Here is a 72,089-nt window from a genome sequence, read left to right on the forward strand (position 1 = left end):
TCTTTCCTGGAGGACTTGACTGTAGCCCACACATTCAGCTCTTTTCCAGTAGTTTTGTAAGTATCTAATTTCCTGTGTTAAATCCCCTCTTGCATAAAACACCTACAGTGGTTTCTGTTTCCCACACTGAAACTTGAGTGATTTAAATAATTGTAATGGTGGGCTTTCCTGGTGGCTCAAATGGTAAAGCATTTGCCTGCAATGCGGGAGAACCGGGTTTAATCCCTGGGTTGGGAAGATCCCCTGGAGAAGGAAATGGCAACCCACTCCAGTACTCTTGCCTGGAAAATTCCATGGATTGAGGAGCCTGGTAGGCTACAGTCCATGGGGTCACAAAAAGCTGGACATGACTGAGTGATTTCACTTTCACAATGGTGGCACTAGTGATAAAGAACCCACCTGCCACTGCAGGAGACATAAAAGAGGCAAGTTTAATCCCTGGATCAAGAAGATCCCCTGGAGGAGAGCATGGCAACCCACTCCAGTATTCTTGCCTGGAGAATTCCTAGGAGAGAGGAACCAGGTAGGCTACAGTCCATGGGGTTGCAAAGAGACAGACATGACTGAAGTGACTTAGCACACACACAAAGAAATAATTGTATTTAAATAATACCAACATCATTTATAATCATAATATGAATGATAAAATCAATAATGATCACTAATATTTATGGAGCTCCTGCCTCATCCTAGGAATTGTTCTAAGTGTTTTGCATGTATTAATTCATTTCTTCCTTGCAACAACCATATGAGGCAGGCAGTATGGGTGACTGGGATGCAGAATAATTGCCCAAGGTCACACACATAGTGAGTGAGGGCATGGATTTAAACATGTGCACTGCTGCAAAAATGACAAAAGCCAGGAAGATGTCTTTCTTAGATATCTTGTCTGTTTCTTCCACTTGATCCCAGGACTCCCTGACCCCTCACTGGCTTTAACCATTTAAAAAGCACTCATTGTAATTACTAGTGGAGAACCAGTAAGATCCAATTATAATAGAAAATGCAGTCTTCCTGTGTAGTCTTTCCTCTGAATTTACATTGCAAAACTGGCTGAGCAGGCTCTAGACGGGACCTTCCCACGTCAAAACTGGGCAACAGGAAAATGTATCTATTGTCATTGGGAAGAAATTGTGAAGCTTTTTTTCTTTTTCTTTTTTTAAATCTATTGAATCTGTTTTTTTTTTTTTTTATTGGAATAGAATTGCTTTACTATGTTGTGTCAGTTGCTGCTGTACTGCATCACGAATCAGCGGTATGTACCCAAGTCCCTCCCTCTTGAGCCTCCCTCAGGCACCCCCACCCCGCCCCTCTAGGTCATCACAGAGCACTAAGCTGAGCTTCCTGTGCTATACAGCAGCTTCCCAATGGCCGTCTACTTACACGCGGTATTGTATATAAGTCAATGCTACTCTCTCGATCCGTCCCGCCCTCTCACTCCCCCTCTGTGTAGTCCAGTCTGTTCTCTATCTGCACCTTGCTTCCTGCCCTGCAAATAGGTTCATCAGGACCAGTTTTCTAGATCCCATATATATGCATTAATATATGATATTTGTTTTTCTCTTTCTGACTTACTTCACTCTGTATACCAGGCTCTAGGTTCATCTACCTCACTAGAACTGACTCAAATTCATTCTTTCTTACAGTGGAGTAATATTCCATTCTATATATGTATCACAACTTCTTCATCCGTCAGTGGACATCTACGTTGCTTCTATGTCCTGGCTATTATAAATAGTGCTGCAATGAACATTGGGGATACATGTGTCTTTTTGAAGGTTTTCTCAGGGTATGTGACCAGCAGTGGGATTGGTGTGTCTTATGGTAGTTTTATTTTTAGTTTTTAGGGAACCTCCACACTGTTCTCCAGAAGTGTATCAATTTGCATTTCCACCAACAGTGTAGGAGGGTTCCCTTTTCTCCACACCCTCTCTAGCACTTATTGTTTGTAGATTTTTTGCTGATGACCATTCTAACCAATGTGAGGTGATACTTCATTGTTGTTTTGATTTGCATTTCTCTAATAATGAGTTTCTTTTCATCATGAAGCTTTTAAGTGCTCCAGAAAGCTCTGGAAAGACAGGCCAGGTTTGGACTTAGCCCAGGGGTTGAGATCCACTTGAGGGTAAGCCTGGAGCAGCTGACTGAGATGAGACTTGCTTCTTTCTCTTATTCCTGAGTCTGGACCTCAAGGCTCCAGGGGTGAAGATGATGTTGGCTACTTTAACTGCCTTACGGATCATGAACGTGCCTGGGTGAAGCAGCATTTGGTTCTGGATGGGAGCTGGGTAGGAGGTCTTGAGAATCATCAAAGGGCATGTCAAAGACTATTGACCGCAGGTTAACCAGGATCTAGCTACAGGGTGTGTGTTCTGGCTTTGATTTTAGGCCTTGGTAGCAGGCCCAGATCATATGGATTTAGAAATATGTTTGGGTAGGCTGGTGCTAGAACTGGGCTGTAAGCTGGGGTCTTTCCCACTGGATGGTTATTAGAGTTGAGGTATCAGTTGGAGGGGAATTTGTGGTTGGGCTTCCCAGATGCTAAACGCTCCAGAGCCCAGGATGGCCTGTATCTCACCCACCCCGACTAGAGTTAGAACTAGTTCCAGAATATAGGGAGGGGACGAGCCTGGGTTCAGGGTTATAGGGTGTCACATGGCTCCCACTCCCAAGGTCAGGGGCAGCTGGGGCATGGGGTCAGACCCTGGTGACAATGCACACCCAAGTGCTCATTCTGGAAAGCTGGTCTTTCCCCACGTGTCCTGTGGTCATAGCTCAAAAATGGATCCCTCCCTTAAGAACAAAGAAACATAACTCTGACTCACCGCATCAAACCTGCTTCTGGAATCTGACTCCACATCTCTGCCAATGGCACCCCTGCCCTCCTGTCTCTCTGGACTCCTGTCTCACTCTCAAATCTGTTTGCAGTTTCCAAGTGCTTTCAAATTGACCTCCAAAATGTTCACCTTTCTCCTTCTCTCTTTTTTCAACTATAAATTGTGTGCTAATTGAAGGGAATTTAAGATATGTGGGAAGCCATGGCTTTAACTCTGGGTTAAAGATGAAAGACTGACTATGCACAGTTAACCTCTGATTTCTCCTGGAACATCAGAAAAACACAGCAAAGAGGTGGTGGTTGGTCTGTACTGACAGGTGTGATGTAGAAGATGAACAGGAGAGGCCTGACTTAGCAGACCAGGGAAAGTCAGAGAAAGGCAAGAAGTAACCCATTTACCTGTAGAACTTCTCTAACCCCTCAAGGGTCAGGAATCTACAGCACTCAGCGCAGCTGGAATTGGGGATGGAGATGGGGCTAAAAGGGTGAGGACTGGTAAGAAGAGAAGGGAGGAAGTACCAGAGAAGTTCAAGAAGCAGTTTAAAGGGGCTTCCCAGGTGGCTCAGTGGTAAAGAATCTGCCTGCCGATGCAGGAGATGCCGGAGAAGGAGATTCATTCCCTGGGTCAGGGAGATCCCCTAAAGGAGGAAATGGCAATCCACTCGAGCTTTAAAAAAAAAAAACAAAAAACAAGCAATTTAAGAAGAGTTACCCCTTGGTGCTTTCCTGCTCCCTCTGCAGTGGGCAACTGACCCTCCCCAACCCTACTAGGTCACTGCCTGTTTGGCATCTGGTGAAAGCAGACTAGGAAAGCAGAACTTTTTAGGATTGGGGGAAAAAAGGAAAATTAAGTGAAAGTTTACTTTCTCAGTTTTACAAATCCCACTTTTCCCCCTACTTCACTCCCCAGGGCGCTGAAAGCCAGGCTAGAAAGCTCTAGATGGAAGATGGGCAGAGACACAAAATGGTCAAAGCAGCTGTGAAGGCTACAGGCTGTCCTTCTCTCACATCAGTCCTGTTTTATCTGTTGTTTTGTTTTGGTTTGGAGACAAAAATTCACATACCATACAATTCACCATTTTAAAGTAATGGTTTTAATACATTCAGTGGTTCTTAGTAAATTTACAAGGTTTTTCAACCATCATCATCAGTTCAGTTCAGTTCAGTCGCTCAGTCATGTCAGACTATCATCACCATCTAATTCCAGAACATTTTCATTACTCCAGAAAGAAACTGTATCCTTCCTTCCTCCCTGGAGCCCCTAGCAACCATCGGTCTACTTTCTCTCTCTGTTATTGACCTTTTCTGGACATTTCATATGCATGAATGTGATGGGCTTCTTTCACTGAACACTGTTCTCAAGTCTTATCTCTGTTGTACTGTCTATTGGTATCTTGTTCCTTTTTATGGCTGAATATAATTTCATTGTATGGATTGACCACATTTTGTTTATCCATTTTCCAGTTGATGGTCAATTGATTATTTCTACTTTTGAGCTATTATCTGTTTTACATATAATACTTGTTTTATCACCTGTCACAAGAGCTTGGTTTTTATGAAAGCTTTCAAATGTGTGTGTGCTTACTGCCTTAGTTGTGTCCAACTTTGTGACCCCATGGACTGTAGCCCAGCCAGGCTCCTCTGTCCATGGAATTCTCTAGGCAAGAATACTGGAGTGGGTTGCTGTTTCATTCTCCAGAGGATCTTCCTGACCTGGGGATCGAACCTGCATCTCCTGCATTGGCAGGTGGATTCTTTTCCACTGAGTCACCTGGAAAGCCTTAAAATATTAAGATCTACACCTAAAAAACTTAGCCTGAACACTACTGACTTAGTGGAAACTTTTCATTTTGGGATTTGAAGATGGTGACTGTTGACGGCCTAAATCTTTTCTCACAAGGATCACAGATACACCTCTCTCTAGGCTGGCACCTGACAACCTCAAGGCATGACCCCATTTCCACATCTTGGGTCATGGCCCTACACACTGTGTGTACCAACTGCGTGGAACCATCACATCACCCCACATGGCACTGTCTTCTCTTATCACCATCTCACTGCTGCCCCAGTACCTTCTGCCCAGAATGGCTTTCTCTGACCGTGCTCCATTTTACAGAGAAATCTCATTGGAATTCCAGGGCTCCCTCCACGTGGCCCTGCCTCTCTGCAAAACCAAAAAAATGCCTGCTATGTGGAGTCTTGCCAGACTCACAGCTGGGTCCTGTGTCTGAGGGCCAGGAAGTGCTGCTGCATACCTAAACCTTGGGGAGAGGAGTTGGGCTTGGCAGGATCCTTTTCTTCTTCTTTTTTAAAAATCTTTTGGCCACACCACACAGCATATGGACTCTTAGCTGCCTGACCAGGGATCGAACTGATGCCCCCTGCAGTGGCAGCATGGCGTCTTAACCACTGGATCACCAGCAAAGTTCAGCAGGATACTTTTCTTTTCCTTCTACAGCCATAAAAAGAGCCCTCCAGTTCCACAAAGGCCCGTTTTGTGTTTTTGTTTTTCTGGTTTTTGTTGTCACTCTTCTCTCTCCAGCAGAGGAGAGATCAGTCCATTCTGAGTCTGCCCAGAGCATACTCCACCCTCCATTTGTTGCCAGGGCTGTGCTGAGTCCCTGGATGAGAAGATAGTGCAGTTAAAGGGCTTCCATCAAGGTTGAGAAAGGGCTTGGATGTTAGCTGGCGCTGCCTCTCCTGCTCCACTCATACGGTCTGAGATGATGCCTTTATGGTCCCCATTTGCCCAAGAGAGAAGCACCAGTTGCCCCCAGAACATGGAGCCCACTTCACTGCCTGGCCTCAAGTTACCCAGGCACTTTTGTCATCTTGAAATGGTTGCTACCTCATTGCTTGCTCTTCCACTGCGAGTTGTTTCCTCCATGGAGATGCCCCAGAAAAGAACACAAAGCAATGGATCGAAATGCTTGAGCACCATCCCCCCACCCTACCCCACTCCAGCAGCTTTCAGTGATGAAAAGACCCAGAATGTAAAATGGTTAAGTTACTGAAGGCTCATAATTACCCAAGTTCTGTTGCACTTTTGATGAGAAAATGCAATTATGTTTATAGCGTTATAATCTCACCTGTCTTTGTGTTTCTGAGGAAATTACAGGAGGATACATCTTCTGGAGCAAGCGGCCCTTGCTAATCAGTTGATTCTTGTCTCCAGAAGCTCTCAACGCCACTTAGGCTAATGAAGACCTGCTGCTTCTCCCAGGCTCTCAGCTCCTCCCCCCACCCCCAACTCCGTTCTGGGGCTCATTTTTCAGAACAAACAGTCCTGCCTGTTCTTTTCCCCTCCTGATAGTAGGAAACAAAAACACCTGGTATCTGAGTGTAAAAGAACTGATTCCCCCTCCACCCCCGATCAAGAGCTCTGCCTTCTTTTTTTGCTTTTTGTTTTCTTTCATTCATTCATCCATCAGACTGCCACTCAGTGCCTTGTTAATCCATGTTAGGTATCATAATAGGTACTGGGGATAAAATGCTTTAAAAGTTAAGGTCCGTGCTATTCAGAAGCTCACAGGCCAGCGAAGGTGACAGAAAAGTACAGAGACAAGAGAGATCCAGCCTGCCTGGGTAAGAACAGGATGTCAGAGGGGCTCAGGGGACAGGATCCGCCCGGTCTGGAGGGAAGAGTAGAAGAGTGAAGAACAGGCGTCTAGGCAGGAGTGGTGTCTGAGTTTGAAGTTTTCACATTAGTAAAACAACAGTGGGACCAGGGGCAGGTTTCCCACTCAGGGGGAACGCATGGACAGGCTGCAGAGGAGCTGGCGCGTGTATAGATTTATTCAGTAGTTCAGTATGACTAGAGCAAAGAGTGCAAGTGTGTGTGTGTGTGTCTCTGTGTCTGTGTGTTGGACTGGAAGGGCAGGAGGATTGGTAAGAGGTGAGATGGATAAGGGTCTTCTGAGCTGGACTTGGTGCAGAAAGCTTGGTAAGCCATTGGGGAATTTACAGCAGAAAAAGGACATGCTTCAGATTCGTGCTTCATAAAAAAGGAAATCCTTCGGGAGTGCGGAGGAGGTAGGGGGACCTATTGGAGGCAGAGAGATTAATTACTTTTGAAAATGCAAGGTGTTTTTATGAATTTGCTTCTTCCAAACTTGGCTGTAATAGGAAAGACAGGGAACCACGCTAGAGCAAATTTCTATCCATGAGGTCCATTTCTTTTGTCTAGGTTGTTGTTTAGTTACCAAGTCATGTCTTTTGCAACCCCATGGACTATAGCCTGCCAGGCTCCTCTGTCCATAGGATTCTCTAGGCAAGAATACTGAAAGGGGTTGCTTTTTCCTTCTCCAGGGGAACTTCTCAACCCAGGGATCAAACCCGAGTCTCCTGCATTGCAGGAGGATTCTTTAGCCACCTGGGAAGCCCTATTTGTCTAGGCAACAGACAATTGTATGTATAATGCAATGACTTCATTTGCCATGTTAGGGTGCAACATGGTGCAGCATCTGTGAGCACAGGATTTCTTTGACTGCCCTAGGAACCCTGACAATGGGAAGACCTTGATTTCTCAATCTGGCCTTGACTTAATCTGTGACTTGAACAAGTCACTCCTCATCTTCGGGTATTATTTCTCTCATCTAAAACTAAAGAACTAAATTTAGTTCTTCATTTGTTTCTTAGGTTTCTTGCAGCTCTGGAACCAGTAACGTGATAGTTTGGTGAGCTGATTTTGAACAGTTTGAATTGTTTTTGCTACTTCTTACTGCAAGACCTTGTGTAAGTTACTTAAACATTCTAAAGCTAAGTTTATTATTTATTTATTTTTGGCTGTGCTATGCAGCTTGTTGGAGAAGGCAATGGCAAGCCACTCCAGTACTCTTGCCTAGAAAATCCCACGGATGGAGGAGCCTGGTAGGCTGCAGTCTGTTGGGTCGCTAAGGGTCGGATACGACTGAGCGACTTCACCTTCACTTTTCACTTTCACACACTGGAGAATGAAATGGCAACCCACTCCAGTGTTCTTGCCTGGAGAATCCCAGGGACAGGGGAGCCTGGGGGGCTTCCGTCTATGGGGTCACACAGAGTCAGACACGACTGAAGTGACTTAGCAGCAGCAGCATGCAGCTTGTGGGATTTTAGTTCCCTGCCCAGGGATTGAGCCCAGGGATTGAACCCAGGCCTTTCACCGTGAAAGTGCCAAGTCGTAACCACTGGCATGCATGTATGCTCAGTCATGTCTGACTCTTTGTGACCCGATAGACTGTAGCCTGCCAGGCTCCTCTGTCCATGGGATTTTTCAGGCAAGAATACTGGAGTGGGTCGCCATTTCCTTCTCCATCTAACCACTGGACTGCCAGAGAATTCCCTAAAGTTAAGTTTAAAATGGGAATAATAAAACTTATTGCAGGGATGTTGTTGGGAATAAATGCGATTTTATATGTACAGCATTTAGAAGGATGCATGCTATTACTGTAATACCTTCAAAATGAAAACTTCAAAAATGCAAATGGCTACTTGGAGATACCATGAAACAAGGACACTCACCCCAAGATCACACAGGATCAAGGTACTAGACAAGTGAATGTTTTACAGTGTTTGTAAGTTTAGCCAGATGTGCAACTTTCCCTGACTTTGCAAAGCCAATCAACACTACAGGACCGAGATCGTCGAGTTCATAGACTGTTATGGAGCGCCCTCTAGTGGCTTCAGATATTAACATTTTCATTAAAATGATGGCACAAATGTAGCTTTGTGGATTATAAGCAAACAGCAAAGATTTGGTGTTCTTTAATTTTAGATAAAGTTAATAAAGCTAATCTTACATAAATTCAATAAAGTGTCATTAATTATATCACTTCTAATAGTAATTCTTTAGTCAACTTTTCCATAAAATTCACGTTCTGGGCATTTATTAGACCTTGCAGTTCTAAAAGACAAAATTATATTTTAAATTAAAACATAAATTATATTGAACATTTAAATTGCACGTAAAATCTTCAGAGTAATACTTTATGCTGTGAAATTAAAAATAATTTGGAATCACTCAAAAGGATGGTGCAATAGCAGAACTGGAGTTTTTCTAGAAATAACCTTGCTACAAACTTGACCTATGTGACTGGACAGGTTGCTTCATTTCTGTGAATTTTGGTTTATTCATATTAGAAGATGGGAATCTGAGCCCAAACATTTCCAAGGTTCTTTCTAACTTTTAAGACTCTTTGATTTGAGGGGGATAAGTCATCCATTTCTTTTCTTCCTTCCTCCCTCCCTGTCGATTTTTTGGCCATGTCACACAGCTTGTGGGATCATAGTTGCCTGACTGGGGATCAAACCCGTGGTCCCTGCAGTGGAAGCCCAGAACCCTAACCATTGGACAACCAGGAAATGCCCTCTACTTTAATATTTAGGGCTTTGGCACGGTAGTTTAGAGCCCATTTGAAGATGGATTCATAATGTTTTAAAAAACCAACCCTAGCCAATGTGTAACAGAAATGGCTAGTCACTAACAAAGTTTTGTGTTCTCCTTCCAGTGTAGAATTTTGTGAAGCAGCTGCACAGTCAGGACTCTACTGAGCAGCCCCTCTTGGTATCAGGGTGGGACCATATGACTAGTTCTTATCAAAAAACTAAAAAGCAAAAATGATGTCGCTACTCCAAGCCAAGGTAAATTATCGTGAGTGATTCTCTTTCTTATCCACTTGTTCCCAAATGGAAGACACCTGGGCGGGCTACTTACAGTCACAGGACAGAGCCACATGTGAAAGAATCTGGGTACCTGAATTATCCACGGGAGGGGAGCTGCCCAGGGGAGCCAGGCAGAGAACCTGCAGTGTGAGAAATAAACCCACTGTGTTAAGACATTGAAAATTAGGGGGGTGTTACAACAGCTAGTTTTAATTTTCCTAACATACCCTCCAACTCTATGGTGTTACAATCTAATTAGGTTTTACATAAAAGGAAACTCTCTCTAGGGGAGGGTGTGTGTTTGAGAGACAGGGAAGATTAGTCCACTCATTTTTTGTGATCAGGAAGATAATTCTGTTCTGAAAACCATCTTATCAAGATTTCCTTTAAACTATTTTGTTACACAAAGGGAGCCCGATGTGGACAATCTCCTAGTTACTGATGGTTCCAAGCAGTCTTTGTGACCCCATGGACTGCAGCCTCTGTCCATAGAATTCTCCAGGCAAGAGGACTAGAGTGGGTTGCCATTTCCTTCTTCAGGGGATCTTCTCAACCCAGGGATCGAACCCCAGTCAGTCTCCCACACTGCAGGCAGATTCTTTACCATCTGAGCCACCAGGGAAGCCTATTGATGGTTAAAGATACCATAATTACTGTTAAGTTCTATCTAACAGATGTTTTGGAACACAAGAAAGTTCAGTAATCACTAATCTGGGTAAAATAATCTAAGCAGTTAACTTGCTTTCAGAACTATCCAATTCTACATTTTGAGGTTAACTTGTTAATGGAGGAAGGTGGGCAAGGAATCCTTGATTATACCTGGTAACAGGTATCAGAGTTATTAACAGATAAAGCTTGTTTTTGATAGCAGAAAAAATATAGAAGACAAAAGCCAGGTTTTTAAATTTAGCTATAACTCTGCAAATACTAGGAGAAGCCAATGGCAACCCACTCCAGTGTTCTTGTCTGGAGAATCCCGGGGACAGGGGAGCATGGTGGGCTGCTGTCTATGGGGTCACACAGAGTCGGACACGACTGAAGTGACTTAGCAGCAGCAGCTGCTGCAAATACTATTTTCTTTTAAGCTAGCATTCTATGGGAAGATAATTGGGAATCAGTGATGTAGAAACACATCAGCAACAGTGAGAAAAACCATTAGTGCAGTACAAATAGGCCTGTGGACAATTCTGGTCTGGAGCCATACACAGACTGAGTATGATGCTGGCCAATCAAAATTATAGCAAATGCTTGATTAGCAGGAATTCGTAACAGCTGTACACAGGAATGAAAGTCCGATGAAATGAATGCCTCATGGAATTAGAACTCCTAAGATTATACTTTGCCACCTAAATTATTTTCATTTAGGAGCCTGAATTCAAATTGGTTCTGTAAACAAGATAATGAACTGTACTACTATGAGAAAATTTCACTTGTAGAAATTGAAAATTTTCTATTACTAACAAAATATAAAGGGTACACAGATCTTCATCTAGCAGTGAAGTATCTAGGAATCTATTCAGAGAAGTTTTAGAAGTGTGCAAACAAAAATAACTTTTCATAGAAAAATGGGAACATCTGAAGTTCATCAGTTCAAATCTGATAATGGCACTTGTACGACAGAGTGCTATGCACTGCTTGCAAAGAATGAGATGTTTATGTGCTGAGATGGAAAGAAGTCCTCAATAAAAGGACAGACATTGAAGATGTGTATGTACTGAATATACACAAGTCTGACCCTGTTCAGTTTTTCAAATTGATAGGTTTTGCAGAAAGTAAGAACTGGGAAGTTAAGGACTAGTTAATGAGTTAATGCGGCAGTGAGACTTTTCTCTTAAACCCAAGACTCATCATTCTCTAACTCTCTTGTTCTTTACCTCCATGTCTATGCTCCAAGGTCACTTATCTCTGAAACATCTTCTACCTGGGACATCTTCCCCAAATATCATTAAGGTTTAAAGGTGATCTCTTCCAGGCAACCAATCTCATTGCTTACATTCTAAAGAATTCTCATTTATCTACACACCTCTTACCCTTGAAGTCTTACAGGCATTTATAATCAGTTCCAATTTTCATCTTAGTGTCTTACCTACCTATGTCAGGTTCTATATGTTTCTCATTTATCAGGTGGTAGGATTAGGCAGTAGGATTCTTGTGGAAAGGAACCAAGACCTTATTCACCTTTGTGTCCCTAAAATGCTCAACAAATATTTGCTGAATTAATGGGGGCATTGTTTGTAATCAGTGTGTATGCTGCTAATAATTTAGACAGAGACGAAATGATTCACCACTTTATTCTCAAAATTTTATTTATATAGAATCTTTAGAATGTTTCCCTTAAATTTTTATAAGATAAAACCCCAAAGTTTAAAACCAGTTATTTTATGTCACAATTTAAGTACAAGGAGAAGAATTCACTTATTTTGAGGAAAAGCTTTCATAATTGTACAAACATTAATATTTACAATATACTTTAATACAGATATACACAGCATGGCATCATATTTAAATGTACAAAATGGTTTAAATTATATTTTAGTACAGAACATTCCAAGATTCAAACTAATAAAAGAAATTCCATAAACACTGATATTAGTAACATTTGGAAAAAACAACAGCAACAGGCTTATCACTAATCATGGTAAACTTGTACATAATACACAATTTATACATCTGATCCATAAATTTAAAGATATATATGACCCATCTATTTAAATCATGCTATAATCTAAATATTACTTTATAATTCACATGAAACAAATGTTCTGTAGTAACCTATAAAACAGGAATACAAACTATAAGATCATACTTAACATACTTCTTAATTCCTAAGACAGTACTCCAGGAAACCTCAAAGATGGCAGATCAGGCTTTTTTTTTTGGCAGAAATTAAGAGTTCTTATGAATATATTCATAAATATAGTCAAAGGAATAAAACAACCCACATATCATGAATTAATTTTACCTTCTTAAATTTAGTTTGGTATAGAGCCCCTGGCATAATCACAACTTCTCTGGGATATCTGACTTTCTCCTGACTTAGCTGGGATAACATACTCTTTGCCTTGCTCTAGAAAGGATTTAAGGAAGCTTAAAAGAAAAGATTTAGAAAATACCAGAAAGCCCAAATTATAGGTTAAATGAAAAAACAGAGTTTGGGGGAACAGCATGCTTAAAACCACTTAAGAAAAGGTAAGGAATTACGCTAAAGCATATTACATTATTCTCCACAGTGGTTTTCTGGAAATATTGCAAAAGATGATATTAACTTGTAAGAAAGCTATTAAACTACTGTAAACTGGAAATGATCACATTTCTTTGTTAAATGAACAGATGATGACACAAATGTATGTCTTTTTATCTTTGTGCTTGTGTGAAGTAAGTTTTCCTAAATGTCATAATGTGTGACTCTAGATTTAGCCTCTAGCTCTGGGTAGAGAAGAGTATAGGTAACACCAACTGGGTGTGTCCTGAGATGGTAGTTACCTTCCAGGTGGTGGAGGGATAGAACAGAGCATCAGTCCTAGGGCCTTCTGCCTGCATCAGTTTCTCCAGGTCCTCCAGCTCAGTTTACAAGGACCCAGCAAGAGAAACAGGCAGAAGGCACACTGAAGGGCAGGAAGCCCACTCAGGGCGGCATGCCGGGGCCACAGTCTCCTCGCTGCCCAAACAATCTGCACATCACAGCCCTTGCCCCACTCCTGTGGGGGGAGGAAAGTTACGGAGAGAAGGCTGGGGCAGCATTAGTCAGCTTCTGGGAAACAAGAATGCTTCTGTTCAACTCTATTCTTCAGGCCTTGCTCTCAACACATGACAATGAAGGATCTCCTACCTACACACCAACAGGTGACAAGTGAGGGAGTGGTGATGAAAAAAGAGAGCTTGAGGGAAACACAGGAAGAAAAGGTGGCAGGAGCCGTGGCTCGTATTAAGAATCAGAACAAAATATCCACCTGAAAACTAAAATTAGCCACTGCAGCCCCTCTTTCTTTGGGGGATGAATGGTTCCAACTAAGTCCTGAATGTTGGTGGAGTCAGTAAAGACCAAAGTTCACGTCTATGGATCTAAAGCCACAGGAACTGCAGTGTTTTTGGCTGTGTGGCAAAGCTCTGCTAGGGTTTGTGAGGTCAGTTTATAGGGGAGGGGTAACTTTATAGGCAGGGCCAACTGAGCTATTAGGCACCAGGTCTCATGTTTATAATACATTCACTTTCACACATTGGAGAAGGAAATGGCAGCCCACTCCGGTGTTCCTGCCTGGAGAATCCCAGGGACAGGGGAGCCTGGTGGGCTTCCGTCTATGGGGTCACACAGAGTCGGACACGACTGAAGTGACTTAGCAGCAGCAGCAGAGGCCCTCCCAAATGTTTTCTTTTAAATTTATAACACAAAAAACACTTTCAGATGGAAGGATGTATACATATACAATATTAAATTCATTTTATTCAAATGAAGTTGTAACATTAATTTTTAGTAGTTTTTTTTGTGGAAGAAGAGGGTCAACAAGGCAAAAGTGTCTAAGGCCCATGAAAGTTATAATGCAGCACTGAGGGCCAATGGCCCAAGGTTGAAATTACACAGGGGACAGCCTCTGATCTTGTGGATCTTATTCCACTGATTTTTCTTTTTTTGAATATTACTTTGGGATGAGACTGTAAAACAGAGCTAATACTAGTGAAGTAATTGTAATGTCAACTTACAATAGGCAAGCTGGAAAAAGAAAAAAAATAAACCAAAACAAAACTAAGCTCATTATTTTATTGTCATTGCACAAAAGGACGGACCAAATCAGGATGAAGAGATTCTGATGTTTTCAAGTCCTAACTCCACTCTGTAAACATTGCAAGAGGTAGGTTTCCCTCTGAGACCCTGCCTCTTAAACTTCCACACTGCCACTCAGTCCGAGACTTCCTGTGCTTCTCAAGGCTTGACTCCTACTGCCCTCAGCAGGCCAAAGTTGGCAGTGATAGGAATGTGGGCACCGAGGGCTGCAAAAATGTTTTAAGACTATCATAAGAAAAATATAAAGGAATGAATGAGGGAGGCGGGAAGGAAAATATCACAGACTGTAATCAAAATTACATGATGTTAAAAAAAAAAATGAAAGGTTTATACTACAATGTTAACTATGGTTTCTGTTTTTTTAAAATTATCTTCTAAAAAGATAAATGTACTCTATCATCAGAAAAAAAGTCAGTTTAAGTATTACTTATAAAAACTGTGCTTTCAAAGCATGAAACTCTGAACAGTACCATGTTTGAGTTCCTAATAGTAAGGCTTAGGTTACTAAATGTAGTAACCCACAAGCATGCAGAGGACCCAGACTGAGAACAGAATTCTTAATTTTCACTATTTTCCAACCCCCATTCATCAATATAACAGGGAAATGTCAATTAAGAAAGCTAATTAATGCCACTTTCTAGGATCTGTTCCTGCGGTATAACGAAGAAAACATATCAGAAGGAAGAGTACAAAGGAATGAACCACTACCTTTTACAGAAGCACACTTTCTGCCCTTGAATTACAGGTGGGAGCCTGAGGTCCAGAAGGTTATGTGATTGTCACACAACAAAGTTGGTAAGAGAATTAGGGTAAGAACTCAGGTTTTCTATTTTTGGCCTACAGTTCTAATATCCCTGGTCCCCAAAGTAACTGCTTTGTATGTTATGTTTCAGTTTATCCTAAATGTATAGAGAAAAATGGAAAATACTACCACTTACCTTAAAAAACATTTAAAATTAATTTTGGAACTGTACCATCTCAAAATATAAGCTCCAGATGAATAAGTCCAATGATTAGAATGAATCACACAATTTTAGACCTTGTAGGATGCAGGGAAGATAATTTAGACCTCAGTTACACATGAATTTTGGCCCAGAGAAGGTAGACTATATTCCCCCAATTCACAAGACTGAGTCAAGACCCAGATCATCTAAAACTGGCTCACTGCTCCTTCCAACACTGACTTATTTTCCTTGGATATTCATTAAACCAAAAAAAGGTAAAATTACAGACTCACACCCAGATTAGATGCAATAACACTGATGAAGATGATTCAAGACCTTTCAGTGGCTCAGGCTCATGCACTTGAAAATAAATTCTAAATATTTGTAATCCTCTGGAGCAAGGTTTGGAAGACAACAGCTAGCAACCTATCTTTTGTGAAGCTCATGAATTAAAAATGGTTTTACATTTTGAAAGAGTTGTTAAAAAAATATAAAGAAGAATGATTAACAGAGATGGTATATAGTCTGCCAAGTCTAAGTTATTAACTGCCCCTTTACATAAAAGGCCCACTGACCCCTGTTCTGGATTCAGCAAGTATACAAAACTGGGCTGAATACATAATATGTCCTGGAAGGATTTTTTATTTTTAAAATCAAATCTGATTTATTTAAGCTTTATTGTAATTTGCCTCTTTCTCCTCATAGCAGGTAGTAGGAGGAAAAATGAAAAATCTAGTTTAAGGGTTACGATTACCTGTGTTCTAGTTAACTGAGTTTTATCACAAACACTAGTGTAAGTGGCACCTATAGTTGAAGCTACTTATATTATGTATCTGAAAACCTGACAAAATGTTACAGCTGATAAAATGGCATATCCTATAGCAGTACAGTTATAAAGTAAAATGGAAGCAAATATCTGTAATTAAAAAGCTGGTAATTTGATTCTCTCCTTTAGGTCTCTTCCCCAGGCCTCCCCTGGCCTTGTAGAGCATGTTGTTAGATTCATTAAACCAGCAGTTCTCAATCATGTTCATTACTTCAGTGACCACCCACCCGTATCTCATCTGCAACCATAAACAAGCCTCACAAAACACATGAAGAGAATGGAGCTGCTCCCAATGAGACATGAGACAGCAAAACTGGAACGACTAGCTCAGGGGAAGCAAAAATTCAAGACACAATCCATTTATAAACCTGAAGACAGCAGGGAGGCTGCCCTCCAGTTCACGCCCTGACTGGCCGTGGAGGACTGAGCATGCAGGCCGACCCCACTTCACACAACACTCTGAGTACCACATATGAAAACAAGTCCAGCTCTCTTTCTTGCCACATGGTATACATGGAGAAGTTTGGATTTCATGAACTAGCAAAAAAAAAAAAAATCAAAGCTGTACCACGGTTAAACAATAATTTCAAGGTTATAACTCTGAAAGTAGGATCTACTGTGTCAAGATTAAAATATCTTACTTTAAGATAATTACATTAACAATTCCTTTTGCCCCACAGTACAGTTCTCTTCAGCCACTCCATTCTCTGGCTTGCTTTGGTAACTGGAAAGGAATAAATTTTCTATTTGAGTCAAGAATTCTTCAGCAATGAAGCAATTGGTCACTTTGCTCAGAGTTTTCCTCAGACACTCCAAAAGCTAGTTGAAAGAAAAGTTTTATATTTAAACACATAAAAGTATAAGAAGAGGGTTTGCATTACTATCATTTTATCCTTTTCCAAATCTATTTTATAGTGCTTAACTTAGAAAAATTCTAGTGCTTAAATTAGAAACACTCTCCTTAAAGGAGGTTGAGGATAAATTTGTGTTTAATAATCGTACAGCTGAAGTTTAGGAAACCATTGTTGAGGAATGTTTAGGTTAGTTCCTTCTGATTTTATATAAGGAGAGAAACTTGAGACTGTATGTATCATGCTTTCTACAAACTTTTGGATTTGCTTTAAGTAGTTTTATTTACAAAGCAAAGAATCCTATGGGATAAAAATCTATGTACATTAAAATACAAGATTCTACCATTTCAAATATAGGATGCTAGTTCCTGGGAAATGTGTATATTAATCTTCCAATGTAACAAAGAGAAAGTGACTATAATAGGAGGGGGTAAAAAATATTAAAGAAGAAACTTAATAAGTTAAAATTTTCTATTTCCAAACTGTTACCAAAAGAAAAGAAGAAAGACCAATCTTGCCAATCTCTCAATACACTCATAGAAACAAAACTAGAAGTGAAATAAAATAATTCAAGACTCTTATTTTCTACCAGAAGTTAAGTGAAATGACCATTTAAATTTGTTAGATTTATACTACCACTTTTAAAAATGATCAACTGTTAAAGCAAAATGGAAACATGGTGCTTTTGAATTTAATAAAATAAGAAAAATGTTCTCCATTGTGTACAATAATAATCAGACAACATTGACAAATTTTGTTCTAAAACAATATTATTTCTATATGCAAGCGTGGGCAACAAAACACATTACTAATTATCTCCTAGAAATTAATTTTAGAAAGGAAAAAGCAATAGAAGAAACACACAGAAAATGTATCCACAAAGCATCAGGCATCATGGGAAAACACATCAAGATGAATAGCTTTAGAATCTATGAACAATGAAACCAATTAAACTGAAGGAAGCTTACTTTCTGCAAACAAGTCAGGTCAGAATCTCGGCGAAAGATTTTATCCATAGGGACACTGCTGTTGGAAGAAATATGAAAACAAACCAATGAAACAAATACTATAAACACATTAGTTTTGTAATAAACTATCACTGATGCAATACATCACAATTTTATATTTAACTTGGGTTTTCCCTAAAACATAATTTAATGAGAACACTGCAGATGTGCAACCCTCTCAAACCATAGCACGTACCTCTGGGATAACCTGTATTTTTCTATTATCCATCTTGTCTTTTCAAACACTAACTCCCACCGAGGTTCTTCTAACATCTGTTGTACTTCAAATTTATAAGGTAAACCTAGAAAAGCATAAAGAAGTACATTTTTACCAACTATTTCTTGAATCTCGAATCTCCTTTTAATTTCTTACAATTCCCATCAGTGTTTTCACAACTGCAACTTGGCAGACCAGCTAAGCAGCACTTTAAACATAGGAGGCATTCATTAATTACGCATTGCCTGGATGAACTTGGTCCATCAAGCCTATTAATGCCAAGCAATTAATAAAGAAAAGTAACAGTGCCACTTGTATGACAATTCTATGCAAGGAACTGTGACAGGTAAGATGATCATATAAATCATCATCCAAACCAAGAGGCTTCTGGAGTGAAAGCGGGCACTTATATATACTTGCCAGAACAATAGGTTTAAACAGGGATTGACCTAGGCAAACCAAGCTATGTTCCATCCCAATGACTTTTTTTAAAACACAGGTTATCAACACAGTGCTATAAGATAGGTAGCATTATTCCTATTTAACACATAAAACTGAGGCTGAGACGGGTTGAAATAGCTGTTTCCGCTAGTAAAGCGAACAGCTTGGATTTCACACTCCAGCAGTCTTGCCTGACTTCTGAGCCTACATTCATTCCACCTCCCTCTGTGTGCTGACACCTAAGACTAGGCAGGGAGGGACTAGATTTAATTCTGCAGAGGCAGTAACTACACTTAAGTCACAATAAATTCTGGAGGAAACAAGTCCAAAGGGTAGATATCACTTACATAAGTTAGAAAGGCAAAAATACCAAAAGATGAGCCTACTTAGAAATTTCTCATATATCCTTCAAAATCCTCATATAGTTACATTTGTGGTATACTTAAAGCTCAGGTGATTCATTACCAAAGGGCAAAACAATAATAATAATAGTAACACTAGTATAATGCTTACTATGTGCCAGTCTTTATATAAAGGTATTTTTCTTTAATTAATTAATTTGGGTGTACTGGGTTTTAGCTATGGCATCCAGGATGCAGTTCCCTGACAAAGGATTGGAACTGAGCCCCCTGCATTGGGAGCATGGAGTCCCAGCCACTGGACCACCAGAAAAGTCCCTAGAGGGGACTTTTGTATGGATTTTGTATGGATGTAAGGCCACTTACACAGCAGTGGCTACAGGACTAGAAAAGGTCAGTTTTCATTCCAATCCCAAAGAAAGGCAATGTCAAAGAATGTTTAAACTACTGTACAATTGTGCCCATTTCACATGCTAGCAAGGTTATGCTCAAAATCCTTCAAGCTAGACTTTAGCAGTATGCAAACCAAGAACTTCCAGATATATAAACTGGGTTTCAAAGAGGCAGAGAACAAGAGATCAAATTGTCAACATGCACTGGATCATGGAGAAAGCAAGGGAGTTCCAGAAAAACATCTACTTCTGCTTCAATGACTACACTAAAGTCTTTGACTGTGTCGATCACAACAAATTGTGGAAAATTCTTAAAGAAATGGGATTACCAGACCACCCAACCTGCCTCCAGAGAAACTTTTATGTGGGTCAGGAAAGTGAAGTCGCTCAGTCGTGTCCAACTCTTTGCGACCCCGTGGACTGTAGCCTACCAAGGTCCTAAGTCCATGGGACTTTCCAGGCAAGAATACTGGAGTGGGTTGCCATTTCCTTCTCCAAGGAACAGTTAAAACTGGACATGGAACAACAGACTGGTTGCAAACTGGAAAAGGAGTATGACAAGGCTGAATACTGTCACCCTGCTTATTTTATTTATATGCAGAGTATATCATGCAAAATCCTGGGCAGGATAAATCACAAGCTGGAATCAAGACTGCCGGGAAAAATTTCAACAACCTCAGATATGCAGATGATACCATACTAATGCCAGAAAGTGAAGAGGAACTAAAAAGCCTCTTGATGAAGGTGAAAGAGGTGAGTGAAAAAGCTGGCTTTAAACCCGACATTCAAACGAAAATCATGGCATTTGGTCCCATTACTTCATGGCAAATAGAAGAGGGAAAAGTGAAAGCAGTAACAGATTTCCTTTTCTTGGGCTCCCAAATCACTGCAAATGGTGACTGCAGCCATGAAACCAGAGGATGCCTGCTCCTTGGAAGGAAAGCTATGACAAACCTAGACAGCGTATTCAAAAGCAGAGACATCACTTTGCCAACAGAGGTCCATCTAGTCAAAGCTATGGTTTTTCCAGTAGTCATGTAGGGAAATGAGAGCAGGACCATAAAGAAGGCTAAGCACCAAATAACTGATGCCTTCAAATTGTGGTGCTGGAGGAGACTATTGAGAGTCCCTTGGACTGCAAGGAGATCCAACCAGTCAAGCGTAAAGGAAGTAAGTCCTGAATATTCATTGGAAGGACTGAGCTGAAGGTGAAGCTTCAATTCTCTGGCCACCTGATACGAAGAGCTGAGTCATTGGAAAAGACCCTGATGCTGGGAAAGACTGAAGGCAATAGGAGAAGGGAGTGGCAGAGCATGAGAAGGTTAGATAGCATTACTGACTCAATGGACAAGAATTTGAGCAAACTCTGAGAGACAATGGAGGACAGAGGAGCCTGGTGTGCTACAGTTCATACGGTCACAAAGAGCCAAACTTGACTTAGCGACTGAATAACAATAAAGGCCACTTACATGAACTAGCCTGGAGAAGGGAATGGCAACCCACTCCAGCATTCTTGTCTGCAGACTCCATGGGCAGAGGAGCTACAGTCAATGGGACTGCAAAAGTCGGACGTGACTGAGCGACCAACACCAACACCACGTGAACTAGCTACCAGTATTATTCCCTTTCTTTTGATGACACTGAGCCACAGAGAGGCCATATTAAATAATCTGTTCTTGGACTTACTAATACATAACTAGCAAGAGGCAGAGCCAGGATTTGAAGTCAGGCAGTTTGGCTCAAGCTTATGTTCTTAACCTTTACATCATACTGCCTCTCAACTTGCATTTTTGCCATCATAAAGCTTTTCAAGTAAATAAAATGCCAGCAAATCAGAAGGTACTAGGGGAGAAAAAAGAATCATAACTATACTTCCATACAATGCAAACACAGTTTGTCAATATGCTCTAAAAAGGCTTTTCTCCCCATTTTTTTTTTCAGGAGTATGGAAGGAGAGAAGGGAACATACAGCATGATGATAGCTGATTTTTTTCATTTCTCAATTCTCTTCCATTTCGTTTTCCCCCTCCAAGAACTTAAGAAGAGTGACACATTATAGTACATAAGCTACTACACAAACTCCTTTTGTGATAACAATCATTTACTTGATATGTTTTGATTACCAAGTAAGCACAGGGATAGCTATAATTGTAACTACCTACTTTAGACCTATTATTTACTAAGCACTTACATGCATTACTGACAGTCTCTACAATGCCCCATAAGCAAGGTAATAATTTTTTTTCATTTTACAGATGTGGCAAAGAATGAGCGATATTAAGTAACAAAAGCACGTCAGAGCTGGGATCTGAATCCAGGTAAGCAACTCCTATTCTTAATGGAAGTAAAAAACGAGACTAAACTAGAGGTAATAAATAAACGCATTTCAGTCTGTGCTCATAAAAAAGAAAATACACACACACATATATTATAAATCTCTATTTGTTAATGAGTATTTTATAAGTTAGGAAAAGGCACTAAACCAGTAAAAATTTCCTTTTGTACTGATTACTTTTGATAGGCTTATTATTTTTTAAAATTGAGGTATAAATAATTCATAATATGCTATTTTCAAGTATACAGCAAAATGATTCAGTTATATGCACTGATTATTTTTATCCACTTAAGTGTCAGAATAAAACTAATCACTAAGTATACTTCCTGCCTATTACAAGTAGAGAAAATGATTCGCCATTAGACATAAATTAATGAATAAATGAACAAACAAATAAATATGTCAAGCACCCAATTCAAAGTACTGTAATACAAGGTATCTCATGGCTTGTGAGAAATTTTAATTAATTCTTGAACCAGAAGGTTTCCAAGAGGAGCAAAGGACCAAGGATTAAGACCTAATAAGCAGTGTTAATAATGGAAGAGGCAGCTCTACTCAAGAGAACTTTTTGCAGTGATGTTTACATGGATACTTGTGTGCTGTCTGACAATAGCTTATGTGAGCCTCCAGCACTGGGCCTGCTAATCTTCTGGGTGATTCCTTCTCATTTGGGGTAGTTTCTTCGCATACATGCTTTGGTCTGTATCCTGCTAAATAAGAAATCTGAACCTTCTACGCATCTCTGGAGTTTTCTGGTTGGCATTCTGCTCTCTGGTACTCTGTTCTGCAAACCCAGTTGCCCTGGTCTCCCTGGTCTTATCTCCATCATGTCAACTCAGAGTCAGCTAGACTCTGGGTGGGTTTCTCCTCCTTGTGCCATACCTGGAAGTTCTTTTAAGTTAGTAAGCCAGGGTAACTTGGGCTTGCTTTTATGCTTCCCATCTCTCAGCAATCATATCCTTCGCTGCTTGATGTTATAAATACCACTGTTTTCTATCTTTTGTCCAGTTTTTCGGTTGTATCAGACAGGTCCTTGTTACTTCATTTTGACCAGAAGTAGGATTCTATGAACTAAATTTTAAATTTCATTTAATTTTAATTAATTTAAGCCATCATATGTAGCCACAGGTGAATGTATTAGACAGCACAGTAGAGGTTCACTGCAAAAATCTAGCAGTATGTGATATTAAGACATGATTTAAACTGAGAACAATTTACTGTGATTCTTCCTTTTGTAACTTTTTGTAAAATTATACTGGGGTAAAGAATGATATATATATACACACATATATACAAGTATGTGTGTGTGTGTGTGTGTGCTATGTTCAAAATGGGCATTTTGGAAAAAGTTAATGTCACTATTACTCATTCAATAAAACTATATAGAGCACTGACCACTGCTTACATGTAAGGCAAGTGATCAGGTGCTACAGCAGATACAAAGATGTAGTTCCTGCTCTTTGGGGCTCACAGTTTAGTGAGACAGGTTAAATAAATTATATTAAAAGATGAAAATAACCATGAAGGCAGGAAACAAGTGTTGCAGGTGCACAAAGAACAGAAACTAATAGTAAATGAGATGGAGGGTAGTGGTGCTGGGGTCTTTACCAGAGAGAAGGCATCTGAGTGACATTATTAAGAATGAAGAAATTAATTTGTTAAATCTACATTACACCATGTGCTGGGCTAGAAACTGAGAGGAGAAAAATGAGGACAATATAGTATCTACCTTCAAGGGGCTCATGAGCGAACGGGAAAGAATATAATGCAGAGTGACAGCATCCAGGCAGCACAGTCAACCAGAGCATTGGTATCAGGATGAAAAGAAAATATCCTAGAGATGTTAATTATTCCCTCTTTCACTTCTATCTGCATTCCCATCTTAAACATCCCTACTTTTCTTAGTCTAATTCCCTATCCAGCCAGAGCTGATTGGAACAGCAGTAGACAGAAGTCCCAAAGGAACTGAGTCATGATGGGCTAAACCAAACAAATTCTTTCTTGAGATAGATATAAAAATAAGCATTGCTGAGCCTAAACTGGGAGGTCAATGGAGAGCTTGTGGTAGGGTGGTCACTGTTCTTTTTATCTTTTTATTCATTTGAATGCCATTGCAGAGAAAGTGAAACTGCATTTATCAAAAAACATTCAAGAAAACAGAGAGGTTCTGTCTGTTTTGCTTCCTGCAGTGTCTCCAGGACCTCAGACACACACTAGCTGGACATAAGTCATCACCACATTGTAACGCTTTTGCCCAGTGGCCATGGTAACAGTAGGGGCTTTACGTAGGAGGAAATCATAAAAGGAAAGAGGGTGGCTGTACTATATGTATGTATCACATGGTATGCGAACAGTGATTCCCTAGTTGAGGACACAAACTTTTCCATCAAATTGCTCTGCCTAGGTATAAATTCTGTGATTTGTAAGATTCAAAAAAATGAAAGTACAAGTAGAACTGCTTTTGTTGAAAACTTACGATAAGAGCCATCTGAGCTAATTTCATCACTTATAACCAGGCAGGTAATCTGAGAATAAGGTAAAGGATTATTTCGATTATAAGGACTAACAATCATCCCAATGAACTTTGCACCGCCTCTGGAGAAGTAACTCTACAATTAAAAAAAAAAAGTATAATTAGTTCAACTACAAGTCAGTATTTATCCATACCAACATTTTATACACCTAATAGAGGACAAGGGAATGCAAAGGTGTGTTAGAAACTTCACTTCCAAACAGCAACTAAATTTATTCCATACCCTAAACTTTTCAGGCCAAAATATGTCCAACCCAACCTGAAAAGATCACCTGACCTACATAATCCACATTTTCCATGAATACATTTATAAATTTTATTCACTACCCTTCAGCTGTAACCTTTACCAATATGGTAATAAGTTACAATCAGTTGCCAACGGTGAACACATCCAGATATCAACATAAAACTGCAGAATAAAACAAAACTTTTTTCCAGAGATGCAGAATACATGATATTTCCAACTATTTCAGCTGTACCGAGTCTCTGCCCTAGTCAGCCCATCATTTTTAAAGGAAGAATTACCACCGTCACTGTGATGGCTTGTCTGTATGAAACAAAATACATATATTACGCTTGTAATTACTTTGCTAGAAATGTTATTTCTAAGCATATTTAATTACTAGAAAACAATGAGAGGGGAGAGAATGTGCAATTATTTACAGACTATATACACAAAGACCTATAAACGCACCTGGTATTTCGCTTGAGTGTCAATATCTCGTAAGGAAGGATTAGGGTCAAAGGCAGGGTGAGAATGATACCATCCAATAACACTATAGCCCCTGACAGCCAAGGTTTCCGAGGCTTGTGTTTGTGAGACAGGATCCATCTCACACTGCAGTCCTGTACTCAGACTGTTACATGGTTCTGCTGCACAGACCTATAAAGGATTAATCCTTAAATGATTATACTGAAATCCTGTTAATTCTACACAGAATTCATATACAGGAACAGAAACTTTTTAAAGCCAAGTCTTTTATTTGTCTCTATCACAGGCAGCCTTTAACTTGCAAATGAAGTACTCTCCAAAAGTGTGACTGTATGCTAGGAACTCAAAATCCGCTTTTCTACTCAGGCAAGTGAAGTCTTGGTCAGTCCATATTAATGTTTGTAAAAAGTCATTCAATGACCCCTATTATTTATGATAATTTCTGGCAAATGATGTATACCAAGTTTTAACTATAAGGTGACCTCTTAGGAGCTGAAGCTTTTACCGGCGAGGGCAATATGGAACCAAGGCCTGGCAATGCTCCCTCCTTCTCGGTGGAGAAGGGAAACAGGTGATCAATACATGGAATGTTCAGTAACCTCCAGGAACACATAACTTTCTTTCTCCTTAAAAAAAAAATATTTACTTATTTGGCTGCATTGGGTCTTAGCTCACAGGCTCTTTCGTGGCTGTGCGTGGCGCAGCGCATAGACTTAGCTGCCCCACAGCATGCGGGATCTCAATTTTCAGGCAAGGGATCAAACCTTCATCCCCTGCATTGCAAGGCAGATTCTTAACCACTGGGTCACCAGGGAAGTCCCAGGGAACAAATAACTTTCTATATTTGCATATTCTCATTTATATCATAAAGTTTATATGTTAATTATATCCACTGAAATCTATAAAAACACTTGGTATAGCAGCAAGACTAAATAATTCTTAAGATTTTAAGAGAAAACTTACCTCAACTATTTTATCAGCTTCTGAATATCTTCCTCCTAACAGACCAATCACTTCTGCCATAGAAACATGAGCATGCTAAAAGAAATACAAGATAGACTTAGTCCAAACATACAAACCAAATTCATCTGACAAAATACCAGAACAAATCTCACTTATCATAGGAGAGTCATTTACAAGTGTGATAATTATACTTTTCTAAAATGAATTAACACAGTAGAGGAACCAGATGCTAGGCTCAGCATACACAGACTTAGGATTTAAGACCTATCTTTACTGCTGGCTGAGAAACTGAACCAAACATTCAAACACTCCAAGATGCCATTTTTTACACTTACAAAATGAAGATACTGTTTTGCTCTCCCTACACAGGAAAGGTATCATAAGGATACAAAGTAAAACTACTCTGGGTCCTCCTATAGAAAAATACCATGAACACACACACAACTATTGGAGATCTCAGTAGTTTAGTGCAAAACAAGGAGCCTCCAAATTATAAGAGTTGTGCTTTGTTGCAGTTATCTAGAAGGCAGCAGACAAGGATACTAGGAAATTAAAATAGGGTTAATGATGAGAAACAGTCTGCAAAAACTCACATTAATTTATTTTCTCTAAAATATGGAAACATGCAATTGTTTGGCTTTTCTCCAAAAGAAAAGACTTATTTTTAGATTCCTTGTAAAAGAGGATAGTTAAGATCCAAAATACACGTCTTCCATACTCTCTCTTATGCCTGCAATAAAAATACACAAGAATGGAAATCAGAATAACTAAGTAAACACAATATAATATCCTTACCAAATCCATTATTAAAAGTGCTTCTGAAGCTACTTTCACCTGAAATGGCTCCTGAAATATAAAAAAAAAAAAATGGGGGAGCATAAAAATAGAGATTTTATTCTTTCTAACTGGAATGTCCACCCTTTTCTCCTTTATCTATCACACCAAGTTCTCACTACCAACCAAGGCTCAGCACAAATCAGACTTCTAAATAAATATATGTATAATTCAAAGCCCTAGCATGGAGAAATTCTTTCTCACATTCCATCTGTATCACTCATCTGACCTTTAGTGTACCCTGCCTTATCCAACCTTTCATATACACATGCCGTGCACACATGGAAAAAAAATATTTCATGTCAGAGAGGAGGGTATTATTTATGGTCATTCTGTGATGAATGAATAGTACCTGCTTTTCTTCACTGAAAAAATTACAAGGTATCAGTTGGAAGGGATCAAATGAGCTGAAAAAGGAAAAAGAAAAGAAAATCATTCCTAATATAATTTCAATAACATAATTTATTCACAAATTTGAAAATGTATACCAATAATCTAACCTAAATTCTGTCCAAGTGGAAAAATAATAAACTAGGAGAATTTATGATATAACTCTTTGGAAAGAAGCACTGTTCTTTTGGATTTGATGAAAAATTTAAGAAACAACAGGACCTTTGAGAAAGTAATTTTGTTCTTAATTTCTTTTAACACCCAAAGAGAACATTATAAATGGCCAGACGTGTCCTATACTGAAAGCAGGTTTCAATGAAAACGTAACTCTGACATAAGATAGGAAAGGAAGTTCAAGATAGACGTTTCTCAGAAACATTTCTGTCAGTACAATGTGTTCAGGATAAAGGAAACACTCAGTAAATCTTTGCTGAATGAATAAATGACAAACGATTCTGTTAAAGAAATTAATGTATATACAAAGTTCTATGGTAAACTCATCTTTTAAAATGAAGTATGAAAGACGGAAAGAGGGCCACCTAACCAAAGCTAGATACAAAAACATGTATAAATATGAGAGAAATATTAGAAAGGCTTTGACCAGTAACAAACTGAGGTTTGAGAAAAATAAAAACTGTTAGGCTACATCTAGAGAAAGCAAATAAACAAGGAATATGTTCATGTTAACAACTGGAAAAGAACAGAACTATTTAGTTCCCATCCTACCAGAGACTTAGTTCTAGGAGATGAGACACTTTGTTTTGCTGAATACTGTATTCCAAATACTGAGAACAGCAGGCATTTAAAAAGTGTCTGCTGAATGAGGAAGATGTTCAAATTAGAAAGTGCTTAGTCAACGCAAATAAAATGGCAAAAAAAAAAAAAAAAAGGTCAAGAGAGTTAAGAAAATAGAAACAAAGCATTTACATCCCAGAGCACTTTGAAGAACCATCGTCCCAAACCACTGTCAACCCTTTTGGAGGCACTGTAGAGAATGGAAAATTACTGGAGGACTAGGAATAGGCAATTACTGGGCCTGTTTTCAAAACACCAAAAAAGAAGCAGAGGAGAACTCTAGAAAAGGTTATTTAACTGCTTTGCAAGCCGTTAGCAAGTGAAGAGGTGACTAAGAATAATGGGTTCATGAAAATGTAAGTCATGATAGATACACCGAAATTTCACTTTTGATAACAATGATATGCTAGAAACTAGCATAAAGACTCAAATATAGTTATTAAATGTAAGCAAGACATTTGTTATGATTATTCTTCTGCATAAGATGAAGAATGGATTAACTGGGTTAATTGTGGTAATATATAGCTGATTCAACAATGATGTCTGAGGTTTACATTATTTCAGTTAAACATTTTAATCAGTGATCAAGGGTGGAAAGGCAAGCTTATTGAAATGTCGACGATTCAAAGCTACAAAGACTAATATGAAAAAAGTGGATCTGAATTCAAAAAGATCCTACCTGGAAGAATGACTTGAAAATTACAGTATGTTTCACATTTAGATTCAGAAAATCAAATGTCTGGACATGAAATGAGGAGTCCTCGTTTATGGATGACTGTAGCTTATCTCATTTAATTTATTCTCACAACAATTCTAAAGTTTGATTTTAATTTTAGATAGGTGATATATAATGTAATGGTTAGGAGCAAGGATTTTAAGCCTTAATGCCCAGGTTAAATCACACCACCACCATTAACAAGCATGGGCAAGTTATATAACCTCTCTGTGCCTCTCAGTTTCCTCATTTATAAAATGGGAATGATTATATTAACTACTTCATAGGGTTGTTATGAGGATTAAATGAGTTAATATATATGATTTGCTTATTATTTTATAAATGAGGACCTAAGCCTTATAAAGGCATTATGTAACTTACTCAGGAACATCTAACTGCTAAGTATTAGGGCTCTTTCCACTAAAAATAACCAAGAGGTGTTCCTGGATATCTTGTTTTAAAAGGGACACGGACAAAACTACAGTCTATTTCATGGGTCATCTGCAGGAAGTGAGGGTCTAGAAAATCAAGGCATTTAATTTATACAGTGACCCTTAATGTTACAAGCTACATATTTTATATTATTAAAAAAAAAAAAAAAAGAGCCTCACTAACATTCAGCACCAACCAAAGAGGGAACTAGTCATTTCATGAGGTTACTGGTTTATAATGTCTAAGGAGTTAAATAACTACCTGTCATAAACAAGGCCCTCACAACATATGTTGGATCCTATATTTATTGAACACGAACAAATTAACTTTTACTTATGGTCTCCCAAATTAACAATCAGTGAAATAAAAAAAAATTTTAACTTTCAGCAGTATTTTTAAACTTAATAAGTGAACAATACAATGCTGCAACATCAGATATTCCTTCCATATATTTTCTAATCATTTATGATCATTAACAAAATCACACTTGCATAATGTCACATTATACCTTTTTGTTGCTCTTGGTACTTTTGAAGGTTTGCCAGGTTTGCATTTTTCTTCTTCTCTTCTTCTTGCCAACTCCTCAGCAGAGAGATGCTAAAAAAAAAAAAACCCCACCATTTGATCAAAGCATCCATCAACCAATGAAGGGAGAATTTAATAGAGACATCACAGCATAAAAGCTAACATGCACAGATTCTGCAGAGACAATGCCTGAATCTGCCTCACACTAGCTGGTGACTCTGGCCAAGTTAATGAAGCTTTCTGTGTTTGCTTTCTTCATCTTTAAAATGGGAACAATAATAATAACAACGCTATAATGTTACTCTGAAGACTAAATGAATTAATGTTTGTGAAATACTGACATCAGTGTCTAACATAGTAAATCCTACATAAACATGAAATAAAATAAAATAACATAACTCTCATTCATATCTACTACCAGTCTCATTGGGTTTCCCACGTTGCACTAGTGGTACAGAACCCACCTGCCAGTGCAGGAGATGAGAGTCATGGGTTTGATCCCGGGGTTGGGAAGATCCCCTGGAGCAGGTCATGGCAACCCATGGACAGAGGAGCCTGGTAGGCTACATCCATGGGGTCGCAAAGTCGAACACGACTGAAGCGACTAAGCACACACTCACGTATCAGTCTTATACTCCAGCCCATATGAACTACATACCTTTTCCAGACTATACCTGGTATTTTCCCATGTCTGGTACATGTCTGTACCTTTACTTATACGTCTCTTTCAGCCGAGAGTCCCTCATCTACATTTCCACATTCTGAGATTCTCTTGCTCATCCTTTAAGTCACAGATGAAACGTCACATCTTCTGTGAAACCTACCCTGATCATACCTATTAGGTCAATCTTTTATTTCTTGAAACCAATTTGATGGAACTCACCAAAGGTTTTATCTTTCCTACTAGAACTGTAAATTCCTTCAAGGCAGGGATCATGTGTCACTAATTGCTGTGCCTAGAATAATGCTCAGGTGTGAGGCTGGGGGCAGGGAATGGGGAAGAGAGAAAGAAGAGAACTAACATTTATTGAATACCTGGTATATGCAAGACTTACTGAGTACCGAGTATTAGGACCTTCACACATTTTATTTAATTCAACCTTTGAAGGAATTATAAATAAAACCCCGAGATTCGATACAGTTACCCAATGTAACAAAGCCAGTAGGACACATTCATACATTCTTCCCATTTAACTGCACTGGTTGTTCACAGATTATATAGTCATAGAAGGGGTGTGTGTGCGCACACATGTACAAACATAGTTCACTGCCTCTGTTTCTTTATAGAACCATAATTTTTGTTAGTAGAAATAATACTTAAATATTTGTAATTCAATTTATGTCTAATGCTCAGAACAACATTTTAATTGGTATATCAGAATATCATTCAATAACTGTTTACTGAAATGAACAGGGCACAACTCCCTGGCACATTGACAGATATTCTGGAGCTGAAGACCAGAATATTGGGACAGATAATCAAAGTCCTGAAAATCAGTCAAACTTCTAGTTAACTGCATCCTCAATATCTTTTTCTTTGTTGTTTATTGATGACTTTCAGACAAACAAATTAACATGGAAAAGAGACCTACACATGCAGACATATAAAACAAGTGTAATATATGTGACATTCAGTTCAGTTCAGTTGCTTAGTCGTGTCCAACTCTTTGCGACCCCAAGAATCACAGCACGCCAGGCCTCCCTGTCCGTCACCAACTCCCGGAGTTCACTCAAACTCATGTCCATCGAGTTGGTGATGCCATCCAACCATCTCATTCTCTGCCGTCCCCGTCTCCTCCTACCCCCAATCCCTCCTAGCATCAGACTCTTTTCCAGTATGTGACATTAAAGATACACAAATGTATACTGACAAAACAATTTTTACTTCTGAGTCATCTGAAAGGATCAAAGTTACCTCAAATGTCTGCCCTTCCAAATCTTTTGCATCACACCAATTTCCCCAAGGGTCTCGAACTCTGCGTCTCCTTGTGCGCTGTTATGAAATTAAAAATAAAGCAAAAGGTAACAAGATTAGCTTGAAGAAATCACAGCACACTAATACATAAAACCAAAATGAAAATTTCCTAAACATCAATTTCTCCATTAAATTAGTGTAATCCCTTATCAGCAATGCCTGACTATATTTTATCAATTTATGTTCAATAGTTAGCATTCGGCTCAAAAATAAGTAAGTGATGATTTCTGAAATTTTATTCTGATTTCTCCTTTAATTTTCATTTCCTTTCACCATATGGGAGTTAAAACTGTAGGAAAAGAATATTTTTTAGGGCCAAGAAGAACCACCACAAAAATGACTTCATGGTAGAAAACTAGAAACAGCACACAGCCAGAGGTATAATAATGAAAACTAGAAGCAAAATAATTGTATCTCAGGCTTACAAATATGTAGGACTAGCACCAACTCCAGCAACTGTACATGAAAACATTCTTTCTTTAAAAAAAAAACAAAAACAAAAAAACTAGGGTAGACATGTTTTATAGCCTAAATACTCTGAGTAAAAAAACCAGCTCTTTCATCTTCTATTCTTTTCTATTTACCTTACCTATTACCAATTTCACCTATTTTACTAGTAAAGCCCTGGAGAAGGAAATGGCAATCCACTCCAGTATTCCCGCCTGGGAAATCCCACAGAGAAGCCTGGTGGGTTAGAGTCCATGGGGTCGCAGAAGAGTCAGACACAACTTACCAACTAAACAACAGCAACAATTAGTAAAAGCCAACAAGACCACAGCATGACTCTGCCTTTTGGGAGACTTGTTGGATCACCTATTTTTAAAATAAGATGCATGCATTGTAAAACACTGTAAAACTCGTTGCCATTTAGTTGCTCAATCATGTCTGACTTTTCTGCGACCTCACAGACTGGAGCCCACCAGGCTTCTCTGTCCATGGGCAGGCAAGAATGCTGGAGTGGGTTGCCATTTCCTTCTCCAGGGGTCTTCCTGACCTAGGTATTGAATCCATAGCTCCTGCAATGGCAGGTGAATTCTTTACCACTGAGCCATGTAAAATCATGGAAGCCTATAAAACTCATTAACCTCAAGAATTAAACAAGACTAAAATATTTTAAACAGCTCTTCCGAAAAGCTAAATCTTATGGCAAGAATTTTAAGCAAACAAAAAGAAAATGGAAACCAAAAAAAGAGCTTAAATGTATGGTTTTTAAAAGATATGTTAGATACGGATATCAAAATGAAGCAGTCTAAGACCACTTTAAGCAAAACATCATGCTTCTGTGTAAAGTTTGTGAATGATTTTTAGATTTTGGGGGGTTGTTTTTTGCCTATAAATTAACATTAAACTGACTGGAAACAGAAAAGTGAATGGCCTGGGTGAAAGAAAACATCTTCTTCTACTAGATGGCCATTTGTTGAACAGGTGAAGAGAAGTAAGCACACCCTACTCAACAAAGCAAAGAACACTCTATCATTTAGTGAGACATGGGACTGCTTACCATAGACTGCAGACGCTGGGCAAGTTGGTATGCTTCTACCGTGTCTTTTCTGTCTCTGATTCGTACTTTGTCAACTGGTTGTGGCCTGTTATATACAGCCTGTTCTATTGGAATCCAGAAAAAAACAAAATAATCTATTATTTGGCAGAATTATATGTCCAATAGGAAGACACATCTACAATTATAAGCCAATTTCTAAGTTTTTTTAAGTATCTGTGTTTCTATCTTATTCCACAATACACATCTACTTGATGTGCTACTTGGTAGTTCTCACATGAAAGTAATGCTGTCTTCATAAGGAAATCTCAATAAAATGAAACATTTAGGAAATGGGTCGTTTAATTTCTGATTAAATGAGTGCTAAGCCCACTTTGCTAATTTTGATATTCTAATACAGTAAACCTGATTTCACTTTTCTTTGCGTGGCTAGGGAAGCTATGCAATCTTAGTTTTCCTATGAAGCCATTCTTGGTACCTTGCTTTGGGCAAGAAAAGACACTGAAATGAAGGACAGGTCCCAGGGCAGACTATAAATTCTATCTCTACATGAAATGAAATAATCTCTGGTAGGAAGTTTTCTGGTTGTCTTTTCAAAGACAAAGAACACAAAATATACTCCATTCAAACCATGGGTTACAACATTCTAATTAACTTATCACTTTCCAACTATTATAACTATTATCTTTCTTCAAAATTATGTCATGTTAATTCAATAAAAGGGCAGAATACATTAAAAATATGCATGACTTTACATTTGAGAAAAACTAGGGTGAAAGAAACTTTCTACCACAAAAAATATTTTGGCACTTTTATTACATTTAAGTATAAAGGCTCATAAATTATTTTATTTAAATACTGCTAGACAATATGTCTAGCATTAATACAGTATTTCCAAATTAAATGGGCTTTGATTGGACTTTTCATAAAATTTACTTTTACTTGACAAAGAACTGCATCCTTAAATCATTTCTACTACTTAATATTTTTCCTTTAAAAGCACCAATTTTGACTGCAGGTTAAAAGGAAATATAGTTTATCAACAGAAATCTGTTTTAAAACAAAATCTCAATACATTTATTCTATAACATTAGAGCACCTTTCTGTATTCTCTATCAATACTAAATCTACTTGAATTCTGACTATCAAAGAAATTAATGGGTGCTGTAAGGATAAAAAACGTTGAGTAAAAGATGTTGTTGGGTTTTTATTTTTACCACATCCAAAATTGATTGCTCCTATCAACTCGAGGTATGTATGAATCCGTCCAATACAATTAACATCCCCACAGTTCTTCAGGCCAGGACGTACTGAGGTCTTATTTAAGTATTTCGGTTTGCATATCTCCCTAAGAGATGGAAGTACAATTATTTTGGATAAATAAAAACATAAGAGAAGACTTCTGGGGGAAACTTTTAATACTTAAAATATTTTTAAAATGTACCCCCTTTTCAATATGTAAATGTGTAGTAAATACAATGCTAATACATAATACCCAAGTGTACTTTTTTCTGAAATAAAATACTTTTCAATGATACACTCATTAACGAGTACAGTGTGACTTTTACAAGTATCATTTCTTCCCCAACATTAAACTCCATAGATCCCAGGACTTTGAAGTTAGAAGCATATTTATCTACAGACCCAGATGCAAGCCTTAATCTTTGAATAAAAAGGGCACGTTCATAATATGTTGAAAATGCTTAGTATTAGACATTCCAATTTTTAATACATTGCCAGGTTCATCTACTTTAACTTTGCTGGACAGCATCTTTTAATTACAAGCTACCTTATAAATGCTTAAAATTTACATATTAGTTTTAATCATTATGCCAGTAATATCAAGTGCTCTCAGTGGAAAACAGATACTATATTCCATGCTAAAGAATCAAGAAATGCCCAAAGACCGAAAGAAAGAAGAGGTTTACATAATAAAATAATTACTAAATACTTTGGTCACCTGATATGAAGAGGTGACTTATTAGAAAAGACCCTTATGCTGGGAGGGCTTCCCTGATAGCTCAGTTGGTGAAGAATCCGCCTGCAATGCATGAGTTTCTGGTTCAATTCCTGGGTCGGAAAGATCCGCTGGAGAAGTGATAGGCTACCCACTCCAGTATTCTTGGGCTTCCCTTGTGGCTCAGCTGGTAAAGAATCTGCCTGCAATGCAGGAGACCTGTGTTCGATCCCTGGGTTGGGAAGATCCCCTGGAGAAGGCTACCCACTCCAGTATCCTGGCCTGTATACAAATACAGCCCATGGGGTCACAAAGAGTTGGATTTGACTGAGTGATTTTCACTTTCACTTTTCTCACTGATGCTGGGAAAGACTGAAGGCAGGAGAAGGGGACAAAGGACGAGATGGTTGGATGGCATGACCAACTCAATGGACATGAGTTTGAGCAAGCTCCGGAAAATGGTGAAGGACAGGGAAGCCTGGCATGCTGCAGTCCATGGGGTTGCAAAGAACTGGACATGACTGAGCGACTCAACAACAACAACTAAATATACTTAATATACCACGCTAGATGGCACAACATAAAGTCTTAGTAATGGAAGTTAGTAAGAGTAGCTAACAATTACTGAGTACTTATAACAGATGCCATACTAAGGGTTATACACAACTCTACAAAGTAGATTTTATTATTCTTACTTTTGAGATGAAACAAAAAGGTAAGAGAAATTAAAGCACTCTGTTAAGGAAGTGACAGGATTCAAACACAGACTTTATAAACTGAGTGTTCAGATATATCACATAACATAGGAATTCCTTTATCAATCTTTATACTACAAATATATATTCTGTGTCCTATATATCAGGCACTGTTCTAGGCACAGATACAAAGATGAATCTGAAGTTCCTGAAGTTTCAGACCTTACATTCTAGTAAGTCAATAAATGAAGAATAAATACTATATTGTCAGGGAGCAATCGCGGTAGGAAGACAAAATAAGAAGGATCAAGGGGATACAGCAGGGCAGTGAGGTACAGACTATTTTAGATAGGGTGTTCAGGGAAGACCTAAGCAGAAACCAAATTTAAAATCATAAATTCTGAAGGTCAGTGAGGGTAAAAAGTATTGATAATCCGGGATGTGGGAGGATATCAGAAGTTCCATTAAAAAGGTGGGACTTCAGTGTGTCTTGAATGAAAAGTACACACACTACACAAATGAAGGCAGGACAGCTGGAATGGACAGGGTATACCCAGCTACCAAAAAACTGTGAAACTATAAACTGTATTGGTATAATTAAAGATTACACAAATCAAAGGCTTTCAACAAAGAGCTTAGTATTAGTACAGCACTGAATAAATGGTAAGGCCTCTAGAAATATCTGTTTATGATATAATGATGATTCATTCCTTCAATCTATCTCTGTATTCCAAGCATTGTTCTATGCAGGAGGGACAAAACAATTAACAATGAACCTGGAGCCTACATTTATCATGGGGGTGGGGAGAGGGAAAACAAAACACAAATAAAAATATAATATTTTCAATGGTAAGAAGTTCTACAAGATATATAAAATACAGGGTAAGAGAATGAGAGGGAGGAGATATGTGAGCTATTGTAGACACAGGGTAGAGAAAAAAGGCGTCTAGTCTCCCTTGAGCAGAACTGAAAGAGAAGAGGAAGTGAGATTCTCCAAAATCCAGTGGGGAAAAGCATTCGTGGCAGTGTGAAAAGTCAGTCAAGGCCCAGAGTGGTAATGTGAAAATAATGGGTCAAGACTGCATTCTCTGGAATCACCTCCACCTAATGTGACCTGGAACAAGCTCTGTTCCCTCTCTCGACCTCAATTCTCTCATCTGTAAAATTAGGACAAGGCTGTCAAACTGGACTAGAGATAAATACAATGTCGGGCATTTAGTAAGTATTCAGTGATACTGGTTACTATTTTAATAAAATAGCCCCCTGAACAGGGAGTCAGCTGCATGTGCTTTTATGGAAAGGATCTTCTAGCTACAAACAAATCTAGAAGGGCTTTTTTTATCTTTAAAACTTGAACTCTTCAATTTTTTTTTAACACCGCCTCCAGTCTCTAAATACTCTGTTCTGTTTCTGAAGAGAATAGGTTTGAGTTCCTGTTCAAAACATTTCTTTTAGCTTTCATACTGTGCGGCTAAATCATCATACTGAAACAGCAATATTTAACTGGTTTCATGAACTAAGGCAATCACATTAGGAAACTATTGCCACATAATTTATGCTACCCATATAAATTATTCTGCCTGTAAATCCAAAATTCAAAGTAACAAATGAAATTTGATTAAAGTAACATTAAATTGTCTTTGATAATTTACAGACACTTTTGATTTAGTCATTATTTTGAAGTACCTCAATTTTGGCCATTCATGCTCTTATTTCCAAAAACAAAATTAGATACCAAGGGAGATTTAATTTAATTTGTCTGTTTTAAGTGTTAACTAGGCAATGTAGAATAATGGAAAGAGTGATTTACAGAGTCCTTCTTTTGTCAACAACAGGTCTGTATAATCCAAGGCAGCTCCCTAAACCTCTCCTGACCTCAAGCTCATTCTATCAAAGAGAGAAAATACCACCTGCCTAGTTTACAGGATTGTTCCAAGCAATCAGATAGAGAAAAGCTCTCTGTAAACTATAAAACACTATGTAAATGTCAGGAGTGGTTCCTTATAGGTATTCTTTTACTTTGATACCACCCTCACTTAGCATTTTCCCAACCTCAATCATTTGCAAAATAACCAAGAGTTAAGAGAGAGAAAAAAAATTTTTTTCTCTTTTAGAGTAGGGCTTTCTTTAGATGTCAAAATGCTTAACGTTAATTATGTGTGTAAAACAAAAGTTACTTATTTAACAAGTCTGGTTTTTCCTTTAGTAATCTTCCTAGGTCAGAACAGAAGCCCTCTGTAAAGATGGCTCTACACAATTTTATAGCTCCTGAAGCAGTAATGATCATGAATGTTTGATGATGTCTTAATTAAACTATTATGAAAAATGCAAATCACTTTCACAGCACTTAAGCCAGTAAGGTGGGAAGTTTTTTGGCTTGTTCCCCATCCCTAAGTAATTCAAATAAAAGGTACTGACAATTTAGAGGGTAATCTGATATATAAAAAAATTCCTATATTCTGATAAAGGAATTATTAACACATTATGTCACAAGTTCAAAGTCAAAAGCACTTAACGCAGATTTTTAGAATAGTTTCTGAAATCAAGCCACATTAAATGATCTATCCTTGTCACCGAAGTTTTCTTTGTACTTCAAAGTACACCATAAACTAAGATAGACATTCTTCCCTTCTTCCAGTTCAGTAGTGTTTTCTATATCTTCCTAACATTGTCCTAAGAAACTGCTTTATGATTTATCCGTTTTCTTTAAGGGCCACAGACTCTAATAAAGTAACAGACTGATGGGTTAAGACAGCCATAGATGACAACATTTCCCCAAACGGTTTCACTATGAGAAAACAAGTCTTGCCTACTGAAATGTATTAATATGTTAAAGCTCTCTGGAACACCAGGACTGTAAAATACTAAATTCTGCATAGGCACATGTACATACTTTAGAGTATCATAAGCTTTAAAATAGAATTTAAAATACAATTTTTCCTTACCACTGATCCAAAATATAATTCCTAATTTTCAAATAGCGTTCTGGTGTTTTAGCTTGGCGCCCCTCAAAAAACTCTGGAATTGCTTGTTTTTCTTCTTCTTGAATGATATTTCTATCAACTTCTATTTCTTGTTCTGGTGGCTTAAGCTCTTCTTCCTCTTGGCTCTCCTCCTCCATTTGGCAGGAGGAATGAAAAAGCAATTCATTATCACTCAAGTCTTTCTGAACTTCACAAGGCTCTGGAGAAGGCAACTGTCTGGCATCATCTGTTATTCCATTCCCATCATGTTTATCACAGTTCTTCATCAGCTTATCACATTTCTGATCATTTAATTCAACTAATTTTTGGTCACTGGTGTTGTAATTTTCAGTCCAAAGTCTAATTCCTGAGCTTGAAAGTGTTTCCATCTCACCTGGCTTTATATTCTGAAGATACTCCTTGGAAGATTTAGAAATGGGATCTTCTTGGCTGTCAGAAAGCAGTCCTTTACTGGTTTCAGGTCTTTTATTATTAGAGATGTCTAACAAGAGAACACTGCTAAGATCCTTTGGGGGAACTTGAGAAGTCAACTCATCAGTCTCATCTGTGATGTCCACTTCTTCATCATCGGATAACTTTTCAATTTTTACAGCATTCAAGTTAGGATCAGCACGTCCCCTTAAACCTGATGGCGTCCATGCCTTTGTGCCTTCATCTTCATTTTTCATCTGGAAGCCACTGCTGTTCTTCTGATTTGGTGTTTCCTTTTCTGGACCATCTAATTTTACCTTATTAAAAATCAAGATAAAATCTCCATAATATTAACATTTTTAAAATGTAATCGCTGGCACACACACAAAAATAAGATACAAAGTTATTAAACTGAGTACACGTCAATGGTATATCTTTATTGTGCTTTTTCTAAAGGGGTTATAACTACATTTTAAATGTAAAAGATCATCACTTCAAATTTCCATAAATGTATTTGACTCATTCATGGTCTGGTGACTTTTATTACTCAAATAATTATGGCCCACTATTAATACTTAATTTTCAGTATGAAGTTTAAAATGGGAATCTGGCTCAGATCAAACATAGAGAATTAACCAAAAACCATCATACAAGGTATTTTTAAGATATTGTGAAGGCATATTTTTCAGAATATCTGATACCTCAGCAGAACATTTTTTATAATGCTAAAAACTCCTTTTAGTTAAAGGAGTCTATCTCACATATATTTACTGAGTAAATTAAAATCATCTTTCATTTAAATACAAAGACAATAGAAATAAACTGGCTTTTGCACGTTCATTTAATGTAGCTCTAATATTATAGAGCTTATAATTTAAGACATGAAACTATCATATCTGCTATTATAAACATAAATATGTTGTAATGCAATAAGGAAAAGAAAATGAATGCTAACGAGTATATATGATTTGAAATAAAATCTGTTACATATAATTTTGAAAAAGCTTGCAAATGACTAACATACCCAAGACATAACAGCTCCTAAAAACATATTATGTATAGATCCTTTATCACAACAGACTCTGAGGATACTGTATTTGTAGTTAACTGGCTTACTATGTAGAGGAAAAGGAAAGGGTAGCAGGAGGGAAAAGGAAATTTGGACATTTAGCCTGAAGTAGCGGAGAAGGCAATGGCACCCCACTCCAGTACTCTTGCCTGGAAAATCCCATGGACAGAGGAGCCTAGTGGTCTGCAGTCCATGGGGTCACTAAGAGTCGGACACGACTGAGAGACTTCACTTTCACTTTTCACTTTCATGCATTGGAGGAGGAAATGGCAACCCACTCCATTGTTCTTGCCTGGAGAATGCCAGGGACAGAAGCGCCTGGTGGGCTGCCATCTATGGAGTCGCACAGAGTCGGACACGACTGAAGCGACTTAGCAGCAGCAGCAGCAGCAGCCTGAAGTAGCCTTTAACAACCTGGCTATTTATTTGAAGTCTCTCGTTTTTAGCTTAAAATTTCAGACAAAATTTTGCACTGTATTTCATTAATATTTCATATTAATATTTCTTTTAATATTAAAATGTACCCTTTCATCTCAAGCCTCTGAGTAAAACTGACACTGCAAGAAGTCCCGCACTGACCAGCCTGAGAAGCATGGGCAAGAATAACTAAATTAGGCTTATTCTGCCTCGTAATACCTTGACCTTAGTAGGATGTCTGGAAAATGCTTTTGCTGATTAAAAGAGGGAGCAGACTGACTGATTTACAATGAATTCATTCCATAACTTACTTCCTATGACCAAATGACACTAAATTAGATAAGTCTTGTATACAGGGTAAAACCCAATACAGCTGACCCTTGAACAACAGGGGGTTAGACGCACCAACCCTCCATACGGTTGAAAATCTGCATATAACTTAAAGTTGGCCTTCCCTTTATGAGGTTCCTTAGTATCTGCAGTTCCACATCTGCAGTTCTACCTCAGTGGATTGTGCAGTGCTGTATTACTGACTATTGAAAAAAATCCACATGTAAGTGGATCAGCTCAGATCAAGCCTGTTTTGTTCAAGGGTCAACCCAATTTACATGAAAAGAAAACACCAAATTTCACTTAAGACACTTTCAAATTCTATATAATTATGCTTCCAGTACTCAAGCAGAACATATTAGAAAAATTCTAAATATCAGAACTCCATGGTTGAATACAGCACAAATTACTTTCAAGACTAAGGAACTAGATCGTAACTGTACATTTATGAACACTGCAATTTATTAGAAGTTTTCAGACAGTTCTTCATAATAATAGTACAAGTTTCATTGCTATTAAAAAGATTTTAGAACCGTGTTAGCATTTTTGGCCCCGAAGCTCTAAGAATTCTTAAAAGTTTAATGCAAACATTTAAAAAGGAAAAAAGTTTTCCAGGAAGCAATGACCTCTAAGATTTTCTCTTTGGAATACTATTTGCTTTATAGGATGTTTTTGAGCAACTAATAATTTGCCCTTTGTAACTGCATGAAATTAAGTGGAGTAACATAATAATACCAATTTAACAGCAATACTCAATACATTGAAGATATACTTTGAGATTTTTGAAGACAAACATTTATAGGGTACTTTATGGGTATAAAATATTTTCACTATAAACACTCTGAACATTAAGACTTTAATGCCAGGTGGCACCAGTGGCAAAGAACTCGCCTGCCAATGCAGGAGATGTAAGAGACATGGGTTCAATTGCTGGGTTAGGAAGATCCCCTGGAGGAACCCACTCTAGTATTCTTGCCTGGAGAATCCCTGTAGCCTGGCGGACTACAGTTTACAGGGTCACAAAGAGTTGGACATGACTGAAGCAACTTAGCATGAATGCAATCATGCCTGAATTAAAGAACTATTTATGCTTATTAATTTTATTTATTTTAAATATGATCACTAGGATATTTATATCCTGCTTACCTTATTTTTAAAGTACTGTCTGGCATAACTCTTCACTTGTAAAACAGTGCGACTTCCAATTAGCTTTGCAATTTTGGTCCACCTTCGGCCAAATTTAGCCTATGTTATCAAAATGGAAAAGAAATTGTTTCTGATTAGCTTAATTAACATTCCAAATTACTGCCATATTAAAAAAAAAACTAAAATAATCTATTTTTGTTTTCTAAAGCACACAAGTCTCATATATAGTTAAGACTCTTAAAATCAAAGCCCACAATCTTCTCTTTGAATCTTGACTTCCGAAAGCAAACCAAGATGATTTAGAAATTTCTTTTTATAGCTACCTAAATGAAGATCCATCACTTCTATGTACTTCGACAGTATGTATTAGTATTATACATAATGATGTTCCAAAATTAAGGCTAACTCAACAAAAAGTGCATTGAAAGGGAGATGGGTTGTATTTTCTATTTTCCAACTATAGAATCAATTGACTATGCTCCAACACTAATTTCAAAAAAATTTTCTTACTCAGATTCCATATTAAAACATGCATTACATATTCTAACTTTTACACTGTTCAGATATCACAGTAAACTGACTTAAAAGATTGAATCACAAGTGACCTTCAACCAACACCTCCCTACATCCCTTCACTGTCAAAGGCTGTGCACCTACAAACTCGAAGTTGTGAAGGGAAAAACTGAGAAGTTGAGGGAGCTCTGGTGTGTTTTCCAGTACAGACAGGAATGCAGTATAATTTTAAAGCTAGACAGTATTTTTAATTATCAAGTCTAAATCTCCTTTACATTATCTCTAACACAAGATATACTTTCCATTTCCCAAAGAAGCTCAGCAATCCTTTTTCAGATTTCCTAAAACTATTTAAAGAAAAAAACAAAACAAAAATACAATAACTCAGAGAAGTTGATTTCAGGGCCAGATTTACATGCCAGAGAGTCATGACTAATGGCAATAAATTATCCTGACCTAAATGATAAATCTTAACTTACATACTTATTTCTGGTATTCAACAGAAAATCTGACATATGGACAATTTCTTAAAACTGAAAGTACTTCTGAGAAAGTCAGTAAGTATAAATTAATAACTTATGATAGTTCTTAACTAATACCTGAGATCAACTTCCTGAAGATTTAGTTATCTGTATTATGCGCTAAGGGCTTCCCAAGGCGGTACAGTTTGCCAATGCAGGAGGTACAAGAGAAGCGGATTTGATCCCTGGGTCAGGAAGATCTCCTGGAGTAGGAAACGGCAACCTGCTCCAGTACCGTTGTCTGAAAAATCCCATGGACAGAGAGGCCTGGCTGGCTACAGTGCATAGGGCCGCAAAGAGTCAGACACAGCTGAGTGACTGGGCACACACCGTGTAATGAAGGCAAATACGTAATTTGGTAGCATGGAGCACTTTTGGGAACAGGAAAGATCTGGATAAAGTGTAACTAGTTAAGATTCTAGGGGCTTAGGCACTATGAAAATTGGAGAGGAGACACTAACAAGAGAAGCAAAGAAAACATACACCAATTTAAAAATAGAGCAAAGGGACAAGGAAAAAATCTTCTTCCATCATTCAGTACCACATAATTTCCTACTCTCCAGCCTGAGAGAATTCAGATTATAAGCAAATTATACTAATGGGTTACACAGGCTGAGAATACAGCCAATGGTTCCATATATTTTGTGGGAAGATATTTTAGGTTTAAAATATCTCTTTATATATACACAGATAGATATAGATACCTACATATGTACCTAAATAAAGACACTTGCTTTTATAGGGACAAATTATTTCTGGAAGGATTCACAAGAACAGGTGACAGGCAAAGAAAACTAAAGGTTGAGACAGGAGTCAGAAGGAGACTTAACACCCTACAACTTTAGGTGCCATTTGAGTTCTGAACCATGGAGCTAAGCCTCTATAACTACCACCAATGTCAACAATAACAACCCCAAAATTCACAATCCGTTTGTGTGTATATTCTGATCTTTGGTAATGGACAAAACACCAAAGTTGTCAGCAATCTTAAGTATACAACTGTTTAATTAGATTATATAAATGATAATCACAAGACAAACTAAAATATCAGTATAAAAAGCATCAAAAGTAAAGGAGAAAAATCTCAGGAGGAGATATAATCCTCAAAATAGTTTCCGTAGTTATATTAACTATGTTTCAATTTGCATTCATGAATCCTACATAATATTACATAAATATTCTACATATATAATATATAAATATATATAATTTCAAAATTAATTAATATAATATTGGGTAATATGTAACTTAAAGAAAAAAAATAATCTACTATAGACAGTTAAAAAATTCCTGCATATTTTGTTAAGTTTCATTATATTAAGGCATAATTAGAAACTTGTGTTCATTTTTTTTTCCCTTATGCAACTGTGGACATTTAAATAGATCTAAGTGAAACATTCATGCAAAAGGAATGTTTCTGGTCTTTAACTATATCCACTAAAATATTTAGATTGTGTGCACAAATGCCAAAATCAGAATTGAAAAAAACTCAGCTGATCACCCAGACTGTTCCAAATATACAAGTTTTTCCCCAAGAGAAAAGATCAGGTAATTAAATAAGTTTGCCTTTCAATCCAGGTGGTTGGTAAAATGTATAAAGATACAGTACAATTTCTTGGGTTTTATTAGTACCAAAAAAGGGGTGAAAAACTTCCTAAAATATTGAGTCAAATCTATCAATATTTTAACATTTCAGTAACTTAAGTATGAGTTAAAAGGAATTCTTTCATACTACACTACAAACATAATCATTCTAACTAACTACATCATTTAACTACAGAAAAACTATAAATGTGATTGCTGTAATTAAAATGAAATTTTCGGTCTCTGTAAATTAATTTAACCTTATAATTCTATCAATATTTGCTTCTAGAATTATTTCACTATAAAATAAAAATTGCTCTATTTACCAGCCCTTGTTCAAACAGCTCTTTTTCTTCTATCGTCCACTTTACTGAGTAACTGGCTGGTTTTGTAGGAGAGTGTACCCTGAGGGGAAAAAGAGGAATTGCAAAAAAATTTCTGAAATGGAACATTCCATATTTATGCAGCTAAAAGTTATAGATAGCCATGGGCTAAACTTAATACTTTTTGAGTCTAAGAATTAAAAAGAAGAGAAGAAAAAGCAGGCCGCCGCCTCCACCTGGGGGACCAGATTTACCCTATCTTATATACTTCTCTAGCTCAGGACAGGAGCCCCCAAAGACATAATCCTTGGGTCTGAGTAAAGATAACACTAAAAGACATCAAAGGACATAAAAAATAGGCTTCCTTAGATTGGACACAAAGCAGCAAATGTTAATACATCTCCAAAACCTGAGAGGCTTATCAGAGATAAAACTGGCTCCAGAAATATCTGATTCTTCTATGTAAATCTCAAGCCAGAAAAGAGGTAAAAGTACCATGACATTATAATTATTGCTTTTGAAACGCAGGATATTAAGAAATTAAAATAAAATTGAGATGAAGCCAACTAATTTAATTGACGTGAACCATTAATCTTTTCTTTAACTTCATTTTTTAGTTGTTGTCGCTTGTTCAGCAAAACGCAAAAGCCAAAGTCTGTTCAGTGCTCAAACTCTTGGTAATTACAAGTCTACCCTCTAAAGGATTATAAACATGCAAGCTTAGAAACACTGAATAACATCAAACCTTCTTCAATTATAGGGAAAGGATGTTTATAAAACAATTAATACTTAACTTCTCTAGATAATTTTTAAAACTACAAATTCAAATTAAAGTTTTATTTGAAACAACTGAAAATTAACTGACAGAGCAACAGAAATCAAATCAATTCATAATATATTAGAGGGCAGCTTTAAAAAAATTCCCCACAAATCCCTAGAAAACCACCTTTTCCACAGTTTAATAAAATTGCCTATGTAGGGCCATAAAGATTCTGACAAATAAATAAATAATAGAATTATCTTGTAACATTCCAACATTTGTACAAGAAATTTTGATTTTATATTTGTGTAAACCCAAGGTCAAGAGGATTTTTCCACAGGCCAACTATAACTTGTTTAACTTTCCCATAATTCTTAATCAAAAAGATTTTAAAGTATAAAACATAAGTACATACATGATTTTTGCTGTTTTCTGCAGACTGCACCACATGAAAAAAGAAAATAAGGAAGCTTGTGAAGTTTTTAAAAATACAATTCAGACTTTTGAAAGTATTATAAATTGATTTTACCTCTTCAAGTATTTTTTATCATCTTCCTTTTGATCAAGCCAGAATTTTCCTGGAAGTGACTTATTGGATAAGTAATACCTGTTTAATTATTAAAGAAACTTTTAAAACAATAATAAAGTCCTATAAATTCTTATGCTATTTGTATAACGCAGGCACGCACATATCCTGAAAGTCACACTTAAATTCAAGTGAAACCAAATCTTCTCAAAAAATTTTCCAGGTGTGTAATAACAAAAATGCTTTTATCTTATAGGGTTTTTATCTGGATTAAATATTATATGTGAAATCACACATACACAGTATCTGCACAAAATGTGTACTACCTAAATGCTAGTTTCTCTTTCATCCCTATTAGCAGTGGCTAAGAAAAGATATATCCTCAATGTTTTATTTAAATCTTTTTTTCCTAACACGGAGAATTAACAGATGAATCTGATTGGTCATCCAGGATAATTCCGGAGTGTCTGCTTTCATGTTTCTGAAGGTAACAGAAGAGTTTAGGGTTGTTCTCTACTCTAACAATATAATGAACACTTGGGTCAAATCTACCTCTCAGACTGATTAAACCTAGCCTATACTGTTATACTTTTAGATTCTTCACTTAACAAATATTGACTGTGTATCATGTACATGAGGCATCATGGAAAATACTAGGTGCTGAAGACAAGGATAGAAGAAAACATTATCCTTGTTTATCCAAGAGCTCACATAGGTTTTACTATCATTATTTTGTTCCCAAGTCTGGAAGTGAACCACTGACTACCGAAATATTCATTTATCTAGAATGACACTGTTCAACACATTGGCTAATAGCCACATGTGTAGCTACTGAATACCTGAAATGTGGTTAGCACAAACTGAGATGTACTCTAAGTATATAAAATGCAAAGAGTATAAAACAAAGAATGCAAAACATCTCAATGTTTACATATTAAATGTTGAAATACATTTTAAATATACTGGGTCAAATAAAATGTTATAATTAATTTCCCCTGTTTTAAACATGGCTACTAGAAAACTGTAAATGATATATGTGACTTGCACTATTTTTCTACTGAAAAGCAATGATCCAGGCTATAGCTGTAATGTTTTGGGAGAGTTGGAGAGTAAGAAAGCCTAAAAGGGGTTTACCTATGATAATTAAAGGTACACAGACACCCTGAAAACAGCACAGCAATAACTGGGAGTAAAAGGAACAGAAATTCTGGCTTAAAAAGGAGATAAAAATCCGTGAAACACAGATGAGTTGAAAACAAACTACTCACTACTTATTAGAGTTATATTAATAATCTTTATAAATCAGAAAATCAGAAAACTTTTTATTCAATCCTTTTATTTTACATGTAAAAAAATATATGAGTTCCCCCAAAATTTAAGTTGCAAATATCACAAATAGATGAAAGAAACAGGGCAAGAAGCTAGTGGCTGAACTGTGAATAGGGACCTACAACTTTGGGGAAAAAAATCTTCTTTCTATAGTTTTGTGCTTTTTACTTAGAATGCTCCCAATAACACCTATAAACTGGTAGAATAAGAAGTGAGAACTTTTACATATTCTAATTCTGTGTCTTTGGACTAATTAATATCTCATACAACTGAAAATGGGAGGTGTGGACTAGAAAATTTGGACTTAAACTAAGGATTCTAACTTATTTAAAACACTCTATAGGCAACTCCCTAATGGTCCATGGTTAGGACTCAACACTTCCCCTAAAGGGGGAATGGGTTTAATCCCTGGTCTGGGAACTAAGATCCCATATGCCATGTGGCAGAGCAAAAAGATAAAAAATAAAAATAAAAACAAAACAACAACAAAAAAACCCTCTATAATTTCTGTTCAATATTAAGGTAATTAAAAGAGTTGGTTGACAACAGAAACTCAAAAGTATTGGGCCAGATCTCAGACTTAGTGGTAAAACAGAATAGGTAGGTAACATTATATACTAGCATTATATCTAGCAACTAACAGTGGTCTCTTTTGTAAGTTTTGCATTAATGAATTTTTAACCCTGAAATCTTTATTTTCCTCATAGTCAATAAAGGATACTCTTCTTCCAACAACATTTTCTCAATGACAGCTCTGTTCTCTTCACTGATGGTGCTATCCAGAGTCCAAGGCTATTAAAAAAAGGAAGAATAATTTTTTTTATTTACTGCTTTTTGAAACCAACTTCTGTTTTGTTAAATGAAAATACACAATGATATGATTACAAATAATAAAGCTACCATTTACTGAGCACACAGACATATCTTTGGACTCCCATGATAATGCTATGAGACAGGCATCACTACTTCACAGATGCATTCACAGAAGTACTCACTAATGTTTCAAGCGGGAAAGAGACTTGAGCCTTAGATTCCTAGGCTCTCGCTCCTACTCATGACAATGTAATAATGGCTATCCTGTATGAGGAACTATTAACATACTATTAAGATTTTGCTAGATACCTCACGTATTAATATTTCCAAAACTCACCACAATTCCTTTTTTCCCCTTAAGCCACAATCTCTCCATACTTCTTTTTAACTCTTAAAACGTAAACATTTTCAGCCAAGTCTCTTTTCCAAGTTCTATTTAGACTGTTATAACTAACTACCCACTCAAAATTTCCACTTGGATACCTAATAGGCTTCTTAAATTTCACATATTCAAAACAAAATTTACCAAAACATAACCTTCACCAGCTTCTCTCCTGCCCTCCCAATTTTGTAAGCAGCATTACCAGTCACCAAGCTATTCCAGCCTGAAACCCAGGAATCATCCTGAATTCTTCCCTTTTCCCTCAATCCCCAAACCCAATATAACAAGCATTTCTGACCACCAAAACGTAATTCAAATCTGTCAACTTCTACCACAACCTGAGGCCAAGCCATCACCAAATCTTGCTTCAGTTCAGTCCCTCAGTCGTGTTCGACTCTGTACGACCCCATGAATCACAGCACGCCAGGCCTCCCTGTCCATCACCAACTCCCGGAGTTCACTCAAACTCATGTCCATCGAGTCAGTGATGCCATCCAGCCATCTGATTCTCTGTCGTCCCATTCTCCTCCTGCCCCAAATCCCTCCCAGCATCAGAGTCTTTTCCAGTGAGTCAACCCGTCACATGAGGTGGCCAAAGTATTGGAGTTTCAGCTTTAGCATCAGTCCTTCCAATGAACACCCAGGATTGATCTCCTTTAGAATGGACTGGTTGGATCTCCCTGCAGTCCAAGGGACTCTCAAAAGTCTTCTCCAGCATCACAGTTCAAAAGCATCAACTCTTCGGCGATCATCTTTTTTAACAGTCCAACTCTCACATTCATACATGACCACTGGAAAAACCATAGCCTTGACTAGACGGACCTTGGTTGGCAAAGTAATGTCTCTGCTTTTTAATATGCTATCTAGGTTGGTCATAACTTTCCTTCCAAGGAGTAAGCGTCTTTTAATTTCATGGCTACAATCAGCATCCGCAGTGATTTTGGAGCCCCAAAAAATAAAGTCTGACACTGTTTCCACTGTTTCCCATCTATTTCCCATGAAGTGATGGGACCAGATGCCATGATCTTTGTTTTCTGAAAGTTGAGCTTCAAGCCAACCTCTTCACTCTCCTCTTTCACTTTCATCAAGAGGCTTTTTAGTCCCTCTTCACTTTCTGCCATAAGGGTGGTGCCATCTGCATATCTGAGGTTATTGATATTTCTCCCAGCAATCTTGATTCCAGCTTGTGCTTCTTCCAGTCCAGCGTTCCTCATGATGTACTATGCATATAAGTTAAATAAGCAAGGTGACAATATACAGCCTTGACGTACTCCTTTTCCTATTTAGAACCAGTCTGTTGTTCCATGTCCAGTTCTAACTGTTGCTTCCTGACCTGCATACAGGTTTCTCAAGAGGCAGGTCAGGTGGTCTGGTATTCCCATCTCTTTCAGAATTGTCCACAGTTTCTTGTGATCCACACAGTCAAAGGCTTTGGCATAGTCAATGAAGCAGAAATAGACGTTTTTCTGGAACTCTCTTGCTTTCTCCATGATCCAGCGGATGCTGGCAATTTGATCTCTGGTGCTTCTGCCTTTTCTAAAAAATCTTGCTTAGCTCCCTAGAAATGTTTCCTAACTAGTCTTTTTTATTTTCTTCCTGCTTCCTACTAGTATGACAGGGCCGTCATTTTCCTCCCCAACCTGTCAGCGTTGTCACCTCTCCCCCTTTCCTACTATATTCTAGATACTGGGTTTCAACAACAGCCTCTGTGTTGCTCTTCTTTCTGCATATAGTATTTTTCCTCTACTCTTCACATTCCTCCTCCTATTTTCAACTTAAATGTCACCTCCTGAGTTTCCCTCACCAGGTCTGTCTTGATTATGGTTGTACTCCCCAAAACCTGGCCTGGTGTCTGGCACATAGTAAGTACTCAGTACTTGTCGTCCAGTCACTAAGTCATGTGTGACTCTTTTGTGAACCCATGGACTGTAGCCCGCCGGGCTCCTCCGTCCAGGGGCTTTCCCAAGCAAGAATAATGGAGTGGGTCGCTATTGCCTCCTCAGGGGATCTTCCTGCCCAGGGATCGAACCCACATCTCCTACAACGGCTGGGAGTTCTTTACCGAGTCACCAGGGAAGCCCAAATACTCAATAAATAACTGTAAAATGAAGAAACATGCAACAATCCCCATATTTTAGATGACGAAACTACGGTTCATAAATCTAAGTGGTAGAGCACCAATTTGTACCTAAAGCTAGCTGGCTCCAAAGTTGTTTCCCAGAAGGCCATTTTTTCAGTCAAAAGAAAAAAGAATAAATTCCTTCTAGTTTTAAGTTAAGCAAAAGGTTTCACTATATTACCTCTGTGACCACTGAGAACTAACACTTAAAAAAAAAAAAAAAAGAAAAGAAATACTCTGGGCACTGAGTAATAGCTTAATATACCTGATATTTCCATAAAATACTTACAATAAGACCATTCTCAGTTCTCCATGATGAATCAAGATAATGATCTTGTAAAACAGATGCTGTATTTTCATCACTTCTGTAATAATGAGAAAATAGGTATGAAAGTGAAATTATACCAGTTAATGACTATAATTTACACAGCACGGTGACTGACAGGTTTCATATGTTAAACAAATATTTAGTTCCTTTCTCCATCCTATTTCAATTGCCAAATATCAATTTTGTTCACTTTTCTGTTTCCCAAGAATAAACAACTCCATGAGGAAAAAGCTACCTCCAAACAGCAACCACACACAACATATTCTATGGCTATGAACCAACACTTCAGATTTCTTTTGATGAATATGCACATCTATACAGGAATTCAACTTTATGACTCTTGGTTATATCTAAAGCATAAAAGCCATCCATTAACAGTACCACTCTCAAAATGGAAGAAAAAGCAAGACGAAATAGAAGAAACAAAAGAAAATACTTGAAGGAGGACAGTACAGTGAAGAGATGTAAGAAATCTAATGTTTTAACTCATATAACAAAAATTAACTTGAGTTAACTGGGGGTTTTTCTATGTCCACGAGGGATTCAACTTTGTTAATTCTCAGCCTTTTAACTAATTAGAACTCTCTAAAGTCACACTTAAGAGAGTCATACTTACTTCTACCGTTTAGATGAGGAAACAATGGAAACAGTGAGAGACTTAATTTTGGGGGGCTCCAAAATCACTGCAGATTGTGACTGCAGCCATGAAATTAAAAGATGTTTGCTCCTTGGAAGAAAAGCTATGACCAACCTAGACAGCATATTAAAAAGCAGAGACATTACTTTGCCAACAAAGGTCCGTCTAGTCAAAGTTATGATTTTTCCAGTAGTCATGTGTGGATATGAGAGTTGGACTATGAAGAAAGTCGAGCACTGAAGAATTGATGCTTTTGAACTGAGGTGTTGGAGAAAACTCTTCAGAGTCCCTTGGACTGCAAGAAGATCCAACCAGTCCATCCTAAAGAAATCAGTCCTGAATATTCATTGGAAGGACTGATGCTGAAGCTGAAACTCCAATACTCTGGCCACCTGATGTGAAGAGCTGACTCACTGGAAAAGACCCTGTTGCTGGGTAAGATTGAAGGCAGGAGAAGGGGATGACAGAGGATGAGATGGTTGGATGGCATCACCAACCCGATGGACATCAGTTTGAGTAAGCTCCGGGAGTTGGTGACAGACAGGGAATCCTGGCATGCTATAATCCATGGGGTCGCAAAGAGTCAGACATGACTGAGCGACCGAACTAAACTGAAAGTCACATTGTTCACTTCACATGAATAGTTAAGTATGTTTTGAAATTATAAAAGTTTCCTAGTTAGTGACTTTTCCCAGTCTATACTTCTTAGAAACTGCTATACCTCTTAGAAACTGCTATAAAGTTTACTGTCTGTCTCAACCAATAAGAATGTGAGTTCCATAAGAGCAAGGACTTAGTTTGGATGAGTGCTATAAACCCAGAGCTAGGCATATAAATGATAATCAGTATTTGTTGAATGATTGAACAGGTAGGTGGGGTATACAGATCATACAGGTCTCTAGGGAGTTGGGAGTAACACCATCAGATCTGGATGTAAGAAAAGACTACTCTAACTTCAGAAAAGACTAGAAGAGGGTCAAAGAGACAAGAAGCAGTTAAGAGGGAGAGATTACATAGATACCAGGGAGAAGTGACAGTACCTTAGACCTAAAACACAAGCAATGTGAATAGGAAGAAGTGAGCACACCTGAGAGGATACTCAGACTCAACATAGGAGACAGGTAAGGAAAAAGGCTAAAATCTAGGTCTCTTCCCTGCATGACTGGGTGGACGGCGTCATTTACTGAACTAGGGAAATTGAAGAGGCAGGGCAGGTAAGGAGAGTTTCTGTAAAGTGAGACTGAGGAGCTTGTGGCTCAGTCAGTCAGTTCAGTCAGTTCAGTCGCTCAGTCGTGTCCGACTCTCCGCGACCCCATGAATCACAGCACGCCAGGCCTCCCTGTCCATCACCAACTCCCGGAGTTCACTCAAACTCATGTCCACAGAGTCGGTGATGCCATCCAGCCATCTCATTCTCCGTCGTTCCCTTCTCCTCCCGCCCCCAACCTTTCCCAGCATCAGAGTCTTTTCCAGTGAGTCAACTCGTCTCATGAGGTGGCCAAAGTACTGGAGTTTCAGCTTTAGCATCAGTCCCTCCAATGAACATCCAGGATTGATCTCTTTTAGAATGGACTGGTTGGATCTCCTTGCAGTATAAGGGACTCTCAAGAGTCTTCTCCTCACCCAAGGGCAAATAGATTCAGGAAAATGGATAAATGGATCTGAAGATCAGGAGAGAGGTTTGAGTTGGTGACAGATTTGGCAATATCAACCTGTTATTAGATGGAATTTAAGATTAACTGTCATTTGTGTGGGTCAAAATTGGTCGAACATTGGGAAAATTTCATATGGTCCAACGTAACAGACAGAAATTTAAGTCTTGAGAGATGGACTGTATGGTTAGTAGGAAGTCTTATGACAAAAATTCCTTGGAATTTTTGATTTAAAGAACAAGTAGAAGAAAGAGGATAAGAAAGAATGGCAGAAGGGAAACAAAACATTTCAATGCATCTTCTAACCTTGGTAACCAGCACTTAGCAAGGACTTAAAAGTGTGTTTTCAATTAATCCTCAAGATGTCATGATCAGCAATAACTGAACAATTCAGAGGGGCATCTAAGTGTTTACTCACACCAAATTCCACATGATTAGAGTACCAACACTAGGGAGCAAATGTCACTAGACTGTAATGTTCATGATGCTCTACAGAATTGTGTGAGACAATGAATGATGACTATCAGGAACCAACAACCTATTACTGGTTTCATGAGACTAATGTGACTATAAGTGCCACCAGTAGACTCTGGGCTCATACAGAATAATAAGAGAAAGGAAAGAGAAAAGAAAAAGAAAAAAAACACAATCATAAAAATAAAAACCCACGGAAAAAGGGGAAGTCAGTGCTCTCAGATGATCTTTAGTGTTTTCAAGGGCAGCTCATTTCTCTTGAACTTCAGATAAGAATCCCTCACATTTATTTCAATCACTTATTGTGGAAAGTAAATCAAACCATGCATGCAAAAGCACTTGGTCAAGATTAACTTGATCTACACAAATGTGAAACAGAAAGACTTATCAAAGGCTTTCTGTTCATTTGCACAGACTTGTACTGTTTTGCCTAAACATTTGAAGGAGACTTAGTTCTCATTTTTATAGTGTTTTAAGTTCAGGAAAACTTTCAGTTCAGTTCAGTTCAGTCGCTCAGTCGTGTCCGACTCTCCGCGACCCCATGAATCACAGCACGCCAGGCCTCCCTATCCATCACCAACTCCCGGAGTTCACTCAAACTCATGTCCACAGAGTCGGTGATGCCATCCAGCCATCTCATTCTCTGTCGTCCCCTTCTCCTCCCGCCCCCAACCTTTCCCAGCATCAGAGTCTTTTCCAGTGAGTCAACTCGTCGCATGAGGTGGCCAAAGTATTCGAGTTTCAGCTTTAGCATCAGTCCTTCCAATGAACACCCAGGATCGATCTCCCTTAGAATGGACTGGTTGGATCTCCTTGCGGTACAAGGGACTCTCAAGAGTCTTCTCCAGCACCACAGTTCAAAAGCATCAATTCTTCTGCGATCAGCTTTCTTCACAGTCCAACTGTCACATCCATACATGACCACGGGAAAAACCATAGCCTTGACTAGACGGACCTTGGTTGGCAAAGTAATGTCTCTGCTTTTTAATATATTATCAAGGTTGGTCATAACTTTCCTTAAGGCAAACCATTCAATATTACAGTAATCCAGGCCTATGCCCCAACCAGTAATGCTGAAGAAGCCGAAGTTGAACGGTTCTATGAAGACCTACAAGACCTTTTAGAACTAACACACAAAAAAGATGTCCTTTTCATTATAGGGGACTGGAATGCAAAAGTAGGAAGTCAAGAAACACCTGGAGTTAACAGGCAGATTTGGCCTTGGAGCACAGAATGAAGCAGGGCAAAGGCTAATAGAGTTTTGTCAAGAGAACGCACTGGTCATAGCAAACACCCTCTTCCAACAACACAAGAGAAGACTCTACACATGGACATCACCAGATGGTCAACACCGAAATCAGATTGATTATATTCTTTGCAGTCAAAGATGGAGAAGCTGTATACAGTTAGCAAAAACAAGACCAGGAGCTGACTGTGGCTCAGATCATGAACTCCTTATTGCCAAATTCAGACTTAAATTGAAGAAAGTAGGGGAAACCACTAGACCATTCAGGTATGACCTAAATCAAATCCCTTATGATTATACAGTGGAAGTGAGGAATAGATTTAAGGGACTAGATCTGATAGAGTGCCTGATGAACTCTGGACAGAGGTTTGTGACATTTTACAGGAGACAGGGACCAAGACCATCCCCATGGAAAAGAAATGCAAAAAAGCAAAATGGCTGTCTGAGGAGGCCTTAAAAATAGCTGTGAAAAGAAGAGAAGCGAAAAGCAAAGGAGAAAAGGAAAGATATAAGCATCTGAATGCAGAGTTCCAAAGAATAGCAAGGAGAGGTAAGAAAGCCTTCCTCAGGAAAACTTTAAACGGCTCTATTTCAGTCCCTGCTCTTCTTCACAATTTACAAAGGTGCTATTATTACGTTGGATCATGTGAAATTGCTATTTTATAGGTCAAAAATGGTCTAAGCCTCACAATTTTACCTGGTTCAATGTAGAGACTTCTAATGAATTTGTTCACAGTTATAAGCAACATAGCTGGCTGAGTTGAGAACTGAGGTCTTCTGATCCTGACCAGTCTAAGCTCTATCACTAAAAGAGAATTCTGAAAGCACATCTTTAAAACCGCATGGTATCAATTTCTTTCTCTGCAAGCAAGGCGTCAAACAGCTAGATATCTCAAGCTGGAGGCTGCTTTTTAAAAATCACACTAGCCTGCTCTGCAGGAACTGGTACTAAACGGTGACCTCTCACTGGGTCCTCAAAATACCATCCGTGGTGGGAAGGTAAAGAACACAACACTTACAAAGCACCTCTCTTTACTAGAGCACATCCCCAAATCATTTCATCTGATCTTCACAATAACCGTATGAGGTACATAACATGATAGCTTACACACATGAGCTGTCTGAGGCGCAAAGTCACACTGCTAGTAACTAGCCGGGTCAACACACAGCTGTCAAACTCTTAAGTCCCACCCCTTTCTTTTAGATCACGCTGCCTGTTGGGAAGTTTTCCACAACTCCCTACGTGGAAGAGGAAACCAGAGGCTAGTAGGGATAAAACGACACGCCCAAGGTCACACGGCCTGCAAGCGAGGGAACAAGAATTCCTAAGCTCGGTTCCGTCCAGGGACCGCCCCTGTTCTGATTATAGTTTGGGCGGTGGCAAGGGGGCGGGTTCTGGGGTGGCAGTAAGGGAGGAAGCAATCTAACTGCTTAACAGTAAGCAATGTGCTAGGCGCGGTCAGCGCCCTCACAGGATCCCGGTAAAAGGGCTGTCCCACGCTAATCAATGGTTCCCGCCCTCTGGGTTCAGGAGGAGCTAACAGACGGGATGGGCGAGGCGCGCCTCTCCGGCCGGCGGGAGACCCCGGCCTAGCAGATGGTTTTCCACTCCCCCGGCCCTTGCCGGAACCGCGGCCTTTAGAGGGTACCTCCTCACAGCCGTGCCCCTCCTGGTCTCTGCAAGCCCAGTCTCTACCGCTCACCCAGACTGTGCCGCCGCTGGCACTACGTCCCCTTCGATATCCACATCCGCCTCTTCAGCCGCCATGATGGGACCTGACCCCAGCCGTCCTCCCGAGAGATCCCGCGAGAGGTGGAGGGCCTGAAGGCGGGGCCGTGTACGTCACGGAGCGGAGTTGACGCCTCGGCCAGCTCCTTCCAGGCTGGGGAAGCGGGGTTTCAGAGAAAAGATGCTAAGGAGTTCTGGGGTTCGAGCCTTTTGGCTTTTGTTGAGGAGCAGCTCAATGCTAAAGAATCCGGTTGCGATAGGCCAGTTCGATCCCTACATTGGATCCTCTGGAGCAGGAAATGGCCACTCACTTCAGTATTCTTGCTGAGAAATCCCGTAGACAGGAAACTGGCAGGCTACAGTCAGTGGGGTCACCCGAAATAGTCAAGCACAACTTAAAGACTAATCTTCAGCAAAAGCCTTGGCAAGCAGCCCAGGCTTGGGTTTTAAAGAGATTGTGCTCTTGCATAAATTGTTTGGCGCCTCACTTCCCTGATTTGTAAAATGGGGATAATAATAATAATCTGCTGCTGCTTAGTCTCTCAGTTATGTCTGACTCTTTGCGATCCCATGGACAGAGAAGCCTGGTGGGCTACAGTCCATGGGGATTCTCCAGGCAAGAATACTGGAGTGGGTTGCCATGCCCTCTTCCAGGGGATCTTCTTTACCGTCTAAGCCGCCAGGAAAGAGCTAAAATTTTTATCTAGAGTGCTGAAAATATCAAATTAGACCTACTTTGAACTGTGAAGGTGGCAACAGTGATCCTTAACTGCTGGTTTTCTTTTTTTTCTTTTTTAAGGAATTCAGTTCAGTTCAGTTCAGTCGCTCAGTCGTGTCTGACTCTTTGCGACCCCATGAATCGCAGCAGGCCAGGCTCCCTCTCCATCACCAACTTCCTGGAGTTTACCCAAACTCATGTCCATCAGGTCGGTGATGCCATCCAGCCATCTCATCCTCTGTCGTACCCTTCTCCTCCTGTCCCCAATCCCTCCCAGCATCAGGGTCTTTTCCAATGAGTCAACTCTTCGCTTCAGGTGGCCAAAATATTGGAGTTTCAGCATCAGTCCTTCCAATGAATATTCAAGACTGATTTCTTTAGGATGGACTGGTTGGATCTCCATGAAGTCCAAGGGACCCTCAAGAGTCTTCTCCAACACCACAGTTCAAAAGCATCAATTCTTTGGCGATCAGCTTTCTTCACAGTCCAACTCTCACATCTACACATGACCATTGGGAAAAACTATAGCCTTGACTAGACGGAACTTTGTTGGCAAAGTAATGTCTCTGCCTTTAATTTTAAGGAATTATTCAGTACTTATGGAAGTGCTGAACATCTATTTTATCAAAAACAAGGGTATAACTTATGATTGCATATTTTATTTTGTAGAGATCTTTACAGTTAATTAAACTATCATTCTCATGACCATTGATCTTCACAATTACACAGTGAGTCAATCAGGACTGATATTATCAGTCACAGTTCTACAGATGAGGAGACTGAGGCTCTGAAAACTGAAATGACTAATGGAGAGGATAGATAGCTGGTCAAAGACAGCTGGGACCAGAATCTAGGCCTTTTGAATCTAGTGCTTACCCTCTACACATCATGTAGTTGGGAACTGTGAAAGACAAATGCCATTTCTCTCAAAGAATTTATGGTTTCTCAAGAAATTAGATATTGGCCTTATGTATTATTCTCCCTTAGCGTCTATCACTTCCATTATTATAGCTGTTCATTCACTTGTCTGCCTCCACTGTTGGTTGATGAATTCACTAAGGACAAGCACTGTATCTTCTAGTCTTTGCACTAGTCCTCATACTATGATCATTCAACAAAGTGTCTGACACACAGTAGGTGCTCGGTGAATATTATTCTGATGAATGAGTCAAATCAATTCATGGAATGAGGCCTCTTCCGACCCTGTTGTGATTTTTTTCCATCTCACTTTTGTTTATGCTCAAGCCATAGATGAGCTGTATTATGAATGTGATGGCAGAAGATGGAGGGAAAGTTTTTCAAAGAGGAAGATCTGGTGTCCAGCGCTCAGAAGCTGTACAGTGCCCCACCCTTAGGTCAACCTGCAGATGCTTTGTTGTTGTTCAGTAGCTTAGATATGTCCACCTCTTTGCGACCTCATGGACTTTTGCATGCCAGGCTTCCCTGTCCTTCACCACATCCTGGAGCTTGCGTGAACTCATGACCATTGAGTCAGTGATGCCATCCAACCATCTCGTACTCTGTTGTCCCCTTCTCCTCCTGTCTTCAATCTTTCCCATCATGAGGGTCTTTTCTAATGAGTTGACTCTTCACCTCAGGTGGCCAAATTGTTGGAGCTTCAGCTTCGGCATCAATCCTTCCAATGAATATTCAGGGTTGATTTCCTTTAGTATTGACTGGTTGGATCTCCTTGCAGTCCAAGGGACTCTCAAGAGTCTTCTCCAGCATCACAGTTCAAAAGTATCAATTCTTCGGCACTCAGCCTTCTATGTCCAACTCTCACATCCATACATGATTACTGGAAAAACCACAGCTTTGACTAGATGGACCTTTGTCAGCAAAGTAATGTCTCTGCTTTTTAATATGCTGTCTAGATTTGTCATGGCTTTTCTTCCAAAGAGCAAGCATCTTTTAATTTCATGGCTGCTGTCACCATCTGCAGTGATTTTGGAGCCCAAGAAAATAAAGTCTGTCACTGTTTCCATTATTTCCCGATCTATTTGCTATGAAGTGGTGGAACCAGATGCCATGATCTTCATTTTTTGAATGTTGAGATTTAGGCCAGCTTTTTCCAATCTCCTCTTTCACCTTCATCAAGAGGTTCTTTAGTTCCTTTTCGCTTTCTGCCATAAGGGTGGTGTCATCTGCATGCGAGGATGCTTTACCTGTTGCCAAAGGACTTATCCAATGACCAGTTCTGTGGTAGTTAGCATGCTTGTAACAGAGTAGGCATTCTGAGGTATTTGTTGGATGTGATTTACAGTAAGGTAGAGAGATGGGCATACTCAGATAATCAAAAGAATATAGATGCCTTTTATTGATCTTTACATAGCAGGCCAGATGGAAACCTTGGATACCCATGATATCAAATGATACTAGACCATGACACAGAACACCATAAGAATAGCATCTCTTGCAACAAGGAACTGAAGGCTTTCTGGCCCAGTGCCACCATCAGTAGGCATTAAAATATATGTGGAAAGAAGGAAAGGAAGTCCTGCACAGAACTCAAATATGCCCTAAGGCCTCTGGATGTAAAGGTCTCCTAAACAGGGGGACTAGCCTGAAGCCTCCCCACACATAACCCACACTATGCTCCTGCTTTTCTGACTTATGTGAAACAGGTTCTGTGAGTCTTTAGCCCAACCCCAAAGAATCCACCTGCAATTCAGGAGCTGCAGGAGACACGAGTTTGGTCCATGTGTCCAGAAAATCCCCTGGAGAAGGGCATGGCAACCCACTCCAGTACTCTTGCTTGGAGAATCCCATTGAAAGAGGAGCCTGGCGGGCTACAGTCCATATAGGATTGCAGAGTCGGACACAACTGAAGCAACTTAGCACTCAGGAATGCACCTACAAAGATACAGCTATAACCCCACATATAACCTCAGTGGATTCCAGAGGCCCAGTCTATTATTTAAAATTCCTTGTTTTAGAGTTCTGCAAAAAGAAAAACAACAACTCTGCAACTTGTTTAAAGACCCATTTTCTTACCCATTTGAAAACAGAATTAAAAATTGAGAATTCACAAATACTTATATTCCTACTGTACTCAGAGAAATAGCATTGAACAAGATGGACTCATTCATTGCTCTTATAAAATCTATCAAACATGCAATTTCAAGATGATGTAATAAGTTCTATTAGTACATTCTCCATCCTTCTAGGATCACATGGGGAAGCACTTATCCCAGAATAAATACTCTCCTATACCACATTTTTGAGGATATTGATTAGTTAAAATTTGAAAGTATCATTCTAGATTCCAGGGATTACAAAACAGAAGACCCTGTGCTAACGTGGAGAAAGAACCAATGGGAAAAAATTAGAAGAAACTGATACTCACCCAGAGCTTAAAGACAGGATCTGAAAGGATGAAACTGTTTCTGGTAAATTTAATTGTATCTTCCTTCCCCCCCACCAAAAAAAACCCTCAAGAGTACTTATAAGAATACAAAAATAAGTAAGCCAGACAAAGACAAATATCACATGCTATCACTTGTATGTGGAATTTAAAAAAAGATATGTGGAATTTAAATAAATGAACCTATTTAAAAAACAGAAAAAGATAAACACAGAAAAATAATTATGGTTACCAAATCAGAATGGTTGGGGAGGGATAAATTAGGAGGTTGGCATACAAACACTCAGTTTAGTTCAGTTCAGTCACTCAGTCATGTCCAACTCTCTGCGACCCCATGAACCGCAGCATGCCAGCCCTCCCTGTCCATCACCAACTCCCAGAGTTCAGCCAAACACATGTCCATCGAGTCGGTGATGGCATCCAACCATCTCATCCTCTGTCGTCCCCTTCTCCTGCCCTCAATCTTTCCCAGGATCAGGGTCTTTTCAAATGAGTCAGCTCTTCGCAGCAGGTGGCAAAAGTATTGGAGTTTCAGCTTCAACGTCAGTCCTTCCAATGAACACCCAGGACTGATCTCCTTTAGAATGGACTGGTTGGATCTCCTTGCAGTCCAAGGGACTCTCAAGAATCTTCTCCAATACCACAGTTCAAAAGCATCAATTCTTCGGCGATCAGCTTTCTTTATATTCCAACTCTCACATCCATATGTGACACTGGAAAATCCACAGCCTTGACTAGACAGACCTTGGTTGGCAAAGTAACATCTCTGTTTTTTAATATGCTGTCTAGGTTGGTCATAACTTTCCTTCCAAGGCATAAGCGTCTTTTAATTTCATGGCTGCAATCACCATCTGCAGTGATTTTGGAGCCCAGAAAAATAAAGTCTGACACTGTTTCCACTATTTCCCCATCTATTTCCCATGAAGTGATGAGACCAGATGCCATGATTTTCGTTTTCTGAATGTTGAGCTTTAAGCCAACTTTTTCACTCTCCTCTTTCACTTTCATCAAGAGGCTTTTGAGTTCCTCTTCACTTTCTGCCATAAGGGTGGTGTCATCTGCATATCTGAGGTTATTGATATTTCTCCCGGCAGTCTTGATTCCAGCTTGTGCTTCCTCCAGCCCAGCGCTTCTCATGATGTACTCTGTATATAAGTTAAATAAGCAGGGTGACAATATACAGCCTTGACATACTCCTCTTCTGATTTGGAAACAGTCTGTTGTTCCATATCCAATTCTAACTGTTGCTTCCTGACCTGATTGTAGGTTTCTCAAGAGGCAGGTCAGGCGGTCTGGTATTCCTATCTCTTTCAGAATGTTCCACAGTTTATTGTGATCCACACAGTAAAAAGATTTGGTGTAGTCAATAAAACAGAAATAGATATTTTTCTGGAACTCTCTTGCTTTTTCCATGATCCAGCAGATGTTGGAAATTTGATCTCTGGTTCCTCTGCCTTTTCTAAAACCAGCTTATAAAACATCTGGAAGTTCACGGTTCATGTATTGCTGAAGCCTGGCTTGGAGAATTTTGAGCATGACTTTACTAGTATGTGAGATGAGTGCAATTGTGCAGTAGTTTGAGCATTCTATGGCATTGCCTTTCTTTGGGATTAGAATGAAAACTGACCTTTTCCAGTCCTGTGGCCACTGCTGAGTTTTCCAAATTTGCTGGCATATTGAGTGCAGCATTTTCACAGCATCATCTTTCAGGATTTGAAATAGCTCAATTGGAATTCCATCACCTCCACTAGCTTTGTTCGTAGTGATGCTTTCTAAGGCCCACTTGACTTCACATTCCAGGATATCTGGTTCTAGGTGAGTGATCACATCATCGTGATTATCTTGGTCATGAACATCTTTTTTGTATAGTTCTTCTGTGTATTCTTGCCACCTCTTCTTAATATCTTCTTCTTCTGTTAGGTCCATACCATTTCTGTCCTTTATTGAGCCCATCTTTGCATGAAAAGTTCCCTTGGAATCTCTAATTTTCTTGAAGAGATCTCTAGTCTTTCCCATCCTGTTGTTTTCCTCAATTTCTTTGCATTGATCGCTAAGGACAGCTTTCTTATCTCTCCTTGCTATTCTTTGGAACTCTGCATTCAAATGGGTATATCTTTCCTTTTCTCCTTTGCTTTTTGCTTCTCTTCTTTTCGCAGCTATTTGTAAGGCCTCCTCAGACAGCCATTTTGCTTTTTTGCATTTCTTGTTCTTGGGGATGGTCTTGATTCCTGTCTCCTGTACAGTGTCATGAACGTCCATCCATAGTTCATCATGCACTCTGTCTATCAGATCTAGTCCCTTAAATCTATTTCTCACTTCCACTGAATAGTCATAAGAGATTATGATTTAGGTCATACCTGAATGTTCTAGTGGTTTTCTCTACTTTCTTCAATTTCAGTCTACTAGATATCAAACAGGTAACAATTAGACATTGCAAAATAAAGGATTAGTGAACTTGAGCATATAATCAAAGAACTATCCAAAATGAAACATACAGAGAAATGAAAACACTTTTAAATAAGCAGAAAAGTCAATGAGCTGTAGGATAACTTCACGCTCAGTCAGGGGCTCCGAAAAATGGATGGTAGGGATCAGCAAAAGTTATTTGAAGGAAAAAAAAGGAAAAAATTTCCAAATTTCAGGAAAACTATAAACTCACATATCCAAGAAAATAAAAGAATTTTAGGTGTTATAAAACATAAAGAACTATACTAAGGTTCATTGTAATCAAATTGCTCAAAACCAGTGATAGAAAATCAAACTTTTCAGAGAATAAAGGCACATTCCCTACAAAGGATAAAACATAAGAATGACAATAAATTTCTTGTCAGAAACAATGGAAGCAGGAAGACAGTAAGCCAACATTTCATTTTAAAATTACTGAAAGGAAAAAGGCAACTTAGAGAACTGTATATATAGTAAAAATATCTTTCAAAAATGAGGGCAATGCTAAGCCTTTTCGAGATACAAAATCTGAAAGAACACATCATCAACCTATCTGCTACAAAAAAATGTTAAAGAAAGAAATGAAATGATGATGTGCCAGAAAGAAATGATAGATGGAAATCTGAATCCACGTAAAAGAAGGAAGAGTGCAGGGAATGGTAACGACATGGTAAACGTATAAGATTTTTTTTCTTAGTATCCAAACCATTAAGTGTCATTTCAGGGGTCTCTGAAGAACTCTGATACCATAGTCTTTATGTCTCAGCACAGAGAAGAATTCAGTGAGAGCAAAGTGGTAGATAAAAAGTGATTTACTATAACAGGAGGCTTGTGAGGCTTACTCGTGGGTGGCTAGAAATGCTACACACTGAGAACTTACTGGGCTACAGTTTTACACTCAAAGAAAAAGTAAAGAGAGGCAAAAGACCTTCTTTGTCTTTCTTGACTTTCTTTATCTTTCTTTTTGGGGGGGCTCCAAAATCATTGCAGATGGTGACTGCAGCCATGAAATTAAAAGACGTTTACTCCTTGGAAGAAAAGTTATGACCAACCTAGACAACATATTAAAAAGCAGAGACATTACTTTGCCAACAAAGGTCCGTCTAGTCAAGGCTATGGTTTTTCCAGTAGTCATGTATGAATGTGAGAGTTGGACTATAAAGAATGTTGAGTGTCACACTGATGCTTTTGAACTGTGGTATTGGAGAAGACTCTTGAGAGTCCCTTGAACTAAAAGATTCAAGCAGCCCATGCTAAAGGATATCAACGCAGAATATTCATTGGAAGGACTGATGCTGAAGCTGAAACTCCAATACTTCGGCCACCTGATGTGAAGAACTGACTCATTTGAAAAGATCCTGATGCAGGAAAGATTGAAGGTGGGAGGAGAAGGGGACAACAGAGGATAAGATGGTTGGATGGCATCAGCAATTCAATGAACATGAGTTTGAGTAAACTTCGGGAGTTGGTGATGGACAGAGAGGTCTGGCGTGCTGCAGTCCATGGGGTTGCAAAGAGTTAGACATGACTGAGCAACTGAACTGAACTGAATGTTTTCATCATCAGGTTGAAAAGGAGAGTTTTCTTGTCCCTTTGTGGTCAAGCTAGGTCCACAAATTACTGTTTTTTATGTGTGTGGAGAGCATGTTCTAGGGATCATTAATGTACTGAGCTCACTGGACAGTATGTGGGTCTCATGCAACCATTCTTTAATTGTTTGGGGTCATGTCCTATGCTTCTGTTGCAAGGTTTTGTTGCTATGCAAGCCTGCTTGGTTTTGTGGTTAAGCAAATCTGCTTTCTTGAGTAATTATTAACTTACAGGGATCTCCTGTATTTTTCCACTTATAATCCCCTAGTGGTATTAACTATTTAATTGCCTCTTTTGTCCCTTCAGTCTGTTCGTATCAGTATTTAAATCTCTTTAAAAGAGAGTTGTAAAACAAAAGTAATCACAATGTAATGTGAGATTAATAGCATATATATGAGTGAAACATTTGAGAACAATGATATAAAGTCTCGAAAGGGAGGGATACAAGTGCAGGCATACCTCAAAGATACTGCATGTTCTGTACCAGATCACCACAATAAAGAGAATATTACATGAAGCAAATACATAAATTTTTTGGTTTTCCTGTGCACATAAGTTATGTTTATAACATATGGTAGCCTATTAAGTGTGCAATAGTTTTATGTCTAAAAATACATAATTTAAAAAATACAAAACAAAAAACTATTACAATAGTAACATCAAAGATCACTGATCACAGATCACTATAATAAATATATAATAATACTGAAAAGTTTGAAATATTGTGACAGTTATCAAAATGTGACAGAGAGAAATGAAGTGAGCAAATGTTATTGGAAAAATGATACAGATAGATTTGCTCGACACAGCCTTGACACAAACCCTCAATTTGTAAAAAATACAGTGCCTGCAAAATGCAATAGAATGAGGTCAGTCTGTATATTACTGTGAAGTTATTATATAAAATGTTATAATATCACTTGAATATTTCATCATTGTTACATATTAAGGTTGTATAGCATAAACCCTAAAATAATCACTACAATAACAAAACAAAGTTTGAACATTAACAATGAAAATTTATTTGTTATTTGTATCATTTTTTTAAGCAATAAAAGGAAAAGGTGTACAGGCATTTATTTTCTGTTGAGTAAATGGTCACACAAGGCCATGACCAATAGTACAAAACCATTATGTTGAAAACATACTTAACTCTCCTCTTAGATAGCAACCTTCAGATTTTGTGAATGATCTTCCCAAAGAAACAAGAGATTGTATTGATTATGCTGATATGAGATTTATAGACGTGCAGCAGTCTATAAATTGTTCAATGGAAGGAACAATTACCCAGGTTGGTGGCCACATCAATCTTGCAAGCCTTCCTAGTAGTGTGAGTCAGCTTCTCGGGTCTGACCACTCTGCACATTGAGAAAGATACGCCAGACACTGAAGTGGGCTCAAGGAAGCCTTGACAGGTAAAACTGTCCCATGCAGCCTTCCCACTGTTGCACCTCTTTGCATCACTCTTTACTAATTTCATACAAAGAATACACTCTGGGGGAATACCTTGGTGGTCCAGTGGTTAGGACTCTGCTCTTTCACTGCAGAGGGTCTAGGTTTGATCCCTGGTCAGGGAATTAATGTCCTAGAGGCCTCATAGCATGGCAAAAAAAAAAAAAAAAGAGAGAGAGAGAGAAAGAGAGAAAAGAGCACAGGATGAAATGATCAAATTTAACTGAGATATCTCTACATTTTCATAGTATGTTAAAAGACAAGCTTTCAAGTAATCACATTTAGATTTTTCCCATCAAAATGAACTCATATTTATTCCTGGTCCCTTTAAAATTTAATTATTTGTTTAAAAATATGTAACATGAATATAGGAAAGAACATTTTAATTTATCATGACTCTCTGCTTTCCTGTAAACTGAATGAATGTCAAAGTAATTTTAGATGGGGAAAGGGAGGAAGCTGAGTTACAGACAGAGAGTGAACCAAAGCTAACATGACAACCTATTATACCCCTAAGAGTGTGTCAGGCAGGATCTTTTTAGACCTCATAGGGATCTGGCAAAATAAGTATGATCCCTTTCATTTTAGAAGTGAGGAAACCAAGATTCAGATACAGTTACATAGCTGAGTACCAGAGCTGGGATTCCAAGCCAAGTCTTTCTCACTCTACACTTACTTTGCTGCATTCCCATTTACGACAGAAAAATAGGGTATTTTGCAATATTATGTGAATTGATATTTTCCTCATTTGGTTTAAGAATAAATCACAATCAGGTTCTTCTTTTAGGTGTTTAGGCCTAGAAATGAGTAGAAAATGTATTCTGAAGGCTGGAAACCTGTCTTGGGTTTACAAACTTTCTCTCCCCCATTAATACACTCTATTCCCTTTGTTGATCCTAAAACAGAATTAGCAGGAGGTACCATGCCTGTAAATCCTCCTGAACTTTCAGTCAGTTAAGTGTCTGTCTCCTATCTCTGTTACATTGTGTTTGAGTCCATTGGAGAGGCAGCTTATTCATTTCCTTTTCCCTCATTTCTGGTGAAAAAAGATCACTGCATTTTTTATTGAAAAAGCAGAGTATAATGGCAATATTAATCCACAAAAAAAGATGGCATGTTAATATCCATGCTAATTAGCTCAGATTTGTAAAGTGCTTTAAAAGCAGGAAGTGTCATACAACTGCTCACTAATGTTATTATTACATTATGATCCAAACTGTCAGCTAAATGATTGCCATGGATTCCAAAGAGCTCCCATTTTAAAAATAAAATGGGCAGTTAGTGGGGAGGAAAACCACTTTATCTAAATAGAGGTGAGATAATAGATGAATGCAGACATAGAATTATAGGCTACACTTGGCAAGCATTAGATATGGCTTGAATTATTCCAGGAAAGCAGGCTGCACTTTATTTTATTTTCCCTCCCCAATTCCCTGAAATCACATAAGGTAGCTACTGAAAAAGCTGTTCCCAATATGTTGTAAGGAAAGTCTGCCAGTACACTTCTTACACTTTAATTACAGTAGTGTTACATCCATCTGACATTATTTGGAAGGAAAAGAAAAGATGCCAACACTAATGAGCTCCTACTGTGTGCCAGGCATTTTACATTCATTCTTTCTTCACAGCCCTTTGAGGTAAGGAAATGGTTATTTCCATTTACAGATGTGGTAACTAAGGTTTAGAATAGTTAAGCAATTTATCCAGGAAATATAGCTTATCATCTTTTCATTGTATCATGCTATCTCAAAATGTTAGTTGCTCAGTCGTGACACACTCTTTGTGATCCCATGGACTGAAGACCATCATGCTCCTCTGTCCATGGGATTCTCCAGGCAAGGATACTGGAGTGGGTTGCCTTTTCCTTCTCCAGGGGATCTTTCTGATCCAGGGATCGAACCCAGGTCTCCTGCATTGCAGGCAGATTCTTTACCATCTGAACCACCGAGGAAGCTATCTCAGGTTGGGTACTAATAACATCATTCAGAACTGCATCTTTTCTTCTCAACAGTCCCCTGTGGAAAAACTATGCCTTTTCCTCAGCAACTCCAATGTGGCTGGCCAGGCTTGAGTCACATGCCTCCAGAAGCCAGGTAGACTCAGTTCCACCAGCATCACGTGGAGTAGGAGAAATGGTGGCTCCCCAAGCAAAATAAGGGTCCCAAACAGATGGGGAAACAGTGTAAACAGTGTCAGACTTTATTTTTTGGGGGCTCCAAAATCACTGCAGATGCTGATTGCAGCCAGGAAATTAAAAGACGCTTACTCCTTGGAAGGAAAGTTATGACCAACCTAGAATAGCATATTAAAAAGCAGAGACATTACTTGGCCAACAAAGGTCCGTCTAGTCAAGGCTATGGTTTTTCCAGTGGTCATGTATGGATGTGAGAGTTGGACTGTGAAGAAAGCTGATCACCGAAGAATTGATGCTTTTGAACTATGGTGCTGGAGAAGACTCTTGAGAGTCCCTTGGACTGCAAGGAGATCCAACCAGTCCATTCTAAAGATCAGTCCTGGGTGTTCATTGGAAGGACTGATGCTAAAGCTGAAACTCCAATACTTTGGCCACCTCATGCGACGAGTTGACTCACTGGAAAAGAATCTGATGCTGGGAGGGATTGGGGGTAGGAGGAGATGGGGACAACAGAGAATGAGATGGCTGGATGGCATCACCGACTTGATGGACATGAGTTTGAGTGAACTCCGGGAGTTGGTGATGGACAGGGAGGTCTGGCGTGCTGTGATTCATGGGGTCGCAAAGAGTCGGACACGACTGAGCGACTGAACTGAACTGATCCAGAGAAAGGAGAAACGAATGCTGGTTAGGTAAAACAGCAGATACCCTCTGTACATTTCATGTTGCACTTCCCCTCTGTTTCCTCTAGCCTTTGATACAATCTATGAACCACTACAGGCTCATGTTAACATGGCCTCTGGTAAATGATTCAGCCTCTCCAGACTCCTGCTTCTTCATTTGTAAAATGACCTATGAAATAATCTCTTATAGGATAAAATTCTTTGATCATGTTCTTACTCATCTCACAGACATTTATTAAACATTGTCATGGGCAGTGTTGGAGTTCACATAGGTTTATACATAGTACACTGGACAACAGACAAAATATGACCTGCCCCCATTCCCAGCCCATCCAGATTCTCAAGGGCACTCCGCTTCTCTCCCTCCCTCCCTCGCTTCACCACTCCCTCTAAAGGGGCTGGCCCTGCCTGAACTCTGGTCTTCTGTTGCCCTTTTGAAGCTCTGGCTTGGAATTGCCAGATCTGATTTTTCTTTTAAGACCAGCCAGAAATCAAATTAATTTGTGAAAAGCAATTCAGGGTTTTTTGTGTTTTTTTTAAGAAAGGAAAAAAAACCAAAACTGTTGAACCAAACAAACACTTGGGTGGGCTACATCTGATCCGCAGTCTGTGATCACTCCCTTAATCCTTCTCTCACACAACACATGAGGCTTCAGTGTTCTTTCTCTTTTCTTCACATTTGCCCATCCTGCTATTAAAGTCTTCTTAAGGGAAGGGAAAATGCTTCGGGTCCTCTTCTCCCTGACATCTAGCACAATGCCTGTACATAGCAGACACTTAAAAATTGTTGAATGGATGGGTGAATCAAGTAGAAAGAAGAAGGCCAGAGTTTTAATTGGAAACAAAAAACTTTGTAAACACATAATCAATGGATATTTTAAATGAGAAATACATATAGTAATTGAATTATGATCCTGACCAAAAGTACAAAATCAAATAGAGAAGGGGAAAATTATAAACCTAAACAGATTCCCAAAGTCCCTTTTCATTACTGAGGGAGAGACACACAAAGTTCTACAGTCTGACTATTTATTTATCATCTATACCTTTAGGGGGAAATGAGGGGAGGCAGAAGATAATTAAACTGAGGAAAATAGTTTACCATGGGTTGATCCTAAAGATTTGTTGAAGATCAACATCCACACTGACTCTCATTTCTATGACTCACATGTGATAGAATTAATGTGCATGAAGTCCAGTCCAGTGTCCTTCCCTTAATCATCATGGTAGCTCCATTTCTATGTGAAAGGTCAGCTTTAGTATTGTCTCCTCACTTAACATCTTCCTGACCACTCATATACAAATATCCCATTCTCTGCAACCCTACAGCCAATGTGCATACTTGTGTCAGGGTGCCATCTCTCTGGCCTGTAACTGTCTGTGACTCTACCTGTGTCCACAATAGCCTGGGACCTTTTATAGAATGGGGATCATGTCCAGGTTATCCATGCCTAGCACTTAGTGAGTGTACCGTCAAAGTTTGGAGAATTTCATCAATGACATGTTTTCTGCATGAGGAAGCATATCATCTCCAGAGCTTCAAGATACTCAGTTCAATCCAATAAAGTGTTTACTGAGCACCCGTTATAAGTCTGGCACTGTTCAGACTGCTTGGGATATGACGAGTAACAAAGTTCCCTATCTTGGGGGAACTCACATCCTAGCAGAGAGGGAAAGAAACAGTAAACAAATTAATTAATTGTATATTTGTTAGAAGTGATTGAATGCTAAGGAAAAAGGAAAAATGGAGAGCAGGATAAGAGGCTCAAAAGTTCAGAGTGGCGAAGTGTGTCAGGATTAGAGGGGGCCGTGGGTAGGCTTTATTAGAAAGGTGGCATTTGAGCAGTCTTGCAAAGCGGAGGGAGGTGTCCCGCTGATGCCAGGAGAAAGGCTTCAGGTGAGAGAAACAACCAATGCAAAGACTCCAGGTGAAAGTGTGCCTCGTAGAAGCCAGCATAGAGGAAACTGAGCAAACCGGAAAGTATTTGGAGAAGAAGTCAGACTAGTAATACGACCACATTTTTTAGAGTTTTAGGTGTCATTATAAGAAAATCAGTTCTTATGCTTAGTGAATCTGGGAGTCATTGCAGGGAGCTAATGAGATTAAAGCTAGATTTCAGCAGTATGAATTCACTGAAATTAAGATTATTTATTGAGTGGTTGAAAATACATTTTGTTTCTTAAGAATCATATGACACATGTCATGTTTCTTCAGAAAAAAATCCCATGAAATGTTACTGATACTTCTGTTAAAATGATTCCTTTTTCCCAGGATCATGTGTCATCACATTTTTGTCCCTGCTGACTTTGTTTTCAGTCCACCTGACTTTTTTCCCACTACATCATAACGTCTTTTTTTGAGCAGTCATGTCAACTGCTTGAGAGACCAACCACCATAAAATTTCCCATTAATTTCAAATGTGTGTTTTACATCACTCATTATTGGAGAAATGCAAGTCAAAACCACAGTGAGATATCATCTCACACTTGTCAGAATGGCCATTATAAAAAGTCTACAAACAATAAATGCTGGAGAGGGTGTGGAGAAAAGGGAACCCTCTTACATTGTTGGTGGGAATGCAAATTGGTACAGGCATTATGGAGAACAGCGTAGAGATTCCTTAAAAAGCTGGGAATAGAACTGCCAAACATACAGCACAGATGTTCAAGCAGGTTTTAGAAAAGGCAGAGGAACCAGAGATCAAATTGCCAACATCCGCTGGATCATGGAGAAAGCAAGAGAGTTCCAGAAAAAC

General features: G+C 38.7%; 1 protein-coding gene across 6 annotated transcripts; it reads right to left on the minus strand.

Annotated features, from left to right (window-relative positions):
* Positions 1 to 11,766: 11,766 nt before the first annotated feature.
* Positions 11,767 to 57,048, minus strand: MYSM1 (Myb like, SWIRM and MPN domains 1). Of its 6 annotated transcripts, none has more exons than XM_088835333.1 (21): positions 56,922 to 57,048; positions 51,171 to 51,246; positions 48,289 to 48,359; positions 46,242 to 46,319; positions 46,128 to 46,151; positions 44,956 to 45,034; positions 42,012 to 42,110; positions 38,600 to 39,366; positions 34,220 to 34,350; positions 33,006 to 33,109; positions 31,445 to 31,522; positions 29,513 to 29,601; positions 27,025 to 27,079; positions 26,634 to 26,684; positions 25,839 to 25,913; positions 24,858 to 25,046; positions 24,107 to 24,239; positions 18,083 to 18,188; positions 17,848 to 17,905; positions 16,684 to 16,847; positions 11,767 to 14,464 (listed from the first exon to the last, which is right to left on the minus strand). In XM_088835333.1, exons 1-21 carry the CDS (start codon positions 56,984 to 56,986, stop codon positions 14,353 to 14,355), a joined length of 2,604 nt encoding a protein of 867 aa, XP_088691459.1. In that variant the 5' UTR covers positions 56,987 to 57,048; the 3' UTR covers positions 11,767 to 14,352. The 6 variants fall into 6 exon arrangements, with proteins under 6 accessions (XP_088691459.1, XP_088691457.1, XP_088691456.1 ...); XM_088835331.1 differs by lacking the exon at positions 11,767 to 14,464 and adding an exon at positions 14,488 to 16,565 and having other exon boundaries at positions 17,848 to 17,902; XM_088835330.1 differs by lacking the exon at positions 11,767 to 14,464 and adding an exon at positions 14,488 to 16,565.
* Positions 57,049 to 72,089: the final 15,041 nt, after the last annotated feature.

This window comes from Moschus berezovskii, chromosome 4, assembly GCF_049115385.1.
Source record: "Moschus berezovskii isolate FMDL1 chromosome 4, NW_MosBer_1.0, whole genome shotgun sequence".
Classification (NCBI taxonomy): Eukaryota; Metazoa; Chordata; class Mammalia; order Artiodactyla; family Moschidae; genus Moschus; species Moschus berezovskii.

Coding starts and splice junctions, on each gene's coding strand:
- MYSM1 (XM_088835333.1), bottom strand. CDS start 56,986: ATGGCGGCTGAAGAGGCGGATGTGGATATCGAAGGGGACGTAGTGCCA. Junction 46,152..46,241: donor GATAAAAAATACTTGAAGAG/GTAAAATCAATT, acceptor CATGTGGTGCAG/TCTGCAGAAAACAGCAAAAA. Junction 29,602..31,444: donor TGGAAGGGCAGACATTTGAG/GTAACTTTGATC, acceptor TTTTTTTTTTAG/CATCTCTCTGCTGAGGAGTT.